This window comes from Pinus tabuliformis, chromosome Q, assembly GCF_031772625.1.
Source record: "Pinus tabuliformis cultivar Carrire ecotype Pingquan chromosome Q, CPIR1, whole genome shotgun sequence".
NCBI lineage: Eukaryota > Viridiplantae > Streptophyta > Pinopsida > Pinales > Pinaceae > Pinus > Pinus tabuliformis.
Genome location: NC_142296.1, coordinates 1,070,705,492 through 1,070,777,580, shown reverse-complemented (window position 1 = coordinate 1,070,777,580; position 72,089 = coordinate 1,070,705,492). Strand labels below are relative to the sequence as shown.

At 37.9% G+C, this 72,089-nt stretch overlaps 1 protein-coding gene across 1 annotated transcript; it reads right to left on the bottom strand.

Moving 5' to 3' along the window:
- Positions 1–29,465: 29,465 nt before the first annotated feature.
- Positions 29,466–70,683, bottom strand: LOC149223240 (uncharacterized). The gene is made up of 3 exons (XM_089387841.1): positions 66,922–70,683; positions 29,761–29,812; positions 29,466–29,665 (listed from the first exon to the last, which is right to left on the bottom strand). The coding sequence occupies exons 1-3, from the start codon at positions 70,681–70,683 to the stop codon at positions 29,466–29,468; spliced, it is 4,014 nt and encodes a 1,337-aa protein (XP_089243967.1).
- Between the last annotated feature and the right edge of the window lie 1,406 nt (positions 70,684–72,089).

Genomic DNA, 72,089 nt, shown 5'->3' with positions numbered 1-72,089 from the left:
GACTTAGAGAGGTCTTGGATCCATTTTGGATATGTTTGGATCAGCACCTCAGGGCTAACACAGCTTATGGCCAAAGCGAAGCAAGAGGAGACGTGGCCGTCGGAGCTAAAACAGGGGACATTTCTGCTAAAAATAGCAGCCCTCTACCTCAGGGGCTAACACTGGCTCCTTCTGGGGATGAAAGCCTCCCTGTGAGGTTTCAAGAACTGCAGACTACTGCCTTTCCAGTAACAACCCAAACAAACTTATCTCCTAGTGTTCCATTGGGCATGGAGTTTATTTGTATAAAAAACAAAAACTGAAAAAACCCTATTACAATAGTAAGGCCTTAGAGCCTCATATGAAGTAAACTTCAAAAACCGCCCATTGACTGGGCCATCAAAAACACCTTCCCCCTCCAAATTATGTAGAATGAAAGTTTTGTTCATCTGAACAAGAGAAATGACAAACGGTCTCGTCCATAAGGCATCAAATTTACCATGGTTGCCCTTCTTTTCCTTCAACGCATCTCATTTGAGAACCTAGTCACAAACCTGAAAATTGTCCCTTTTTGCCTTTCTATCAAAGGTTTCTTTGATCTTCTTCTGATGAATTCTTGACTTTTCAACCAATTATTCTCTGATCTGTTGTAATTCAACCAAGTTACTCATTCTCCTCGCTATGTCATTCTCCTCATCCTGTTCTTCTTGCAAGAATTTGGCCATAGGGAGAATAAGCTAGATAGGAGAAATAGCATCAGCCCCATAAACCAGCTTAAATGGAGAATTTCCTATGGACTTCTTGTTGGTAACTCTATCAGCCCATAGTGCAAACTTCAACTTGGAATCCCAGTTCTTTTTGTTGTCCTCCAACAGTTTTTTGATTATCCTTACAAGACTCTTGTTAGATGATTCTGTCATGCCATTGTTGATGATAATATGAGATAGAATGCACCAATTGAATTCCCATGGATTCACACATGTCCACCAATTCTTCTGCCCTGAAAGTTGTTGCATTATCAGTGACTAGTTTTGTTGGGCAACCAAATCTAGTGAAAATATTCTCATTCAAGAACTTTATGATAACCTAATGATTAGCATTTTTAGTAGGTACGACCTCAATCCATTTGGTTAAATAATCAGTGGCTACCAAGATCCATTTGTGATGGCCACTGAAATGCGGATTGATCTCACCTATGAAGTCCAAGCCCCATTGCTGTAAGGGACCATTGATGTGTACTGGCTTCAAGGGTAGAGATTTTAGTTGTTGCCTTCCTGCAAACCTCTGACATTTGTCACAAGACTTCACAAAAGAAAACACATCAGAGAACAGATTAGGCCAATAATACCCATCTCTCAGGATCTTATGGGCTATGGTTTTCCAATAATGATGCCCTCTGCAGATGCTAGAATGGAACTGGTGCGTGACTTCCACAAATTGTCCTTTGTCTAGACATCTCAAGAGGATCCCTGATGGGTCTTTCCAATAGAGCAGGTTTTCATTAATGTAGAATTTGGTTGATCTAAGCTTAATGGCCCGGGCTTGACTCGAGCTAAGCCCTGGAGGGACTTATAGCTTCTGCAAAAAATGAACTACACTGGAATACCATTCACAGGTGGCCAGATTTTCAGCCAAAGACTGATTCAGCTCTCGCCCTACTGCTGCTTCCTCTGTTCGCTCACCACCTGAATTTGAACCCACGCAATTGATGTCTAACAAACTAAAATTTTCCTTAGCCATAAGCTTAACCAAGCCCTGGCCTTTGACAAGCTTGGTGGGCTTCACCTCTATGTTGAACTCTATGAATTTTGCAATCCATTTAACTCTATTTCCGTCAATATCTGGCTAAGTTAGGACGTCTTTTACTGAGGCTGAAGGTACATATGCAACCACTTTGGAGTGCAGAATATAAATTCTTAATGCCTTTAAAGATTTTATGAGAGCATAAGCTTGTTTTTCAATAGGGTCATACCTTAGTTCAACGTCCCTCAGAGTTTTGCTAAAAAAGGCCACAGGGTGCTCTACACCTTCATCGTTTTTCTATAATAGAACTGCTACAAGTGTATCATAAGAGGCAAAAGAGAAGATATAAAACTCCCTGGTATAATCTGGGCTGATTAGAGTGGGAGCTTCCATGATAGCTTGTTTGATGGCTTCAAAAGAGCTTCTTGCACCATCTGTCCATTTTATTTCTGATCCTTTCTTCAGCATGGAAGTGATGTGTTTCACTAGCTCTGCGAAGTTTGGAATAAACCTCCTGACAAAGTTAATCTTACCCAGGAAAGATTGAATGTCCCTTTTTGACCTTGGGATGGACAATGTCTGAATTGCTTGAACTCTTGTTGGATCGATATTCACACCTTTAGCAGAAACAATATGTCCCAGCAGTTTGCCTTCTTCCAGAGAAAACTATGACTTCTTTGGGTTTATAGAAATTCCAAAACGTCTACACTTTAGAAACACCTTCAAATGCTGCAAATGGTCCTTGTGACTACTGGAAAAGACTGTTATGCCGTCGAGGTAAATAAGGACAAACTTGTCCTTCTCTCCCACAAAGGCTATGTCCATGGCCCTTTGAAAAGTAGCCCCAGCATTCATCAGTCCAAAAGGCATCTTGGAGTACATGAAAGTTCCCCAAGGAGTAGTGAAGGCGGTCTTTTCTTGATCTTCTGGATGTACAACAATCTGATTGTAACCTGAAAATCCATCTAGGAAAGACATGACTCTAGCCCCTGAAACTTTTTACAGCAAGTATTGCATCTTAGGCAGGGGGTAGTTGTCTTTTTTAGAGTATTTGTTCATATTCTTGAAGTCAACACAAAACCTGATTTCTCCATTCTTCTTGCTTACTACCACAAGGTTAGCTATCCACTTTGAATACCTTAGGGGAACTATGATCTTGGCATCCAACAGCTTCTTGATTTCCTTTTCAATCAAAGGCAACAAGAGAGGGTTGATAGGTCTTAATTTCTGCTTAAAAGGGATGGTGTTTTTCTTCAGTGGAATCTTATATTGAATGATGTTGGTGTCATAAGTCTTAAGCTCACTATACTCCCAAGCAAAAATATCAAAAAATTGTTTCATCAGGGTGCAATACTCAGAACTTTGGGCAGAAGACAAGTGAGTGGACAGATTTATGTACTTTGGATGGGCTGGACTCCCTACATTATGTTTATGAGCAGCAAACTCATTTTCTATTTTGGCAGGCTTATAAGGTGCATCATTATGATCAAACATCTTCTCTAAGGGTACCAATCCTTTGGGTATATGGTTACTGGGCAGCTGAATAATGTTGTCCTGACCAATCTCATCCTTTAGCTTGGACTGGTTGCATTCTTCAATGGTTTCGTTTTCTTGGTCGATGTGCATTTCAGAAAATTCATCAATGACTTGTAAAAACTTATTAATTTCATCATCATCTTCAAAAACTTTCCAGCATTTGACATTGTCAGGCAGAGATGGTCTATATTTCACCTGAACTTCATAATTCAATTTAGGAGGAAAAGGAGGAATAAACGAGCTAGAAGACACAGCGAGGGAATCAACAAGCTGGTTCTTCATCTAGGGATGTAAGAAATGCTGAAAATATTAAAAGAGTCCTTGAGCTTCCATACCTCATCTCTGTATGCTTTCAGCCTTGGATGCTTTGCTTGGAAAGTTTTGTTGACCAGCTGAATGATAAGGTATGCGTCTCCAAACACCTTCAGACCTTTGATGCCCATTTCTTTAGCAGAGTTTAAGCCCGGTATCAAATCTTCGTATTCTGTTATGTTATTTGTGACCTGAAAAGTTAGCTTGAAAGATAAATGAATGCATTCTTGTGTGGGGTACACAAGGACTACACCTACCCCTGCAGCTTCCTTAGAGCAAGCTCCATCAAAGAACATCTCCCAAATTTGTGGGCCTTCTTCCTCTATGATCTGGCAAACCGGTTTCTTAAGCTGCATGGAGGCCAATTGGGATTCTTCAATCTGAAGAATATAGGCTCCAAAATTAGTGTCAACAGCATAGATGGGATGATTAGTGGGATTCCTTTCATCACTGACTATATAAGCCAATTGAGCTTCCCTGTATAATCTCCTACTCTCACCTCCAAAAACTGGGATAGTAGCATAGGACAAATCATTTTGCAATGTTCCGCCTAATCTCTTGATCCAATCTCTGGAGAGAAACATGCCAAACTTGGGGGGTACATCTGCTACCACAACATCTATCACCATGCTCTTCATGGGCAGCTGAAAAAAGGTGATGGCTAGGTCTTTGATTAATCCCAAACATTTCACTTTTCTAGTGTCAAAAGAAAACAGGTCATGATAAGACTTGGTAATGTCAAGACCCAACTCATCCATGACAACCTTGGGCATTAGATTATGGATGGCTCCTGTGTCCAGAAGGCAGTTGTAAAGGATTTTGTCATGAGTAGTCAAAGATACATAGAATGATGGGGAGCTGTCATCACAATTTTCAATCATTGGGCTGAGAACAACAACTGGTTTGTCATCTTGTAGATTTACATAGTCAGTGGAGGCTTGGATGGTTTTAGGCTCAAGGGCCTCGAGGATAGATCTCTTGAAGGATTCATTCTTCACTAGTTCAATCAGAGGTATAGGTATGCTTAGCTTCTGAATTTCTGATTCAAAACTGAAAGGAGAAGGAGACTTGTCAAGGCCTCTTACCTCATGAGCTAGAGCTTTGAGGATGATAGGATCAACAGTTGGTCATTTCTGCTTATTAGCTTGTTGTATTGCAGGGATAGCAGCTCTCTGAACGGGAGTTTCCTTGGCATTATTCGTCTTCGACCTCGGATTATAACTTTGCAGAACAGCTCCACCATCCCACTCTTGGCTGATCTGGTCATTGAATAATGACTTTTCATAGGCAACTGAGGTCAAAAAGGAGGGACTGCCTTTGTCTTCCAGATAATGGATCTCATCATCTTCTTTAAACTGCTCTTCTTCCATGATAGAAAGGGGTCTTCACCCTTTGGTCTTCATTGGCATCTTTGCTTCTTTGCAGAATCTGCAATTGCTCATTAGCTCTTCTATATGGATTTGGATTTCTAGGAGCAAAGGTATTAGGAACTCTTCCTTTCCCAAGGTGTTGCTTAACCTTTAATTTGGAGATTTCAGAGGCTAATGACTCCATCATCTTGGTCATTTTATCTATCTTGGGATCTGAAGATGATGAAGATTCGCCCCTCCGTCTCCTTCTATCAGCGTTCCCCTTGGGCTTCTCTGCAGCCATGATGTTTGATTCTACTTCCAAGGCTGCATCCTGCATATTAGCCAAGGTAGCACATCATCTCTCCCTCAACAATAGACAGAAGTCGGAATCAAGGCACTAGCATAGGTGAGTTTAGCAGAGGTAGTGGTGGGTTTTACTTCAGCTGGTATCTTGTTGTACATACGGTTAAACCTCTTATTAAAATCAGACAACAACTCACCATTTTCCCTCTTTAAGTTCCCAAACTTGGTGTGGTAGTAGAGTGGGTCCTTCTTATCCCCCCAATGCTTTAGGAATGCATCATCTAAAGCCTCAATATCTGTTATAGAATTTGGGGTCAGTTCTCTGAATCATTTTCTATCTTCTCCATCTAGACTTTGGACAAAGACTCTCATCCATACATCATCTTCACTAATGTCCATGTTATCAGCATAGTTATAGAATGATTCAAGATGTTCCTCAGCTGAAACACCTTCAGTCCCAGTGAACTTAGGCCTATACTTCTGATATTCTCCAATAGGCATGGCATTCAAAGGAGTGGGTAGTACTAGAGGTCCATACCTAGCAGCTATGATTCTTTCCATTTTGGTAGGTGCTTTGGACCTGCCATAGTTGTGGTGGCTATGAGGGGACTAGAAGTCTGAATGACAGAGGGTTGAAGAGTGACTGATAGGACTAAAGGAGTATGATTGATAGGAGGAGAGGCTTCCTTCGGGCTTAGAATGGAAGGAGAAACTAAAGAATAAGGAGTTCTATGAATCTCTAAGATTTTTTCTTCACTGCTAGTATTAGATGCTATACTCTCAACATGTACTTGTTCTATTACAGGATTTTCTTGAAGAGATATAGAATATTGTTTAGAGCTACCTGAACCTGATGCTCCTTTCTACAATGTCTTTCTTTCTTTGATGATTTTTTCAGGGTCAGATACTGGGTCAGCTTATGGCTTCTGAGGATTTCTCTGAGTATGCCTCACAAACTCAGCCAGAACTATGAAGTGGAGTCGCCAAGAGGTTTGTCCTCTAGTAGAGTCGCCAGATAGATGATTACAAGCGAAAAAAGTGCCCATACTTTGTCTATCATCAAAGCTAGATCTGTGTCGTCTCCCAGGGAAGCTGAGCTTCAGTCTCCTCTCCCCGGCAATGGCACCAATTATGTTAACACTCCAGGAAGCTCTCCTAGGTTGTAGCTCGGAGATGCCTCGTAACATATAATCTTCAATATTGTTCTCGGAACTATTGGAATGGATGATGGTTTGGATCAAGTCAGATGATTGTTTCAACTCTGTTTTCACTCAATACATGCATGAACACCCTCAGCTTTACAGGGTTTTAGACAAATAATGCTCAATAGTTTATAGATTCAATGGATAGATGGAGAATACTTACTGTACCAGCAGATGCATGCATAAACACATATGAATGGCTAGCTACAGAAAGTAAATGAAGCTTTCAAATCTAATTTATCAATGCAGATATAAGATAACAGTTATCTGGAATTAGACATAGAAGGAAACATGAATAACCTATTCAAGTGCAAGCTTAGAAAAGAGGAGAAAATGGGAATTGAACATGTAGTATACCTAGGGGAGATAATATGGGGTACAAAGGGAGGTACCCAAGGGAATAATGTAATAATGGGATGGGCCATAGTAATACATAAGGTGGTTAACCCGTATCATGTAAGGCACCATAAGTAGTTAGCAATAATGTAATAAGCCCATGGTATTAGATAGATGGTATTGAGGGAACCATGGTAATGACCCATGGTATTATATGTATGAAGCCTATATAGAGGCTAGAGACTTCCGATTGAGAGATGTCAAGGATTATTGTATGAACATGCATATGGCTTGTGGAGTGTTCTCCTTCCTTAAGGAGTGAATGTATGGCGTTACCCTACCTTAAGGGTTTGATCAATAAAGAAGCATTTCTATCTATTTCAATCTTGTTATTTCTTGAGTTTATTTCTATTATCATATATTTTCAGGTCAAATCTATAACAAGTGGTATCAGAGCACTTTTTGGGCAAAATGAAGAATTTTTATTTTATTTTTTGCAGACACTTTTTTTCGGCGGCGAGTTTGCATATCAGATATGTATGTTCTAGTGCAAAATCTATAGAATCTAATTGCAGATCTGAGTTTTTGGCGAAAAAATACCCGATTTGAAAAAAAAAAATTGGCCGAATCAGAGTCTGGATGAAGGAGATATTGTTGATTTAAAAATCAGTTGGGTTGTAGACATTTTTCGGGGCGGCAAGTTTGTGGAGCAAATTTGTAAGTTCTGATGCAAAATCTGTAGAATCAAATTGCATATTTGGATTGTTTGTGAAAAAATACCCAAGTTAAAAAAAAAAAAAAAAAAATCAGTCGAATTGGAGTCCGGATGAGGCAGATATCGTTGATTTAAAATCAGTTCTTTTTTAAGAAATTTTTTGTGACGACGGGACAGTTGCAGTGCGAACCTGAAATTCCAGTGCCTAGATCAGGATTTCTATCACATGGGAAGAAGAAGAAAGGTTGTTCCATTTCAAAAAACAGGTCATAATAGGGATTTTGAGCAATATTGACTAAATTGTAGCCATTCAAATTTTCACCAAGTAAGTGAATTTTTTTTTCAAAACCCTCTTCATGGCTCCTAGCAAGGTTCTTATTTTTACAGGGAAATGGCCCTACTATTGAAGAATTCATAGAAAGAGAAAAGTCACTATGGCCAAAAAATTGGAAAACTTTCCTATATCTTAGTATGAAAAAAGAGGCTGCCATATGGTGGAACTCACTTGACTACAAGCGTCCAAATTTTCGGATGAAGAATTTGAAGAACTCCTTGTGGACAAATGGTCTCATGCTAGAAAACAGGGGAATGAGATATGTAAGGGGTTATTTCCCACTAGTATCTCCTTATTGCAGGTTAAAGATTGATTCAGAAAGAGAAGATCATTGTGTCTATAAATCCTAGTTGCAAGCATAATTTTATCAATGTTAATTTGGCAAAAAAATTGCAAGTTCCAGCAAAACAAATGGAGCACACACAAGTTAATAATAAGGAGGTGCAAGTTTATAAAAATTTGAAGATTTCTATGGACAAGTATGTATTGCATTCTGATTTTTATGCTTCAGATATGGCTAATGTGGATGTTGTTTTGGGATACCCTTGGATGGAATCGGTGGGTACTATCAATATTAATGTGCAGAAGAAATTCCTGAAGCTCTGGTATAAAAAGAAGAAAATTACATTACAGGATATTTCCATCAATAAATAGGTAGAGTCCAAGGAGGCTGAAGCAGAAGATGTTCCAGGGACTGACACATTAGATGATGAGCCCTTGATGGTCGACAACCAAACACAAACATCAAACTAGGTACAAGAAAAACAAGGAGAATCCAAGGAGGCTGAAACAGAAAATATTACAGGTACTGATACATCAGATGAGGACTCAGTGGTTGAAGTAATATTGGAAGATAAGAAACAACAGCAAGCACCACAACATGTACCAGCTACCAATCAGGCTCCATTAGGTGGTGAATTAAAGAAAAAGACACCGTTAGTTAAGAATTCAACATATCACACCCACATCACCCCACAAGACACCAACTAACAAGATGGCAACGAATTAGCCACAAGGAAAACAATCCATGCATGACAGCTAGCGAGGGGCGACGATCCACCTACTACACATCAATGTAGAAGATCCATCAGAGTCAACTTCCATCTCAAGCAAGCGAGGCACCAGCAAGATCGAGGGTTCACATTTCTCTGGGATAGCTAGAAGCATGTGCATGGTACCAGTGGACTACTCTTTTGAGTAGAACTTATTATTTGTGTTCTTCCCATGTTTCGGGGATGAAACATGTTAGGGGGGTGGAATGTAGTATACCTAGGGGGGATAATATGGGATACAAAGGGAGGTACCCAAGGGAATAATGTAATAATGGGATGGGCCATAGTAATAAATAAGGTGGTTAACCCATATCATGTAAGGAACTACAAGTAGTTAGCAATAATGTAATAAGCCCATGGTATTATATAGATGGTATTGAGGGAACCATGGTAATGACCCATGGTACTGTATGTATGAGGCCTATATAGAGGCTAGAGACTCCCCATTGAGAGATTTCAAGGATTATTGTATGAACAAGCATATGGCTTGTGGAGTGTTCTCCTTCCTTAAGGAGTGAATGTATGGTCTTGCCCTACCTTAAGGGTTTGATCAATAAAGAAGTATTCTATCTATTTCGATCCTGTTATTTCTTGGGTTTATTTCTATTATCATATATTTTCAGGTCAGATCTATAACAGAACATGTAACAACAAAAGAAGCTTATATTGCTGGAATGAAGATGAGATGCTGAGAGGAGCAGAGTCTCCACAGTCTCCAAAAGTTGAACCCTTGATACTTCTAACTTTTAGCTATTTATAGGATTTTTACAATGCTCCCCGAGCTCTCTGAGGCTCGAGGTGTCTTAATATATCCCCTCTGTCTTTTTAACGACTTGATGCCATGACTAGACACACATGGGCTCAGAGGTCTCTTTTTCTAACAACATAGTAACCAATTTCTGGTAAATTCGTTGCGCTGTCAGCTGGCTCGCTCATGCCAGCGATGCTCCACGATCACTTCTGTTGGTTCGACTGCATTGTGTTGTGGCTTTTCCCCTTCCAGACATCTGTCTCCCGGCCTCTTTCCAGATGAGTGCATCTAGCCTTTGAAATTCCTGAAACGACCGCTTTCTGTTTTACACAGAAAAACGCGTTCAAAATGTGAAAATCCGCCGCGAACATTGTTCCTCCAGACTTCAAAAGTCCTTAAATCTGGTCTATTCTCCTATCGGCTCTGTCCTCAATCACTATCACAAGTTGCTTCGGCCTTGCTCCTTCGTATTTTAAAAATCGTGAAAATTGGCTCCCTTCGGACTTCAAATATTATATATTTCCCTTCACGAACCCTTTCGGGTCCAGGTCTTATCGCATCGGCCCTGTATATATATGTATATCCCACTCCTCTGTGAAGCTCCGATGCGATTAATCACAATCACATATCGCGATAACCCCGGGCCGTTTGGTGATCGCTCTGTTGTGTTGGCCGATTGCGATTCTGCCGATCAAATTTGGACCGTTGATCGGCCAGATCTGATGGCTGTTGTGCATTCATATTTTAAACCTCCGTTGCTTTGATTTTCCCTGTTTTCTCTATGTTTTTGTTTCCCAATAGTGTTTTTCCGCCTTTTGGAGGGTTTTCTCTTGTGATTATTTTGATCTTTTAAACGATTTTTTAAAGACTTAGAGAGTTCTTGGATCCATTTTGGATCTATTTGGATCAGCACCTCAGGGCTAACACGGCTTATGGCCAAAGCGGAGCAAGAGGAGATGTGGCCGTCAGAGCTAAAACAGGGGACATTTCTGCTAAAAATAGTAGCCCTCTACCTCAGGGGCTAACATGTACTATTACCGGAATGCTGAATTTTTATTTTTATTTTTCTCCAAGTTTTGTAATTGATTTCGATCTTTATTCTAAATAGTATTTCTTGTTGATATCTAACACTATTGTTGGTTCAATTTTGATATGTTATTGAAGCTTTACAGGAGCTATCTCCAAGAAGCAGAACGAGATCGAATCTATAATGAATTCATTAAAATATATATGAGATAAATGATAACTATTTATCATTTAATCGCAAATGTATTTTGCTTTTTATTCCATTAATTAATATGAACTATTTCTTTTAGTTAATGGAAATCACATGGTGAATTCGCTCATAAACCAGTCCTTCCCCCTGTTTTATTTCATTTTCTCTCGGATTAGGAGAGGGTAATCCTGTTCTAGTTCGAGATAGGATTTTCGTTTTAAATTAGTTTTGCATTTGTAAATTAATTTTGCATAAATTCCTCTTTCGTTAGAGGAAAACATATTGGTTCTCAGTGGCAGGATTGAGCCCTTATATCAATCAACCTTATTGATTGATTTTAATCTTTATTCAAAGCACTAAAAAATCAATCATAAGGATTAATGTAATATATTGTATATTAATTTATTTTTAATCAATAACACTTAACATTAGAAATTATTTTTCTTTTCTTTTTAGAGTTAACTTTAGCATACTAATTATTAATTAGTTTTTTAACGTTCACTTTCAATAAATAATAATAACCTAAGGGAATTAGAATAATTTTAATTTTAATTAGGTAGTGTATTTAACTAGATCTTATGTTAACTAAATGTTTCCTTAGAATAATAATAACATTATTTAGTTTAATTAACATTCATTTTATAGTTTATCATAGATATATTATAATCTTATAATAAACTAGATTAAATATTTAGTATTATTGTTAGAACTATAATAGTAATATTTAGGAATATAGTATAGTATAAGGTATATTTCTTCATATAGTATAATTAGTTAATTAGTATAACATCATAGGATATATTAGTTTAGATTTGGCCTATGAGATAAATATGGAATACTTTAGTACCTAACATGACTTTAATGATAGTGTAGTATTAACATAGCGTTACTTTAGGATTAATAAATAGTATTAAACTAACAAGTTTCATAGTGATAACATTATCATAGTATCATATAGGATTAACAATTAATATTAACTTAATACCATAGAGTTAGTTAGGTTAGAATAAGTTAGGTTAATTTTAAGTCATAACTTAGTTGTGGCTTAGTTGAGCCCCAGATCAGCTTAAGGATCACTTTCCTGCCTAAGGAGCAAGAGGGATGATCTGATGTCTCTTCTCCATTGATGGATGAAAGTCATATTTTGAGTCATCGGAGATTGAGAGAAGGTAACTGGACCTAGTTAAACCAGTCGGAGCCACTAATCCAAACGGATAAGGGACGGTATTCAAGTCCCTGACTGGGTGGTTTTTCCCCCATGTTGTTGCAGCGATTTTTGAGGCATCAACATTTTGGCGCTAGAAGGAGGGCCTCCAAAAATTATATTTGTTGAGTCTTGAAATCGTAAATCTAATTTTTCTAGATGACTCATACTAAACATTTTGTTTGGAGTTGTATCCCTCAACCCTTGAATTATAACATTCCGATCGAAATCACAAAACACTTGACGAAGGTAAAATTCGACGGTGAAGGTAATACCTTTGCATTTGAACATATTCTTCAATTTTCTTTAGATTTTTCTGATTCAGATATTGATCTTGATGAACTAGTCTTATGCAAGATTTTTACCGTGACTCTTACAGGAGTTGCCAAACATTGGTGTGAATCGCTTCTAGTTGCCTTGATCCACAGTTGGGATGAGTGTGCATCAATATTCCTTCATACATTTGCAAATTGTAATCATGATCAGGTATGCGAAGAAATTGAAAATTTGAGAAAGTTAGAAAACGAAGACTTAGTTGATTTCATTCTCAGATTCAAATTGGTATGTTTAAAATTCAATTATGAAGATCAACCTACAAATGAGGAATTTATAGAATGGTTAGAAGAAGCCCTTTCTCTTCCTTCTCCCTGTGAGGAAAAGGTATTGGTAATTGAAGATTCGTCCATTTTAAATAGCATGTCGGAATTAAATCAAATTAACAATGCACAATCTATAAATGATAAATCTCAGCAATGCATAGATCTACATCTTATTGTTGATCTTAATCTTCCTCTTGATAATATTGTTGAAAATTCAAATGAATCCACTATTACTATTAATCGAGCAAATCAACATGTGGAAATTATTAATGAAAATGATGTGCATTATGCAAATGATATTTTTGATTTATCTCATGCTATTGACCAAACTCAATTACAAATTCATTCTCAGAAAAATGAAAATGTCTTACAAAAGCATGAATCTCGAAGTTGTTTGGATGAGTATGAAACATGTTCAGATAGAGAATATTTCAAGTTCATCTCCTCAAACAATTATTGCTACCTTTACCCAGATTTATTTTGCAAAGACATTTCTTTTACTAAATCCTTATTGATTCCTTTTGACACATACGATTTTAAAGAAGACAAAGGAATTACTTTAGATCTCATTAGTAATGAATTGTCACACAAATTTAATCAGGGAAATGAATTATATATATTTTTATATACATTAGCTTCTCACACATTTTATTTTCACCAAAGGGAGGCAGTACACAACACATTTATTATAAACATGGTTCTTTAATTTTGAAGTTTGGTTTGACTTTTTCATATGCATCAAAATTTGGTAATGTCAAAGCGACATTCCCACATGCTGGTAAATTCCATCTCAAGTAAAACCAAACTCTTAAAACAAAATCCTGAGGCATTGTTGTGGAATGTATTAAAAGCATGCATTAAAACAAAATACCACAATTTTGGCAAACAATATCATGCCATTCATGTATCCATCGCATTTTTCTTCACGCAAATGCACATTAAATCACATGGAGCGCAATCTGAACTAACCCATGACAGGTCATATAGGTATCGCCCAGTCCATCTTATGCAGCCCACATGGCAATTCTGCATTCATTCCAAATAGCATCAAATGCCAATTTACCGCCAAACTAGATCTCAGGGATGCATTTTAAATACCGATTGCATTCATTTATTGCCACATGATTTTGAGTGATGCTAAAGTTTTCTAAGCTGTTGAATGATGATTAGTTTTGTTATATTGCAGGTCTGAGGATAAGAGCGATTTTTCCAATCAAAAAGGCATAGCAGCAAATTATCGCACCACATACATTGAAACTACCTCATACAAGAACGAAGATTCTGGCGACTTCTAGTTTCAAAACTGACGTGAAACGCGCAGTGGAAGGTGCAGGGTGCGTCATTTGGAATAGGATTTGGCACACAATTCTAGATTTTGAAACAAACTCATGCCAAATGTTCCACCTGCAACCATGCAAGACCCACGTAAACACGAGGATCAATGGCACACTCCAGTTTCATTCTCGAACGGGAGTCTCATGATGAATGCCTAATTGACAGAACGTCGATGGCAAGGATTTTCATGACATAATCTCTGACCTGTCCCAATAATCAAATCCCATGAAATAAGCAACAACTATTGTCAGTTGGAAATGAAATCGATCAGTTTTCCATACACAATATGCATCATATCAAAACAATCCATTTACAAGTCTGAACAATGTGGAATTGGAGAGAAAAGAATGCAGGAACGGATGTTGACCCAACGAGAGTAGCACAAATGGCTGCCAATGGAAATGTGACAATGCGATGAAATTAAGACGCCTTCGGCATTCTTACAGGAACAATTTCAATCTTGGGATACAAGAAGATAATTTAACTACAACCGAACTCAAATATATTGCTAGGAGGTGAATTCTTGGCATGACAGATCAAGCTTTGGAAGCGGCCTTCATACTTTTCAAAGAGAGTTGTAAATTTAATGATGAAAACGAGCGGCTCGACATGTCAAATACACCCTTTTCAATCCACTTTTATTTTTGTTTTTGTTTTTAAACTTAATTTTAAATTAGAATTTATCTTCCTTATTATTATATTAGTTCTAGAATTTAATTCAATATAGTTATTTAAATTTAGTTTATATATCAGGTTTTGATTCTATTTTGATTTAATTAAATCATTTTTATTATAAAAAAAAAAAAAGTTGGTTTGAATTATAGGTGGAATGGAGGATTTGAAGCCTAAGCTCAAAAAGAAGGAAACAAACTTATATTGCTATATAAGAAGCATGGATACAACAGTAGAGGGGATCGCCACATAGGGGATTCTCTACTATGATTCAATTTGTGCTTATGCACTTTTGTTTTGCACAGAGAAAGTGATTGTAGAGATTGAAAGAGGGTTTTTGGCCCTGTTTTATTTCTTAGCACTATTGCATGCAGTAAGATCATAGGTCTCAAATTCTCAAGGACTGTGTATTTTGTAAAAAGCTTTGGCATTGTTTAAATGAATTTCCATTCATGTGTACTATTACCAGAATGCTGAATTTTTATTTTTATTTTTGTCCAAGTTTTGTAATTGATTTCGATCTTTATTCTAAATAGTATTTCTTGTTGATATCTAACACTATTGTTGGTTCAATTTTGATATGTTATTGAAGCTTTACAGGAGCTATCTCCAAGAGGCAGAACGAGATCGAATCTATAATGAATTCATTGAAGTATATATGAGATAAATGATAACTATTTATCATTTAATTGCAAATGTATTTTGCTTTTTATTCCATTAATTAATATGAACTATTTCTTTTAGTTAATGGAAATCACATGGTGAATTCGCTCATAAACCAGTCCTTCCCCCTATTTTATTTCATTTGCTCTCGGATTAGGAGAGGGCTATCCCGTTCTAGTTCGAGATAGGATTTTCGTTTTAAATTAGTTTTGCATTTGTAAATTAATTCTGCATAAAGTCCTCTTTCGTTAGAGGCAAACATCTTGGTTCTCAATGGCAAGATTGAGCCCTTATATTAATCAACCTTCTTGATTGATTTTAATCTTTATTCAAAACACTAAAAAATCAATCATAAGGATTAATGTAATATATTGTATATTAATTTATTTTTAATCAATAACACTTAACATTTGAAATTATTTTTCTTTTCTTTTTAGAGTTAAATTTAACATACTAATTATTAATTAGTTTTTTAACGTTCACTTTCAATAAATAATAATAACCTAAGGGAATTATAATAATTTTAATTTTAATTAGGTAGTGTATTTAACTAGATCTTATTTTAATTAAATGTTTCCTTAGAATAATAATAACATTATTTAGTTTAATTAACATTCATTTTACAGTTTATCATAGATATATTATAATCTTATAATAAACTAGATTAAATATTTAGTATTATTGTTAGAACTATAATAGTAATATTTAGGAATATAGTATAGTATAAGGTATATTTCTTCATATAGTATAATTAGTTAATTAGTATAATATCATAGGATATATTAGTTTAGATTTGGCATATGAGATAAATATAGAATACTTTAGTACCTAACATGACTTCAATGATAGTGTAGTATTAACATAGCGTTACTTTAGGATTAATAAATAGTATTAAACTAACAAGTTTCATAGTGATAACATTATCATAGTATCATACAGGATTAGCAATCAATATTAACTTAATACCATAGAGTTAGTTAGGTTAGAATAAGTTAGGTTAATTTTAAGTCATAACTTAGTCGTGGCTTAGTTGAGCCCCAGATCAGCTTAAGGATCACTTTCCTGCCTAATGAGCAAGAGGGATGATCTGATGTCTCTTCTCCATTGATGGATGAAAGTCATATTTTGAGTCATTGGAGATTGAGAAAAAGTAACTAGACCTAGTTAAACCAGTTGGAACCACTAATCCAAATGGATAAGGGACGGTATTCAAGTCCCCGACCAGGTGGTTTTTCCCCCATGTTGTTGCAGTGATTTTTGAGACATCAATAGGTCCCTAGCATAGAAATGACTGGAAAAGTCCATAGTCACATGGAGGCGGGCTTATCAGTGCGACTGGAGGGCTACATGTTGGCATTATGGCTAAAGTATTGTCCTTGATGAAAACCCATACAGGTGATAGATCACAGTACTTCAGGACAGTAGCAGAGATTGATGATCAGCTCTCAAATATTGAAGAAAATAAGGGGTATGCAGGTACACAGTACAAAAGACGCGGACACACAGGCATGTCATACATAAAGTGCGTACATACATGCAGGTATCCCGTGTAAGAGGTGCGTACCCACAGTTCACTTACTTCAAGGCAGAGAAGCGCGCTCACATGGGGTTTCTTATGTTTGGCCCGTGGTATTTAGCCCACCGTTCTTGATTCTATGGTTTTGGCCCGTGGTATTGTTTTATATTATTATTATTGAGCCCCTATTGATCCATGATTTTAGGAAGAGCTTGCCTATATAAAGAAAAGGAGATCATTTGGCTAGACACTTGTGTGAAAGAAGAAGATCTTAAGAGAAACTAGATCTGAAATTATAGTGATGGGTTTGTGAGAGATAGCTAGATCTAAATCAAGGAGAAACATGAGAACTACAAGTCGGATCTACTAATGGGTTGATATCTCCTCGGCGCATGTTCAGATCTGTAGATCTGACAGTCTGGGTTATTCTTGAAGTCTTGAAATTATCTATACCTGCAGGTACGCAAGTACAGTGAAAGAAAAGTGCGGAGATACGCAGGTGCAGAAGCGCTGCAGGTGCGCAGATACGCAGGCCCAGAAGCGCTGCAGATGCGGAGGTGCGCAGGCAGTTCATTGGACACAGAGCGCAGGTACGCAGGAAGTCTTTAAGGCACAGTGCATGGGTACGCAGGAACGCAGTTGGAAACAGTGCGTACTTCTACGCAGGGGTTATATGGGTGAAGCTGCGTACTTCTCATGAAATCTATTTAGCTGCCCTTGTTTATTATGGTTGTGTTCTGGGTTTTGAAGTGATGTCTGGTTTCTGGTATTAAGTTCTGATAACAGCAGTGATTGATTAAATGTTTATACATTGATGGATGAATGGATCAGGTTCTTATTGACTCATTTTATGTGATCTGATGGACTAGATCTGATTGATGACTCACTTGTATATGTATTGATCTAGTGCTTGGGTAATTCAGAAGGTTGTTTGATTATGAGCTTCAATGTTGTTGGGCCCAGTATGAAAATTGGATGAAATGTGGCCTTTCAGATTATGTGTTGTGCTTCAGTGTATCCAGTTTGAAAATTGATGAAACGTGGTACCTGGAGGAGAGAAGATTGTAGGCCGGCGCCTACGTACTAGTATCTTAGCTAGTACAAGAGCTAAGGGGGTAGTAGCTCCCGTACTGGTATAAGACTGCACCAGTACAAAATATTGTAAAAGGATTTTCTTATTAAGAAGAAGATTGAGATGACTTGCAGCAGGTGGTTTTCTCCCGCATTGGGTTTCCACCTTATATCATGGTGTTCATGTGTGTGCCTTATGTGTGATGATCTACTCTATGTTACTGCATGTGTTAACTGATAATATGGTTGATAATGTTCTAATGCACTCATTGAAGATCAATTAACTTAATCATAAGAAGTTGTGGAAGTAGCATATATGAATCTAATTATGGAAATGAAAAAGTTTTATTAATGTGATAATACTGATTCACCCCCCCCTCTCAGTATTATTTCCAAAAATTGGTATCAGAGAAGGTTCTTTGGTAGAAGCTTGATCGCTTGAAGGAGATCCGTGGAACAATGGGAAAGAAGCTTAAGAAGAAAGCACCTAAGAAGAAGAAGTCATCTCAGAAGAACTATGACAATGGGAGAATCGATTGGGGATTAGGTAAAAGAAGCTCTTCAGATTCAAAATCATTATCAGGTATGAATATATTGTCCTCTGATGTTCCAGCTATCTTTCCTTTTGGAAGAGATGAAAGTGATAGCGAAACTACTGAATTTGCTCTTATGGGTGAACAAGAAAGATATCAAATAGAGGCAGAATTTAAAAGGCTGACAGACAAAATTAGAGATCAACAAGATCTATTGAATAAAAGGGAATGTGACTTCAAAGAAGAAGCTACCAAACTAAAGGCCCAATTAGAAGAAAAGGTAAGAAAACTACTCAAGGACAAGGAAGACCAATGTCAAAAATTGCAGCATGAAGTGACATCATTAAGAAAAGAAGTCAACGAAAGAAGCACAACCATCAAGAAACTCAAAGATAGATCCAGCTACTATGAAAATCTTGAAGCTACAATCCTCTCATTAAAAGGAGATCTTGAAGAATCAAAGAAGTAGAATGAAGATCTACATCAAGCAATTGAAAAACAAGACAACGAAGTCATCAGCTTAAAATCCCAGCTGGAATGTGCCTTCAGAATTCGTCAAATGCAGCAGGATCTGAATGAAGAACAAGAAAAGAAGATTCTCAAACTAAGGGAACAAATGGAAGAAGGAAGGAAAGCTGAAGAATATTTGAAAAAGCAATCTCTTGAAAAGGAAGAACAGCTTCAGGTTGAGGTAAATATCTTGAAAGGTAAATTAGCAGAAAAAGATAAGCTTTTACGATTTCAAGATAGTTCTAAAGTCTTGGATGATATTCTTAGTAGTCAAAGGTCTCCTGCTATAAAGACTAGTCTTGGTTTCCATGAATCTGTTGAAGGTGAATCTAGTTCACAAGGTGAGGCAAGGAACTCTAAAGAAAAATCTAAAGTGATCAACGAAGAAATGAAAGATCAATCTCATCATCAACCAAGGAAAGAGATTCCTCAAAGAAAATCCTTTACTCCTCCTATGAATAATGTTGAATGTTATGTATGTCATAACCTTGGACATGTTGCAGCCAGATGTAGAAGAAGAAGGGTTCAATATCATCAAACAAACAGATCTTCTCAGTCAAGGTACTTTAATGGATATTGCTTTGCTTGCAATATGTATGGTCACAAAGCTGCTGATTGCTACAAAAGGAATATGAAACATGTAAGATGTTATGCATGTAACAAGCTTGGACATATAGCAAAGGAATGCAGGAACAAAGCACGGACATCACACCAAAAGGAGAAAACATCATCACACTTGAAGATATGGAGGAAAAAGGAAGTACAGTCAGAAAAAGGCGGCACATCACAACGTACAGACATACTAGAATCAGAGGGAGTTGAAAGTACAAAACTTCAGTGCCCTGAATCTCATATGCAAACTCCATAAAGGGAAGTCGCATATATACACGAGTTGGATACTGCACAATCGCGTATATGATTGTTTGAAGAAAGGCAGTAGGGAAAGTGAAGTTGGAAGTGAATCTGTGAAGTATGATCTCTCAACACAAGATCAGATCTGGGCATCTGACTATCTGTGGCACACTGGTGGACTGCCAATTCGGCCCTAATCAGAGGTACGCAGGTGATTAACGGTGCAAGTGCGTGTGTACGCAGAGCAGAAGAAGGAGAAGTGCGTGGGTACGCAGAGCAGAAGAAGGCGCAGTGCGTGGGTACGCAGAGCAGAAGAAGGCGCAGTGCGTGGGTACGCAGCGCGACAGAGGTTCAGGTGCGTAGGTACAGTATAAGTACGCGGCGTAACAAAAGAGCACATGCGGACGGACGCGGCGAGACAGAAGAAGAGGTGCGTAGCAAGATCGAAGGTACGCGGTGCGATAGAAGGATAACCTACGGAGGTACATAGAAGTACGCGGCGCGATAGAAGCAAAGGCTGCGTGAGGTACGCGGCGCAACTGATGGCACAGGTGCGTGGGTACGCACTGTAGTAGAAGGTTGTCTGCGTGGGTACGCAGAAACATAGAAGGTGAGGTGCGGGGATACGTAGAGGAGCGAAAGACGAAGCGCGGAGCCACGCAGGTCGTATAATGAGAAACTGCGTATCTGTCTTAAGGCATTTATTGGCTGACTTTTCTTGTTGATAAGATCTGACAGATGGCACCAGTTTAGGGGGAGCATATGTTTTTAATGCATTGTTGGCATTATGGGTAATAGTCCTTGGTGATGATGCTTATATAGCTAAATGATATATCTTGCTATGATATGGTCATGAGTTGTTCAGACGATTCTTGGGGTTTACATAGTTGATTTTCAAATCAGATGCTACATATGTGGTGCTTACATGGTGATCTTCATAAGGATAAGGAGAAGTACATAGCTTGAATTCACATCTTCTTTACTTGATGATGAGTCACTCATATGATGTTGTCGTCATATGCATAAAGATCATATATTACAGTTATGATGCAGGATTCCTATTGTTCTTGGCACATATATGGATGAGGATTGTTGGTTGGATACATGGATGATTATTCAAAGTTGCATTGTTGGAGACATGATGATGATGAGCTCTTACCTATATGATGTTAGGTTGTTTCATATATATGATGATTAATGCAGATTGTTGATACTTAGTTCATGATGGCTATGGTGTGAAATTCTGTTGATGCGGACATACCTTGATGATTCATGCACTGATGCAAGTTGTTGATCTAGTTGTTGTTGACAGATACTATGGAGCAGATCATACAGTGTTGTTGCTGATGTTTATCTTAGGTGATTGGTCTCTGTTATGAATGTCATATCACGACTCATGATGTAATAGTATGTCTCTATCTATTGTAGTCATCTCTTCAGGTCATGTAACGGCCTATGTTGGTTTCCCCACTATGCCTGGGATGAATGATGTTATTCTTTTATGTTATCATATGTAAACTTTTGGTATATCACCATTATGATGGGAGATAGATGTATGTATGAGTCTTTGGTGATAGGAAGGTCTTTAATGATATATAGAGTCATGTTCTTCTTGTAGAACATCTTTTTTGCAGACCTTGCTTACAGTCAGGGGGAGCTTGAGCATGAACAGCACTATATAGCAGAGCAGACATTTCAACTTGTTCTCAGAACGAGCATTATCATATTGGTGCACCATGGCATATACAAAGGGGGAGCTCATTCAGAAATTTCAGCAGATATGGTTTATCGTCAGGGGGAGCATGTTCTTAGGGGGAGCATAACCCTTTGCCCTTGATGTCAAAGGGGGAGAGTGATTTGGTGTTGTTGCCATCAAGTCCAAAGGGGGAGATTGTTGGCATTATGATGCATGTGTTGTACTTGATGGCAACCCTCTCATAGAAGATCATCTCACTTGTATACATTCAGATGAATCCACAGAAGAGATATCAGATATGACAGAATACATGGATGTAGGACAGTTCAAAGGGATCAGATGACAGTTCACAAGTAAGCTTTGCCATCAAGTCCAAAGGGGGAGATTTTTGGCATTATGGCTAAAGTATTGTCCTTGATGGCAACCCATACAGGTGATAGATCACAGTACTTCAGGACAGTAGCAGAGATTGATGATCAGCTCTCAAATATTGAAGAAAATAAGGGGTACGCAGGTACACAGTACAAAAGGCGCGGACACGCAAGCATGTCATACATAAAGTGCGTACATACACGCAGGTATCCCGTGTAAGAGGTGCGTACCCCCAGTTCACTTACTTCAAGGCAGAGAAGCGCGCTCACGTGGGGTTTCTTATGTTTGGCCCGTGGTATTTAGCCCGCCGTTCTTGATTCTATGGTTTTGGCCCGTGGTATTGTTTTATATTATTATTATTGAGCCCCTATTGATCCATGATTTTAGGAAGAGCTTGCCTATATAAAGCAAAGGAGATCATTTGGCTAGACACTTGTGAAAGAAGAAGATCTTAAGAGAAACTAGATCTGAAATTCTAGTGATGGGTTTGTGAGAGATAGCTAGATCTAAATCAAGGAGAAACATGAGAACTACAAGTCGGATCTACTAATGGGTTGATATCTCCTCGGCGCATGTTCAGATCTGTAGATCTGACAGTCTGGGTTATTCTTGAAGTCTTGAAATTATCTATACCTGCAGGTACGCAAGTACAGTGAAAGAAAAGTGCGGAGATACGCAGGCGCAGAAGCGCTGCAGGTGCGCAGATACGCAAGCCCAGAAGCGCTGCAGTGCGGAGGTGCGCAGGCAGTTCAATGGACACAGAGCGCAGGTACGCAGGAAGTCTTTAAGGCACAGTGCGTGGGTACGCAGGAACGCAGTTGGAAACAGTGCGTACTTATATGCAGGGGTTATATGGGTGAAGATGCGTACTTCTCATGAAATCTATTTAGCTGCCCTTGTTTATTATGGTTGTGTTCTGGGTTTTGAAGTGATGTCTGGTTTCTGGTATTAAGTTCTGATAACAGCAGTGATTGATTAAATGTTTATACATTGATGGATGAATGGATCAGGTTCTTATTGACTCATTTTATGTGATCTGATGACTAGATCTGATTGATGAATCACTTGTATATGTATTGATCTAGTGCTTGGGTAATTCAGAAGTTTGTTTGATTATGAGCTTCAATGTTGTTGGGCCCAGTATGAAAATTGGATGAAATGTGGCCTTTCAGATTATGTGTTGTGCTTCAGTGTATCCAGTCTGAAAATTGATGAAACGTGGTACCTGGAGGAGAGAAGATTGTAGGCCGGCGCCTACGTACTAGTATCTTAGCTAGTGCAAGAGCTAAGGGGGTAGTAGCTCCCTTCCAGTAGCAGTTGAAAACTTTGGAGCATTGTAGTAAGTAGCATCCTGCATACTAGTAAATGGATCGGCTAGTACAAGAGCAAAGGGGGTTGTAGCTCCCGTACTGGTATAAGACTGCACCAGTACAAAATATTGTAAAAGGATTTTCTTATTAAGAAGAAGATTGAGATGACTTGCAGCAGGTGGTTTTCTCCCGCATTGGGTTTCCACCTTATATCATGGTCTTCATGTGTGTGCCTTATGTGTGATGATCTACTCTATGTTACTGCATGTGTTAACTGATAATATGGTTGATAATGTTCTAATGCACTCATTGAAGATCAATTAACTTAATCATAAGTAGTTGTGGAAGTAGCATATATGAATCTGATTATGGAAATGAAAAAGTTTTATTAATGTGATAATACTGATTCACCCCCCCTCTCAGTATTATTTCCAACACTACAGTTACTTGCATTCCTCGGCAAAGGGAGCAGATGAGGCTATAGGTCAATGAAAAAGAGAGTTATCTCAGGGATTGGACACCTGGACAGGTTGGGTTGCTCCTGGAGGTCCTGTAGCACATGAAGGAAGTCAATAAGGTCTTAAGTTGTCAACTCCATTTCCTTAAGGTCATATAGGAGGTTGAGTGTTATCATAGTGACCCTCAACTCATGTTTACCCTGGGAAAGTCAGTGAAAGTGGGTAAATGTGGGAGGAGACGGTTACAACAATTAAATGAAGTGCCCCATATTTTGAGATTAGTTACATCTGTGCTCATTAATAGTAAAAAAACACCCATATCAAAGCACTTACATTTCATTTATGTTCAATAAAAATACAAAAAACTACAAATCCAAAGTATTAATAATAATTTCTTACAACGAGTTAAATGTAACATAAATTCAATTGACACAAAAAATCCAAACCTCTATATAGTTCAACCAGTGTAACTAAATCCTACCCCAAATCCAACCTACAACAAATTATATCGATATCTGAGTCTACATATTGAAACTAAATCTAAACCCACAACCAACCTACAACAAACTATAAAGATATTTGAGATCTACATATTGGACGACTCATCCATCACACCAATAAGAAACTCCTTCAATTTTCTTGCAGTGAAAACACCATTCATATTTATTAACAGGATGGAAATTAGGCGGTAATTTGTCTATGACTGGAACATTCTGTCCTTAAGAATTTTCTAATTCACAGTTATCAACTGAATGGCAATTAGGTTGTACTTTGTCCATGACTTGGACAACCTCCCATTCAAAATTTGGTTCTTCCATGTTAAGTTTTCTTAGGGATATATTTTTCTTCACTTTAGATAATTACATTTCATCATTAACATATTGAATTCACCCCACAACATCATAGCATTATTCATTTTTACAACATTATTCAGCGAAATCTTCAATTATGTAAAAACAAAAATATCATCATCAATGTAGCGGGACATCAAGGAATAATAGAAGAAAAGGATTCACATATAAAGACATCAGGATTGGTCAGAGACCAGGGAAAAACCCCAAAAGGGGGAAAACCCTTTCAAATTCTTCGTTTTATTAGATTGTCATAAAATGTTCAACAAAGAGAGAGTATAATGATCCATATCTTCAACCATTAAACTATCGAGCAAAATCAAATAAACAACATCCAAAAGATGAACCCAACAAATGCCAATAATCAAAACCTTGATTCAGAAACCTATGGTCAACTATTATTGTCTGCGGTCAATTGTTGAATTTTGCGGTCAACTGAAAAATTAAACCCTAGTTTTCAATCACACGTAGAGAGTGTACATGACTGTGGATGAAACCCTCCAACCGCACTCATGATCCTGCATGCCTGCGGTTGAAATCGAAAAATACATGTGTCATCCCTGCGGCTGGAAACCAAAACCCTGGATCTCACGTGCGAGCTTCGAGCCCTGCAATTTTGGACCTGTATGAACCAATCTCCGCGAACCACCTCATACATGTGCAAGCCAAACCAAAGAAAGAATAATGATCATGATGATGTCCAAATGAGGGTCACTTGACTTGTATTTATAGCCATTCGAGGGTGACCAATTTCTCTTTTGGGTAGACTTGTCCATTTGTGCACATGTGGGCTTCAATTCAAAAATACACTTCCCTTTGTCCAAATTGAATGCTTCAAAGTCAAAATTGGTCCTCTCAAAAAGAGGAATCTAATGCCATGTTTGGAATTTTTCACTACCAAATTAACATCCCATTAAATCATTGAATTCAAAAAAAGATTAAGAATCTTAAAAAACTCTAAAGAAAAGCTACACAAATTCCAAACCCTTATAAGTACCCCTCTTATTAAGGGTGGAAACAACTACATTCCTCATCAGTAGGAACATAATGATGGCGCGTTTAACTGTTTTCATGACAAAATGAAGCTTGACTTCTTGTACAATGCGTTTAAACCCTCACAGTTGTTGTTCCATGCGTCTGCCACGTCTCTGTAACTAGAAATCAAATTACAATCCGACTAATGTGAGATCATTACAAGAAAGGATAGCAAGCCTCTAAGAGAATGGATCGAAATGTATCTCCACAACCGACTCTACAGGAAATCTTGCTAGAACTAATTTTTTGTGTCCTTTCCATCTTTCTTATTCACAATCACACAGTTTAACAAAACAATCCATTGCCCATCTGAAAAGATGATCTATCGCCCAAACATAATGCACATTATTCATTTTTACAACATTATTCAGCAAAATCTGCAATCATATAAAAACAACAATATCATCATCAATGTAGTGAGACATAAAGGAACAATAGAAGAAAATGATTCAAACATAAAGACATCAGAATTGGTCAGAGACCATGGAAAAACCCCACAAGGGGGAAAACCCTTTCAAATTATTCTTCTTATTAGGTTGTCATAAAATGTTCAACAAAGAGAGAGTACAATGATCCATATCTTCAACCATTAAACTATCGATAAAAATCAACTAAACAACATCCAAGAGATGAACCCAACAAATGCCAATAATCAAAACCTTGATTCAAAAGCCTACGATCAACTGTTATTGTCTGTGGTCAATTGTTGAATTTTGCGGTCAACTGAAAAATCAAACCCTAGTTTCCAATCACACGTAGAGAGTGTACATGCGTGTGGATAAAACCCTCCAACCGCACTCATGATCCTGCGTGCCTGCGGTTGAAATCGAAAAATACCTGTGTCATCCCTGCGGCTGGAAACCAAAACCTTGGATCTCACATGCGAGCTTAGAACCCTGCAATTTTGGACATGTACGAACTAATCTCCGCGAACCACCTCATACATGTGCAAGCCAAACTAAAGAAAGAAGAATGATCATGATGATGTCCAAATGAGGGTCACTTGACTTGTATTTATAGCCATTCGAGGATGTCCAATTTCTCTTTTGGGTCAACTCGTCCATTTGTGCACATGTGGGCTTCAATTCAAAAATACACTTCCCTTTGTCCAAATTGAGCGCTTCAACAGTCAAAATTGGTCCTCTCAAAAAGAAGAATCTAATGCCATGTTTGGAATTTGTCACTACCAAATTGACATCATATTCAATCATTGAATCCAAAAAAGGATTAAGAATCTTAAAAAACTCTAAAGAAAAGCTACTCAAATTCCCAACCCTTATAATTACCCGTCTTATTAAGGGTGGAAACAACTGCATTCCTCATCAACACGAACATAATGATGGCGTTTTTAACTGTTTTCATGACGAAATGAAGCTTGAATTCTTGTACAATGCATTTAAACCCTCGCAGTTGTTGTTCCATGCGTCTGCCACTTGCCTGTAACTAGAAAACAAATTACAATCCGACTAATGTGAGCTCATTACTAGAAAGGATAGCAAGCCTCTAAGAGAATGGATCGAAATGTATCTCCACAACCGACTCTGCAGGTAATCTTGCTCAAAATAATTTTTGGTGTCCTTTCCAGTTTTCTTGTTCACAATCACATGATTTAACAAAACAATCCATCGCCCATCTGAAACGACAATCCATCGCCCAAACATAATGCACATTATGGATTAACTAAACAAAAAGTATTATTAAATCAAATATAACATAGAAGATGAAACAGTTGATTGAAATCACCATAGTAGAATGGTTTATGAGACGAAGAATATTCCATTGAGATCAATTCCTCTCCATTTATTTTTTTAAAAATTAAAAATATGCAAGCCCACATCCACCTTGAGTTGAAATATATATGCTTATCGAGCGTAATTTTTTAACATTATTATAATATATAAGCTAAATGTAAATATTTTTTTAAATTTAACTATCATAACTTTTATTTTAATAATATCAATAATAATTTTTTTGTTAATATGAAATCTTTAAAATTTATACCTACACTATTATATAAAAATCATAAAAATGTTTACCATATTACTTATTATTAATTATATGTATAACTCATAAAATCATTTTACCATAACGATGTATTCTCACTTATAAAGATTGAGTAACATTTGTTAATTATACCAATATAGATCCATCTTAACCACTGATCTATGAAGAGCTGAGATGGATTAATTCTCATTATATGCAACCTCCTTTAAGAATGCAAAACTTGAAAAAAGATTTACACGTCAAGAGATTTAATCCCTTTTAGTAATTGATAAATCCATGAATAAGATAATTTTATGTCTATCTTATAATGATCATGTGCAATTTTTCATTGTTTAAATTGTATTTTTGAATAATTTATTATGATTAATATTTTATATTAAAAATTGAATGAGTTACGCATTTTCCTCTTAAATTATTTTACATGTAGTAACATTTTCCTTTTGAGCATTGAAATATTTTACTAAAGTAAACATTAACACACACATAACATATATAAAATTTACCTAAGGTAAACATTAACACATACACACACACATATATATTCAAACAATGTATTTAATTTCTATATTGAAATATTTATAAGAAAAATAGATTTTTTTTTTTAATTTTCATTACTTTATCTCTCTAAATATATATAAAATTATATTTTTAACACTATAGATATCGAAATATTTTATTTATTAGTGGAAGAGTGAACGTGAAATATATTTGAATTAAGTGACCACAATGAGAATGCAATTATTAATGTTTTATACTACTTTTAATTAAAACTAACCAAATATGTATAAACATTTATGTTTTTATTATAGGCGACAATGGTTTTTCATTTAAAGTATATTTCAAGTCTCTCCCGGATAAATCACATAGAAGTTTTAAGGTCCAACATCCTTTAATTGCTAAGCTACTCATTTCCCTCATCTTTTGAAATTGTTCACATCTTAGGCATCTTTGTCTTTGTCAATTAAATCTTGGAATTCCATGCTTAACCTGTCATTTGTTAAAAAAGTTAATTCTAACAAAATAACTTTATATTGAGGTGCCTAATCTCATATATATATATATATATATTCATTCCAAAATAATTTCATCATGAAAAAATTATGCTTACCCAATCATACACAAACAACCATGCTCTACTTGACTCATCCTTAAAATTGGATAAACGAAGAATATGCCCTCAAAATGAGAAGTTCAATAGTTTTTCCCTAAATGTAGGATCTTCCTCCAACAATGCTTTCTCCCATGCTTGCGTTCGATGTGGATTCCTCGAGTTTGTGAATGATCTAGAGTTGAACCCTACTGAGGCATGAAGTGTTGAACAGCACACTCCAGATCCACGACACCACTCTGCACTGGAGGCTAGCTTCTCCTACGGACACTCCAGAAAGGCATTACCGCTCGAGAGAAAGGGCTGATGAATTTCAATACCCTGTTGTCGACGCCAGGCTCGATTTCCTCTAAGATGACTAGCTTGCTACTCATCTCATGCTTATTGTCCCTTGTTTGTCAGAACACAACACCTATGGCTCTCCTCAATGAAGCTCGAGCGCACCTTCTCAGGTCGATCCATCAAAAAATACGAGAACAATCTGTATATGCGGATCCAAGGCCTACTAGCATTCGGCTCACTACACTGGCCTCTGGTCTCATGGCAAGATCCTCCTGTATACACCAAAGTGCCACTATCACAACTTTCTTCACTTCATGCTCCTCCAAGTGTGGATCAACGATTTCCATTAAGCTCTCCTCTTGAAGCCTTCGAATGGTCGCAGTGGGAAGATAACAATCTTCCGCTAAAGCCGACAGATCTACGCACTGGCACCTGGACATGATCTCCAGTAACACGATGCCCAAGTTGTAAACATCGCTCTTGCCGCTCACACCCACTTCCATGAGCCATTCAGGCGCCATGTAGCCCTGAGTGCCTCTCATCCCAGTCAGAACTCGGCTATGCTAATAAGTCTGCTCGATGAGTTTCGACAGCCTGAAATCTGATAGTTTGGCCTTGAACTTATCATCGAGGATAATGTTCTCTGATTTTACATAGAAATGCACAATGCATTCGCGACATTCTTTGTGCAAGAATGCCAGTCCACGAGCAGTGTCTACAGTGATGCTCAACCGAGTACCCCAACTGAGAAGCCTAGTAGCGTCTGTAGGGAAGAGCCAACCGTCCAAAGAGGAGTTGTTTTATCCACAGATCCGCAAACTCACAAATCCGCTACTCCTCCACGATGGGCAGACTAACCACTGATCACCCTGTGATCATCCACAGATCCACGAAGAACCACAAGATTGGCCTGCAATAAAAAAACGAGAAGATTGGCTTACAAAGAAAAAACAGATCTACAATTCACAGTCACATCACGGCTTTTCACTATTCACGACGCTTGACGACTTGATCCTACAGATTTACCACACTTTTTCCAGCTCCATCTACATAGCAACAACAAAGGGATGGGCAAACAAGCAAGGGAAAAAAAAACAAAACACTCATCAAACTCTTTATTTCCCTCAGCCCAAGAGGGGCCAAGGCCCAGGCCCAGGCCCATACGAGCTCCGATACCAAGTTAAATTTTCATAAGGAAATCTATATTATCTTTAATCAAATAACGTTACAAATAAAAATATGAAGTGTTGTCTCAAGAAAGGGAAACTATCTTAGACACACAATCACTTGGTTGACAGAATATCTCAACCACACACCGATCTAAGAACTCCTAACTAATATGAATAAACTCCTTTACATAGCAAAAATCACAGCTAAAACAAGTAAGAATTACATTTTCCAACAATACCTATATATTTCCTTTCAATTACTCTTAAAAAACCACACCTCATTAAGAAAAATATAAATACTCTTTAAAAAAAAAACTAACCTCACCTAATATAAATACTCTTTTAAGAAAAGGAAAAAAAAAAACTAACCTCACCCAATATAAATACTCTTTAAAGAAAAAGAAAACTAACCTCACCTAGAGAGGACCAACCCGAAATAAGGACCCTCATCTTCTTTACCAAATAAAGACAAATATTAACCCATGCCACAATGATATCGAGAAAAATCGAACAAAATCCTAATACACACGGATTGGAACTTGTCAATAAGAGCTTTGGTGCAGAATTATGACTTTTCTCTTGGAATGGTTTCAAGCCATTTAAATGAGGATGTTTTGAGAGTGTTTTCACATTGAGATTTTCAGGAGCATTGGAGTTTAGTTGGAAGTATGGATTGTATTTTTATTTATTTGGGTTTAATTTTAAGGGGATATGTTTTTTTGAGTTAATCACATTCAAATAAAGTTGAGATTTTAGATATACATAATTTATAGAATATTAAATATAATTTTAATATTATAATAAAAACAAGATTAATTTAGGTGATTATTCTAATAATTTACCATTTATTTTGAAACTTTAGATATACCTGAAAAATAAGGAACTAATAAGGAAATAAGGAAATTTTTGAAATGGTAAATCAATAAAAAAAAATATTACATATTTCACTATGTAAAATATTTATCTACCTTAATTTTTAATAACAGTTAGATGTTGTAGTTAACTAATACCAAATTAATAAAGTAAACCTCCTTAAAAAAAGCTTCTGAGAAAGGCAGCAATGCGATTTCTCCACGTTATGTGACTTTTCTAACCTAAGTGCAGGTCGAAAGTGGGGGCAACAAAGAATCTTCTATCGTTGGTTGAATAATCTAATTTTATGGATATATTTCAGAGTTATAATCTAATTTAATCCAATTAAGACTGAACAAAATTGAAAAGACAACGAGTCAGGGTCTATTTTTCAGAGTTATAATCTAATTTGAATCCAATCAAGACCCAAAAGACAATCACACCCAGATTGTAGGGTGATACTATGTCCATGTTCAAAGTTTTGAACAAAAATCAAATCCAATTTAAGAAAACAAATCTATCTGCTCCAACTCTGAATATGGTTACGGGGAGTGAGTATCTAGAGGTTTTTTTTTTTTTGCAGCTGAAGAAATCGCACTGTGGGGACCACACTTGTATACATAACCATTGAATCTGATTGTTGTAGTTACACTTTGAAATTGGCCCAACCCACTTAACAAAGTTCAAGTTGATAACCTAGAGTTGTGACAGGTTCATTTGACCAATGGTCTCGTGACTTCACGGCTCACGTTCCTGGCATAAATTGATTTAACTTTTCTATTTTTAGTTTTTTTTTATTATATAATAAATTTATTTTTCAACCATGTATATTTTTATTATTCAAAATCTGTTTTTAATATATAAATAAACTCAATTTTTTTAAAATATAAAATATTTTAAATCAAACAAAATTATGACAAAATTTTAAAAAATATTAGAAAAATAATTTAAAAATGAGTTGTTTTTAGTGTAATTTTTTGGAAGCTTTTCCTATGGGTTTTTCAGGTATAATTTCTCTAAAATCCAACAGGAATTTATTGAAATCATAATTTTGATGGGTAATCTTTACACAATCCAAGTGCCCTAAGGGTTTTTCAAAGCGCTGAATCCATACATACAGTGAAAAAAACCAGTTTAAATAATGCAAATCAAAATTTCACCTCAAATTGTTCCACCGGATTTCAGCACGAAAAGTCCAAAAATTTGCACTAAAAACAACTCCATTAAAAAATCACATAATTATACCAAGCCTTTTTTAATAATCTACCTTATCAACATTGTTTTACTGCAAACGACAACCACGAGTAACTAATCTGCAACGGACAGAGTTTATAGAGGAATGTCACTTTATAAATTGCTAGTGCATGGTGATGCCGAGATCACCATCCGCACAATCTGGACTTAGTACACTCTCGAGTTCCAAACAACCCACCTAACAAAATTCCAACTTATCAACTAAGCAAGTTGCGACAGATATTCGTGATCGTAGCAGGTTTTGGTTTTTTCATAGGCAAATTTTTTAATTTAATTTTTAAAATTTAAATATTTTAAAACTTTAAATGTATTTATATATTTAGAAATATATCATTTTTAAGTGAATTGTATTGTTTATAAAATTGGATATTACATCAAATGGAAAAATTGTTTTGTCAATCTTTCATCACAACCAAAAAAGCGTTCTTTATATAATAACTTGAAACAATAAAAAACTACAAAATTCAAGATATAACTAGAGCTTTGCTTTGAGATACACTTCCTAGAAATACTAGTATCATAAGAAACATAGAACATAGACATGAGATAGCTACGTTGATGGATCTGAATTTGAGACATCAATTTGTATAGGCTCCTTTGAGCCTTCATGAGTTGTTGTTGGCACAAGGACAAGGTGTTGTTGTATTTTGTCTAATCTGCGGTCCAAGTCTCTCAGATGGTGGTGAAGGCACTTTGATGAATCAAAGACGTCTTCCCAATGATTTTGTCGATCCAACAACGTGCACCCCAATAATATTTAAACACTTAATGCAACATCAATTGGCAATGAAGTGACCATGGATGACAAATCATTAGATCGTCAATATGCTCCAAAATTCCAATGTAGGCAATATTTTGGTGGGTGTTGATCGTAGCATCAATACCTGGCAACACACTGGTAGAACTCCAACTTCTCTATTCAAGTTCCACATTTTAGTGCAAGGCCTTAGTGTTTCAGGAAGTATTCCTTTGTCGTGTCGATCACCTTGGCTTCCCCACTTATTACGGTTAAATATATAGTCTCTTCTCTTCCTTTCTCAACTTCAAATGCATTAACATAAGACTAGTCACACATCAACTATTTCAGTAAGGGAGAAGGACAATAAGTATACCGAGCTTTTAAACACATTCCCCAATGTTGTTCCACTGCCAGCGAGCCTAATCAGTGCCCCGACGAAGTCACCTCAAGGACCTTGTTGTACCTCTGAAGATAATTCTAGGTCAGGGATTATGTCAGAGCATCTATAATGTTTTGTTGGTTTTTAGAGCCTTTGGATGACCAAAGCTCTAAACTATTTAAACAGGTGCAATTTCTTAATTACTTACGATTTATTAGAAGGATTGATTCTTCACCTCTAACAGTTATTTAGCTTTCATGAGATATGCAAGGTTGAAACTTTAGAAACTATATGATTTGTTAAACATCAAAAAGATTATTTAACCAATCATATACAGTGGATGCGTGTAAAAGTAGGAAATGATATTTCATAACTATTATTACCCTTATTTCAAATTTCGTCGAATGAATTTGGTAGTTGCGCAAGTTTCTGAATTTTTCAAATTTCATTGAACGAATTTCGCAGTTGCGCAAGTTTGTCATTTTGTTTGTTTAATGATAAGAGTTTACATGTTTGACTTTAAATGTTTACATGGTCCAACGTCGCATTGTGACAAATATTGTCTCAATATGAAAATCAACCATGGTCCAATGTCGCATTGTGACAAAGATTTCGTCGATTTGAAAATCAGTCATGATCAACAATGTTCAACCTTGGTCCAATGTCACATTGTGACAAGCATTGCCTCAATATGAAAATCAACCATAGTAACCATGTTTATTTTAGTGTTTATAATAAAAAATTGTCTTAACCATGGTCAAGCATGGTCCAATATCACATTATGAAAAGGATTGTCTCAATATAACTTAGATTGTCCAACGTCGCATTGTGACAAAGATTGTATCAATATGTAAATCAATCATGTCTCAACCATGCTCCAACATTGCATTATGATAAAGATTGTCTCAATATGATAATCATCATCAACCATGGTCAACCACGGTTGAACGTCACATTGTCACAAAGATTGTGTTGCTACGAAAATAAACCATGGTTAACCAAGGTCAACTGATATGCTCTTAACCTGCAAAATGATACCCAAATACAGAATATGCGAAGAAAAGATACCCAGAACACAGAATAGCAATGATTTTATTATTCAGAGAGTAATGTTCACTTGCCTCTTCGAGGGGGCAACCTCCAATAGAGCAGAGCTCGACTACAAAATAAGACACGATGCTCCTCGCAGGGAATCTCTATCATCTATATATGACTCATACATGCAATACCACGGGTCAATACCGTGGGTTTTATTAATACCATCTATCTAATACTACGGCCCATTTGTAACTAACTGTGGTTCTGTCATTAATTGCGGATTAACCACTTACAATTATTAATATGGGCTTTATTGACTCTTGACTATGACGTGATCCCATTACATAAATAAGGAGGTTAGGGTGGGACCCTAACATGCCCTCCCCCTTAAGACTAGCCTTGTCCTCAAGGCTGAAGCTGCGGAAACTGCTGAAGAATAGTGGCTGGTTCCCAAGTTGCATCTTCCGGAGAGGTCTCTTTCCATTTGACGAGGACTTCCTTAATCATGCGGCCGCGCAGTTGCTTGTCTCGTGTGTCTAGGACCTGTTCGGGTTGAAGCCAGATGGACCCTTCTTCGTCCAATTCAGGTAGACTGGTCTGAATTCTGCAATTGTTCCCAATCACTTTCTTGAGGCATGAGACATGGAAAACTGGATGGATTTTTGCAGTAGGTGGCAAGGCCAACTTGTAGGCCACTTCTCCAATGCGCTGAAGTACTTGATATGGTCCGTAGAATTTGGGAGAGAGTTTCTGACACCCCTTGTCTTTGAGTGATGTTTGCTTATATGGTTGGAGCCGTAAAAAGACCTGATCCCCTTCTTGAAATTGGTGCTCTGAGCGATGCTGGTCTACCTGTTGCTTCATGCGGTTCTGAGCTTGATGAAGATTCTCTCGAAGATGGGCGAGCATGGTTGCACGGTGTTGTAGGAGTTGATCCACTGCTTGTACTTTTGAGCATCCCTTGAGATACGAAGTAGGTGAAGGCGGGAGTTGACCATATACTGCTTCATAGGGAGTCATTTTGGTGGTGGCATGATAGTTTGTGTTATACCACCATTCAGCCAGAGGTAGCCACTGTACCCAAAGGTGTTGCTTTTCTGAAGTGAAACACCTAAGGTAGGTTTCTAGACATTTGTTGACGGCTTCAGTTTGACCATTTGTTTGCGGATGATAGGAAGTAATTAGTTTTAGTTGAGTGCCTTGTATTCTGAAGAGTTCCTGCCAAAAATTACTGGTGAAGATCGGGTCGCGGTCGGACACAATAGAAGTGGGCATGCCATGCAATTTGAAGATCTGATCCATGAAAGATTGAGCAACCAAAGTTGGTGTAAATGGGTGGGGTAGGGCACAGAAATGAGCATACTTCGACAGTCGGTCCACAACCACCATGATGACTGACTTGTTCCCTGACTTTGGAAGACCTGTAATGAAATCCATAGAAACCTCCGTCTAAATTGATGCCGGAATGGGCAATGGTTGTAATGTGCCTGGTGTGTTGACGGTTTCCCCCTTGTGGTGTTGACAGACATCGCATTCTGCTACGAAAGTAAGGATTTCCTTTTTCATGCCTGTACAAAAAAATGATCTTCTGGTGCGAGCATACGTCTTCTGAAAGCCCGAATGTCCTGCAATGGGAGATGAGTGCAATTCTGCCAAAATGCAACTTTTGAGGGTGGATGTTGGTGATATTACGACTCTATCCTTGTAGCGAAGAATATCATCCTGCCACGAGTATCCCTTGGTGGAATTTGGATCTACCTGCAATTGAGAAATGAGTTGGGAGAGCCCGGGGTGTGAAAACCATTCCCTGCGAGCCTCTTCAATCCATTCTGGAATGGGGAGGGAAATTGCTAGCAGAGTACTTTCCTCCTCAAATTGGCGAGATAATGCATCTGCTACACTATTGTCTTTCCCTTTCTTGTAAATGATCTCATAATCATATCCCAGCATTTTGGCTAGCCATTTATTTTGTTGTGGGGAGGATAGGCGTTGCTCCAAAAAATATTTAAGACTGTGATGATCTGTGCGGATTTGGAAACGTCGCCCCAATAAGTAAGGTTGCCAGGTCTCGACTGCATGTAAGATGGCCATCATTTCCTTCTCGTAGGTAGATTGGCCTAGATTCCTCCCACTGAGTTGTTGGCTTGTGAAGGCCAACGGTCTCCCTTCCTGCATTAAGACCGCCCCAATACCTGTACCCGAAGCATCACATTCAATGACAAAAGATTTGGTGAAGTCAGGTAGTGCTAAGACTGGAGTGGAACACATGGCATTTTTTAGAGCTTTAAAGGCCTGTTGTGCTTCCTCATTCTAGAAGAATGAATTTTTCTTTAGGAGTTGGGTGAGGGGCTTCGCTATGCGACCATAGTTGCAGACAAATTTACGATCATAGCCTGTGAGACCCAAAAATCCTCTCAAACTCTTCAAGGTCTTAGGTTGAGGCCATTCCTGCATTGCCTGGATCTTTTTGGAGTCCACCTTGACACCTTCACGCCCCAAAATGTGGCCCAAATACTCTACTTCTTCCATGCCAAACGAACACTTGGACATATTGACAAATAATTTATGCTTGCGGAGCAGTTGCAAGAGTAGATCTACATGCTGAAGATGTGCAGCCCAAGTGCAACTATAGATGAGGATGTCATCGAAGAAGACAAGGACAAATTTCCTGATATATGGTTTGAGAATGTGGTTCATAAGGCTCTGAAAAGTAGAGGGGGCATTACAAAGACCAAATGGCATGACCAGGAATTCATAATGGCCTTCATGAGTTCGGAAAGCAGTCTTGGGGATGTCGACTTCCTTCATGCGAATTTGGTGGTAGCCTGAGCGAAGATCCAGCTTAGTGAAGAATTGAGCCCCATTGAGTTCATCCAGAAAATCATCAACCACCGGGATGGGAAATTTATCTTTGACTGTCAACTTATTGAGGGCCCTGAAGTCGGGACACATCCGCCACTCCCCATCTTTCTTGAGCACCATGACCACTGGGGATGAATAAGGACTAATGCTGGGACGAATGACACCTGCTTCCAAAAGTTCCTTGATGATTTTTTCTATTTCATTCTTTTGGGTGAACGGATATCTGTATGGGCGCACATTTGGGGGTTGGGCCCCTGGAACCAAGGTGATGATATGATCATGTTCCCCTCGCGAGGGTGGAAGCTCATGAGGCTTGTCAAAGACCGGTAGATGGTTATTTAAAATCTGTTGCATCTCAGGATGAATTGGCAGAGGCTTGGTTTCGACTACCTGGATGGCATTAAATTGAGCTACAACTCCATGATTGCCCTTTTTTAACAATTTTTCCATCCTATGCGAGCTAATGATAGAGGGGGCTCCTGCCTGGAGTCCACGGAGGGTATGTGTGTAGTTGTTCTGCTTAAAACTCATATATAACTCCTGGAAATCCATTGTGATTGGCCCAAGAGTGCGGAGCCATTCAGCGCCGAGGACAATGTCGCAACCCCCCATGTGTATGGCAAACATGTGAGCTTTCAACTGATAATCCCCCATTTGAAGTTTGACATTTTCACAGCAGCCTTCACATTTCAATGTGCCTCCATCCGCAATTTGAACTTGGAAGTTAGAAACTGCTCATACAAAACAATGCACTGCTTCTGCGACTTTTTGATGGATGAAATTATGTGTACTTCCACTATCAATCAAGACTACTACTGGGCGATGTTTAATAAAACCTCTGATTTTGAGAGTTTGAGGGGAACAAATCCCTGCCAAAGCATGCAACGAAATAATTGGTTCATCAGAGACATTGTCCTTTTGGTTGTCTTCTTCTAGCGGCTCATGTTCCTCCAGTGGTGGATCTTCCTCTATTGAGCTGTAGTCAGTGGCATCAATTTGAAAAAATTTGGGCTCCTTGCATTTATGACCTGGGGAGTATTTTTCATCACAGTAGTAACATAGGCCTTGCTTTCTTCTTTCGGCCATTTCCGCAGGTGACACCTTTTGGACCTTAAGTGTTTGAGTCATGTTGTGAGCCTGTGGGGGGCGACCTTTAGCGGAGAAATTTGGGCGATTGTATTGGGCTGCTAATGCACATTCCACATTACGAGCGACCTTGCAAGCCTCCGTCCATGTGGGAGGGTGGTGCAGTAGGACTTGGGCTTTGATAGCTTCTTTAAGACCGCTGATAAAACATTCCGTGTAGAACACATCTGAGAGACCCCAAGTGCGGAAGGCTAAGGCTTCAAAAGCTGTAATATATTCATCCACTGTACCAGTCTGTCGGAGCTTAGTAAGACGACCCAAAAAATATGATTCCTGGTCAAAGCGATCTTGAAGAGCTTTGGTGAATTTGGTCCAAGTCTTAAAAGGTCCAGTGCAACGTTGATGCCATTCCCACCATTGCCACCTTTCATTGTCCAAGTACATGCTCCCCAACATAAGCTGAGTCTCATCATCGAAGATGCGATTCAGTTTGAAATACTGCTCCATTTGTGCTATCCATGCCGACGGGTGAGAGCCGTCAAATTTATGCATATACAACTTGGGAGGTCGCTGACTGGGTGGTGGGTGGGTGTGCTAGACGTGAGGAGAGTGGCTAGACTCACCCTCATTGTGTTCAGTGCCATTATACTCCTCCTCGTGGGCTTGCTCCTTGCCCTTCGGGACTATTTTCTCGACCATGTTACATAGTCCAGTAAGCTGAAGGTGGAGGTTGTGCATTGATTCTTCAAATTTGTCCATCCTTTCATTGGCCATCGCTTGAGCTCTAGTTTCTACCATACACCAACCGGGTTTTTTGAAAATTGGGACCGCCTAAAAAAAATTTCACTAAGAAGTGAATGGTACCACTGTGCTCAGCTCGTCGTCCTGATTCTGATGGGCTAGATCACCAATAAGCACCCCGAAAGATCCCAGACCCTTTTTTTTTTTTTTTTACTCCCTTATCAATACTGCAGTGGCCAAATCCTCAAAATGTCAATGCGGCCAAAAGTCCTGCGAAAATTATACCCCGGTATAGGAACCCTTCACAACGACTCTGATCTGGGGGATCTGAGAGATCTGAATGGCGGATCTGATGGCGGAACAGACTGCCTCTGTGGATCTAATGGATCTAATAGATCATAATGACTGATCTGCGAACTCGAGACTACGGGACTGATGTGTGCTGCTGCTGCACCCCTTTGCACAGGCGGATCTGGAAGAGATGTTGTATGATCCCCCGATAGAAAAGGGAACTAAGGTCTTGAGGAGTGTCAGGGGCTACAGATCGCAATATACATAAGGGTCTGGCAGTAGTACTCGGCCCAATGTTTCAGGGCTCTAACTAAGGAGGATCGACCGTACCCTTAGCCGTACAACTCGACTACCCTATCGTACGAGCGAGTAATCTCCTCGAGTGCTGTTCTCGGTGTACTGTAGCCGCAAGACGGCCGACGGTTTATCTATGGCGAGGTTTCAAGGGAGCCTAGGGGGCTTCCTATATACCCAGAGGGTACGTGGAAGACAATCCGTGCGTGGTTCTGTCTAATGCGCTACTACTCGAAGGGGTACCCACAGGGGTTACAAGGGAGTCCAACAGACGTGACAACCTCTTGTATTTCCTGCGTGCATGCCTCCCCAAATCCGCAGGTTTATGCGCTCAACGACATATCCCGTGGTTTAAAGACGCCGGAACACGTCTCTAGCCAAAAAACAAAAATTGCTAAGAAATGGAGACCCGCCGGCCCTGGAAAGTGCTCTGATACGACTTGTTATGCTCTTAACCTGCAAAATGATACCCAAATACAGAATATGTGAAGAAAAGATACCCAGAACACAGAATAGCAATGATTTTATTATTCAGAGAGTAATGTTCACTTGCCTCTTCGAGGGGGCAACCTCCAATAGAGCAGAGCTCGACTACAAAATAAGACACGATGCTCCTCGCAGGGAGTCTCTATCCTTATATATGACTCATACATGCAATACCACGGGCCAATACCGTGGGTTTTATTATCTATCTAATACTACGGCCCATTCGCAACTAACTGTGGTTCCGTCATTAATTGCGGATTAACCACTTACAATTATTAATATGGGCTTTATTGACTCTTAACTATGACGTGATCCCATTACATAAATAAGGGGGTTAAGGTGGGACCCTAACATCAACAATGGTCCAACGTCGCATTGTGACAAAGATTGTATCAATATGTAAATCAATCATTTTCTCAACCATGCTCCAACATTGCATTATGATAAAGATTGTCTCAATATGATAATCATCATCAACCATGGTCAACCACGGTTGAACATCACATTGTCACAAAGATTGTGTTGCTACGAAAATCAACCATGGTTAACCAAGGTCAACAATGGTCCAATGTCGCATTGTGACAAGGATTGATCAACCATTGTCAACCATATTTATCTTAGTGTTTATAATATCTATCTCGAGGTTTATATGTAGTGCCCTGCTCTAGTTGACTGACAGTGATATGACATTAACATTTATTTAGCCCTAAGGCCCAAAATTTATTCTTTGAAGACCTCAGGTTGAGGATTTGGACACATGACTCTATTATTAGTGGTTGTGATGTTTATTTATGTTCTCCATGGATATTATGATGATTGTAGCATTAATGGTTATGCATGTTCTATATTGATATTATGATGATTGTTGCATAAATGGTTATGTTTTTTCTCTATTTGAATTTATGATGATGATAGCCATGAGGATGTGTCCCCTATGTTACCTACTTGCATTATTTCTTATTCACAATGAAAAATGATGTGAATGACGAGGTGATGATAATAATGTTATTATGACAATGACTAACACAAAGAAACCTCGAAACTGATGATTATTGAGTATGGCAGGAAACCACTAGAGGCACTCGCATATGACGAGTTGACGACACCTGGTTTGATAAAAAAAATATTATTCTATCTTTGAAATTCTAAGTCAATTTTGAAAACCTACTATGTATGTTTATCTATATTCTGATGATATGTAGTGGTTGCAGGCACATATTCGTTACTTGTCCGAATGACTCACATATGGGTGATGGGATTGTACAATTGGATGGAACTGCATCGGAGGGGTGGGACAGTGTCCCTAATCTCACCCACTAGCACTCCCGACGTGACTTGGATTGGAAAGGTTGAAACACCTTTGCCTTGAAGATCATGATGTCATGAAGGCAGGTCCCAAAGTTGGGTCGCCCATGAGGATTTTACCGAGGGGGGAGCATCAAGGTGGATTCCTTGATCCCCGACACTACTAGTCTCACTATAGCAAGCAACATAAGAGATGATAATGGTCTCTGTCATTGCACCTATAATTTCCCCTCGTAGCCACTGAATGCTTGAAGGGCAAGTGGTGTGTCACCCTTGGAACTTCAAGGGAATTTCTTGAAGGGCACGACCAACTTGTCACCCTTGGCTTCAAAAATAAATTGTCAGGCATGACACCCTTAGAACTTCAAGGGAAGTTCTTGAAGGGCACGACCAAATTTGGCACCCTTGGAATCATTATAAATAAATAAATTAATAAATATAATCAAGATATGAAAACCAGGTAAATTCATATCAAGGATTAATGATTTTAGAAACCAAGGTAATTAAATCAAGAATAAAATTTGTTTTAAGAGGATCATAGAAAGAAATAAAATATTTTACCTTAAAAACTCTACCCTTCCCATGTTGGAATATATTAGGTGATAATGTAGTTTAATTAGGTAAAAAGGGGAAATATGGAAATAAATGTAAGGATAAATATTAATCCTTAAATAGTTAAACCTAATTAACAGAAGATGATGGTGAATTAAAATAAGATTAATAAATTAAATTTTAGAGAAATATAGAGAACCTCCATGTGGCAACAACCAACATAAGAATATCCATCTAAGAGATAACTTGAGTTGAATTAGGGAGTAGATAGGGGATCAAATCTTGACTTATCAATTGACTTTAGTAATGAACAAAAATTAAGGAGTAAAAAGGGGGATCAAGAGACAACTAGGAGAAGAAATAGGAATCTTGTTGAGGTGAGAAAAAATATTATGTAAGTAAATAATTTTGGAGATCCTAGATGAGAGAGTGACACATGGGTGGGTGAATAATTATACTATTGAATTATCAAAAATAATTAATTATGCATGGCATGCCAAGTGTCACCTATGAGGACTCCTATAAAAGAAGGGGCAAGCCATGGGAGAAAGGACTTTTTACCCTATGGTTGGATGGATGAGACTATGTCAGAGTAGTGACTACAAACTATAGTGAGTTTGGTGAGGTAGAGGACTTTAGAGAGGGGACTCTTGAGCCAAAGAGCGCTCTCCTTTACCAGCTATTACATTCCTCCATTGTACAACCCCATTGCAGCTCGGGGGTCCGCGGGGAAGAAGAGTACCCAAGGAGTAGACTGGGAGGTCAACCGGTGGGTCACTACATTCGGATGAAGCACGTCGTCATTCACACTCGGAGGCGACCGATAACAAAGGAAGACAAGTAGCAGCAAGTCAAGTTTGAATCTCGTCTTTTGGTGAATGGTACCTATGTGTTATAATATTATTTTGTATGACTTCTTTATGGCTTTAGTTGAATATATATAAATTAGATGATATGTTCAATGAAATGAAATTTAGAGATGTGTCAGAAAATGCTTAATAAATTTGAATTCCCAATGCTATTATCTTCTGGTTGTATTTTTATTTTGATTAAATATATATATATATATAGGATTGGTCCCTACACTTGGTATCAGAGTGTATGTTGAACCCTTAAGACCTATGGGCCTAGGCATGCGTGACTAGTTTTGTTAATATCTACTACACTTGTGAAACGCTCGTTGAACCCTTGCGACCTATGGGCCTATGCATGTGTGACTAGTTTTGTTAATATCTAGGACACCTCTGAAACACTCTTTCACTCTGCTATACGAAGCCCAACACATGATAACTGCTTTCTTCGAAGTAGAAGTTAAAATCACTCACCAATGCCAGCAATTCACATGAAATTATTGCCACTGAATGCCAAGAATCCCACCTATGGCTGGTAAGAAACGACCATAATGCACTTGTTCAGGTTGTAATAGATATAAACCTGATCCCTTAAAATGCAGTTTCCTTACTAAATTCCAAACCCTCGATACAACCAAGGTAAAATATATTTTTCTAATAGGCTCCACGTTAGCGGTTGGAGGTTGTGTTCCATTCTGTAGCAACCATCCACGGAGATACACGATGAATGACCAGCCAAAGAACCAGCGCATCTCAATAGACCCGGGATTTTTCACCTGCAGATAGCTTGGAAGAAACCCTAACTCTCTCGGATCATCACACATGCAGATCATCAAATAGGCAGCTCCAAAGGTCGTCGAGACAGTTGGGCACTACAGAAGCATTATCAAAGGGCTAAAATCAGGTGAGGCGGCCAAAATACTCAACGAGATCGCTATCCAAGAGCACGGCATAATGTTCTATGGAAACGAGAAGAGGAGACCAGGGGCTACGACCGTCTTGGCTTGCAGGGCCATATTAAACATGTAGGAATTAATTGCCATTTTTTTCTTTCTCAGAAAACAAATCAAACTAAAATCCTCATTGTTCATTGCGAGAGTCAAGCTAAACTGAAACCCTCGTTGTTCATTGCGAGAGTCAAGCTGGAGAATACCGTTAAGGGAGCCATCTAACTCAACTGAAATCTTGCAGAATCATATGTAACTGTGCTTCTACTAACTTTTCCCTTTCAAACTTATGATGTACAAGAATCGCAGTCCTAAAGGCCCCTTCGCCAATCTGCTCCATCGCTTCATAGTGATCCATTTTGGACTCCACAAGTAGTCAATTCAAGAGTTAGTCGAATAATATTCCAGATAGGTTTTTCCTTTAAAATCTTCATGATGCAGTGATATTTTTCAACTTCAGACAGATTCTTTTGGGGATTCAATAGCACAGTTGTTACAGAAAAAGCGCCTGACTTGAGTCTTCATTAACGAGACAATGCAATGCCCGCTCTACCTCGCCGGAAGGAACCCAAAATAGTTAATAGCCTGTAACGACAAACAGATAATATTGTCGGGTCATACACATGGCTCAGAAATTAGCTAGAGTCCTGTCAAAAGAAGTCAAAACGCAATCCCCTGAATGTGTATTTAAGCCCAGAAGAATGTCAAAGTCCTTTAAAACACACACAATTAAGTCTAGATGAAAAACTATGGTTTTGATACCTAACTAGATTGCATATTCGAAACGACAAGCACAAATAAATGGTGGGCATGGCAAGGTAATAACGGAGCCAAATCTAACTTTACGAAGAACAATCTCGTTGAAGACTCGGCCAAAACTGAGTTTTGTCAAATTAATCAGACTAAGTCAATCCATTGCTGAAAAGTAAAAAATGTAAATTTATAAGTAGGACTAAATGCGAAGAAAAAAAAAACCGAAGGTTGAGGGATTCAAGCAGGTCCCCGCTAATGAAAATACAAAATACGCCCCAGTTGAATAGCTTCAAAAAGAATATGATTTCCTTTCACTGTTTTCATACAATGGAAAGCTTCTCGTAATGATTTTACATTAGCAAAACTGCAATCTGAAGGTTGAAAATCCTAAAAGAAAGGGTACTCTTGAAAAAGAAAAATGCAAAACCAAAGATCTTTCGTAAGGAATTTGTTTTGATCAACCTCGTTCCATGTGACTTCATTAAGCGACCTCCCAACACCGCCATCGACTTTCAAAAAATGCCAAAGGACTATTCAGAGTACTTCCTTCACTAAAGAAATTTGAGCAGAATAGTTTTATTTGGAAATTTGGAAGGAATATTTAGAACTAACTAAATACCACAGATATTGAGAAATAGGGCTACTCTAGAAGAAGATTTGAAGCAAAGATCTTTCATTTTCAAAAGTCGAAATGCTTCAAGACAAGACCATGGCAAGTAACGCTTTAAAGTATTCTGACCAACCAACCTTCATTTTCATCCAGAATAAATGCTTAGAGTATTGCGTCTTTGCGAAGAAAATTTCTTTTTCGTAATTTCAATCAAGAAACCTTTGTTCCTTGGGGAATGCAGCTTTATTTTGAAGGTTCGAAGAAGAAGAAAAAAAATCCATTCTGAAGACTCCGAATGATATATTGAGGCCAAGCCGAAGACTCCAGTCCCTATAGACTAGATTAAGGCCATTCATGCGACACCAAATACTACATTGAGGACATTTGTGTTTAGGTATTTACCTAGATATACTCATTTTAAAACATTTTAGCAAGTAAATATCCACCATAAAACATCAGATGCTTCACCCATAATTCCCTGCAGAAAAAATACCTTCGTTTTCAGAATTCTATGACAAAATTTGAACAAGTAATATTTCACTTTTGCATTTGCAACTTCAAAACCTTAGTTTGAAAGATTCCAACCGCAAAAGCTCCATGATTTCAAATAGGAAATAACTCAATGTGAAGGTTTCAAACAAAGCTCTTGAATTCCAATACTGCATTCACGAAATTCTAAAAGTAGACAATATCACCATCTGGCCTTCCCTGATGAAAAAAAAAAAACGACCACCACTGTTTCCGGCCATAAATACAATATCAAGATGTTCAAATGATTCATCAAACTTTACCTCTATTGCATAATCTTAAGCCAAAAATCACAATCAAAAATTCAATGAGACGTTGGAAACTCACTGCTACATTCATTATTAAAGACATCCATTTCTCGTGTTGCGGTCAATTCCCACCTCAAAAATAGCATATCCATTAAATTATGCACAGGGTGTAGCGCCCAGCCATTACATCTTGAAATCACATAGTTAGTTTTGCATTAAGACTAGCTATAAATGATAATTCAAGTACACATAATTGTCTCAAAGATTAAAATTTGGAATAGAATGAACCATTTTGGAACTCAACGTTCACATTATGTCTCAAAGGATTAAGAATTTAGCTTTATGTCTAAATCTTTTATGAAAAGATTGAGATTTTGGACCACTGTGTAAATCTTTGATTTAACAAAAAGATTATTCCATATAACACTAACTTATGCCAACACTTTTGAGAACTTAATCGTTGGTGCTTTCTACTCTCTACCTAGTATATGTGACGATGTGAAATGACATGTTTCCTTAATGGTGTACGCTACTTTGTTTATATATTAGTTACATGTTTTGTTACATTAGTTATATGGTACTATAATACTTTATATATGGTTTTATTTTTGGTGCACATCAATATAGCGGATGTAGTCTATGGATTTATTTCATAGAGTGTGAGTTATGTTATATTTTTATATCATAATAAATTATATGTTAAATTGTGATGAAATATGTATGTGCTAATGTTAATGATTATATATAAAAGTTTTAAATTTAATTTAAGTTTTAAATATTAATTTAATTGTGTTTGTTGATAGTTAAGTTCATAAAATCATAAAACTTTAGAAACGTATTTTCTCTTTTTTTACTAAGGACACTCTCAGTTTATGTCATGATAATGTTATTAAACACCTCTACCATTTATATGACATAATGTAATCTAAGCATACTATTTGAGTAGATTGATGGTATTTTTTTATTATTAAATTTTATAGGAATGTTTGAAATTGATGGAAGAATTATATAATCAAGAACATATAAATACATAGATTGTTTATTTTGAAGAACATAAACATAGCAATAAAACATAGAACCACCCAGGTTCGTTATGACTTTTATCTGATTTTTATTTATTTATTTATTTTTATCTTACAAGAAAAAAAAAATCGTGTTAAATTGTGGCAGGATTAATTGGTAAACCATGGTTAGAAGAGGTACAAGAAGGAAGTGGGGCAGCTAAAGGGCGCAACACGGCACCACCACAACACCGAATCCTACCTCCCCACCCAATGATGGGGAAAACATCACAACACCATAACAGATACCAAATGAAGAAGTGTTGAATTTAATGAGATCATTCCCACACATGTCTAAGGCATTAATAAACCGTTTGGAACGGGAGCATGGAGGACCTATCATACAAAACGAAGCACCCCAAAACACTACAAGAAATGATGTACGTCAAGATTTGGAAAAAGTAAAATTTCCAGAGTTTTGGGGGTCCACAGATGGTCAATCTGTAGAGGCATGGTTAGCGAACATGGCTATGTGATTTACCCTAAGAGATTACAGGTCCTCAAATATGAAGGCCAAGATGGGTATATTCCAGCTAAAGGGAAACGCACTACTTTGGTGGAAGACATTATTAACCCAATTGGGGATGGATATATCATAAGTAACTTGGGAACTATTTGAAGAAAAATTTAGAGAACATTACCTGTTAGAGGAGTTCCTTGAGAGGAAACTAAATGAATTCAATGCATTAAAGCAAGGGAGTCGCTCACTACCAGAGTATGAGGCTCGTTTCATGGAATTACTCCGTTATGCCCCTCACTTAAACACAAAAAAGCTCAAGGTGAACAAATTTTTTTATGGATTAAATGTTAACATCCGTGCCAAGATTAGAATATTAATGCCTCGCACCTTGCACGAGGCAGTTCAGCGGGCAATCATTGCAGAGGAGGAGATCATGAGAAGTGGACCTAGTAAGTCAACAAGGCCCACAGGATCAGGAATACCAAGTGGAAACAGTATGGAACGTAGAAATTTGCAAAGGGGTCCTGTGCTCAATCATCAAAAGTGGTCAGCAGGAAATCAAAGAACACCATACACGCATCCAGCTCAGCATCTGCACCAGGTACCTCAACAAACCCGTCAACCACAACAGCACCGGCCTATGTGACAGCACAAAATCACACCTCCTCAGCACCGATCCCAACATTCTGGCTCTTTCCAACAGAGTTCCAGGCCAACTCTCGATTCAGTTGGTAGTAGGAACCAAGCTCCTAAGAGGGGGTGTTGGACTTGTGGAGGTCCTCACTACAAGAGGGATTGCCCTCAAAAGACAGGTAATACCAACTCAACTAAGAATGCAACTACAGTAGGGGATCTAGGGAAGGCTCGTCGCATCCATGCAGCCGTGAACAATCGCCAGGTTGAACAGCAGTCCACTATGTTGAAAACCTCAAGTAATATTGATGGTATGAGTTTTGACATTTTCAAAAATGCAGGGCTACCGATTCATTTATTTCTATAAATACATTATCAATTATTAAACATAAAGAAATTGCACAATATGAATTTAGACATGTAGAAATAGCATGTGGTATGAAAATAAATGTAGGAAGGATAGTAAAGGATTGTGAGGTGGACCTAAGTGTATGTAAGACCAAGGTATCCTTGTACTCTACAATTTTAGGAGTCTATGACGTAGTTATAGGAATGGATTGCTTGGAACGACATGAGGTACTCCTAGACTGCAAAGACAAGATTCTACATTTCACAGATGATGACGACCAAAGAAAATCATTAAGGGGAAAGAACCGAGGGGTGTCCCTGAGGTTCATCTCCTCCATACAACTAATGAAATATAGGCGAAAGGGATGTCAAATGTTCTCGGTGTTAGCTCTAAACGATAAGGGTGATTCTGAAAACCTTGATAAACATCCATTTCTTGTTGAATTTAAGGATGTATTTCCCGAAGAACTACCCAGGCTACCCCCAAAAAGGGAAATTGATTTCACCATCGACCTTAAACCAGGCACTGAGCCTATTGCAAAGGCACCCTATCATATGTCGGCTCCAGAGCTAAAGGAATTGCAGATCCAATTAAAGGAACTGTTGGACTTGGGGTTCATACGACCTAGCATATCTCCGTGGGGAGCCCCTGTGATTTTCGTTAAGAAGAAGGATGGGTCTTGGCGACTGTGCATTGACTACTGCCAGTTGAATAAAGTGACAATAAAAAATCAATACCCTCTGCCAAGGATAGATGACTTGTTTGATCAAATGAGGGGGCGATTGTGTTTTCAAAGATAGATCTGAGGTCGGGATATCATCAGTTGAGAATCAAGGAAGAATATATCCCGAAGACAGCATTTAAGACAAGATTTTGGCATTATGAATTTGTAGTTTTACCCTTCGGACTGACAAATGCCCCAGGTGTCTTCATGAGTTTGATGAACTGAATATTTCGGGATTACTTAGACAAGTTTGTACAAGCCTTTATCGATGACATTTTGATTTACTCAAAGACCCTAGAAGAGCATGACGAACACTTGAGGATAGTTCTACAATGTCTTAGAGAAAACCAATTATACGGGAAGTTGTCAAAGTGTTCCTTTTACCAAACCAAGATTCATTATCTTGGGCACATTATCTCTGGGGATGGTATCGCAGTAGACCCAGTAAAGATCGAGGCCATCATGGAATGGCCAACACCAACCAATGTTCATGAAATACGAAGTTTCATGGGCATGGCAGGGTATTATCGTAGATTTGTCGAAGGGTTTTTGAAGATAGCAAGCCCCATTACCGAGCTCCAAAGAAAGAACAAGAAATTCATTTGGACTGAAAAATGTGAAGAGGCATTCCAAAGGTTAAAGGTGTTATTAACGACAACACCAATTTTGAAGGTGCCAGATATGGAACAAGAATTTTTGGTTTGCACTGATGCCTCCAAGGAAGGGTTGGGTTGTGTGTTGATGCAAGAAGGAAGAGTAATAGCTTATGCATCAAGGAAACTTAGAACCCACGAAGAAAACTACGCAACCCATGATCTAGAAATGGCAGCCATTGTTTATGCACTAAAGATTTGGAGAAGCTACCTTCTAGGAAGGAAGTTTGATCTTAGGACTGACCATTGTGGGCTACAACACATATTCACTCAAGACCACTTAAATGCAAGACAAAGACGATGGTCTGAGCTAATTAGTGAATATTATTTTGATATCACTTACATAAAAGGAACGGTAAATAGGGTGGTTGATGCTTTAAGTAGGAGGCCTCAGATATTTTCAGTGATTCCCTTAAAGACAAATTTGAGGGAGAAACTACTTGATTTACAATTTAAAGACACCTGGTACCAGGAGGTTAGCAAAAGTTTGAGGGAGGATGAGATGAGGGTCCCAAAATATGAAGAATACTCCCTTGATAATGATGGGCTACTACGATTTCGGGGAAGGATATATGTACCACCGAATGAAGATATACGCTAGTTAATCTTGAATGAAGCACATCGCACAGTATACATGGCACACCCTGGTGTTAAGAAGATGAGTGCAGACCTGAAACCACTCTTCTTTTGGAAAGGGATGAAGAAGGACATCGTAAACTTGGTAGCAAGATGCTTAGAGTGTCAACGAGTAAAAGCTGAACACAAACATCCAGCAAGATTATTACAACCCCATGAGATACCAAAATCAAAATGGGAAGTTATATCAATGGACTTCATTGTGAGACTACCAATAACCTCAATAAGACATGATTCCATATTTGTAGTGATGGACACGTTGACCAAGAGCGCCCATTTCATACCAGTTAAGACTACATATAAGGCACCGGAAATATCCAGAGTTTTTATTGATGAGATTATGAGATTGCATGGAGTGCCTAGGAAGATCATATCTGATGGGGGACAGTGTTTACAAGAAATTTTTGGACCATTTTCCAAGAAGCCTTGGGAACCTAGTTGAACTTCATCACTGCTTATCACCCTGAGACAGATGGGCAAACAGAAAGGAGTAATCAAATCCTCGAAGACATGCTTCGGATGTATGTGATGGACCAACAAAAGAGATGGGAGGAGTTTTTACCCCTCGTGGAATTTGCTTACAATAATAGTTATCAAAGTTCCATCAAGATGGCGTCATTTGAGTTCTTATACAGGAGACCTTGCAAAACACCTCTCAGTTGGGACCGACTAGAGGATAGAGTATTAATAGGACCAGAAGTGGTGCAAGAGATGGAAGAACAAATGACTATGATTAGAGGAAGGCTAAAAGAAGCACAAGATCGACAAAAGAGCTATGTTGATGCTCATCGGGTAGACCGAAGTTATGAAGTGGGAGATAGGGTATTCTTGAGAGTGAGGCCCCAAAAAACTCTATAAGATTCAAAAAGGGAGAAAAAATATCTCCACGGTTTGTGGGAACTTTTGAAATCTTAGAAAAGAAAGGGTCAGTAGCATATAGGCTTGCCTTACCTCCATCTTTAGCACATATGCATGATGTGTTTCATGTTTCTGTTTTGCGTCATTATATTTCAGATCCTTCGCATGTTATTGACTTTGGTCATTTGTAGGTTTCGAACAAGGGAACAGTGATGGCCAAACCAATTCACATACTAGACTAGCGAACTTCGCAGCTTAGACGACGATTAGTGGACCAGGTTAAGGTCTAGTGGGACAATTATAGTTCTAGTTCAGCTACTTCGGAGGACACCGAGGAGATGCGTCATCGTTTTCCTTACCTATTCCAAGGACTTCGAGACGAAGTCTATTATTAAGAGGGGGTGTATGTAGTGCCCCGCTCTAGTTGACTGACATTGATATGACATTAACATTTATTTAGCCCTAAGGCCCAAACTTTATTCTTTGAGAACCTCAAGTTGAGGATCCGGACACATGACTCTATTATTAGTGGTTGTGATGTTTATTTATGTTCTCCATGGATATTATGATGATTGTATCATTAATGGTTATGCATGTTCTCTATTGATATTATGATGATTGTTGCATAAATGGTTGTGTTTGTTCTCTATTTGAATTTATGATGATGATAACAGTAAAGGATATGTATGCTCTCTATTGATATCATGATGATGATAGATTTGATGGATAGGTATGTTTTCTATTGATGTTACAATGTTGATAACTTTGATGGATATGTATGTTTCCATTGATGTTATGATGATGATAGCCATGAGGATGTGTCCTTTATGTTACCTACTTGCATTAGTTCTGGTTCACAATGAACAATGATGTGAATGACCGGGTGATGGTAATAATGTTATTATGACAATGACTAACATGGATAAACCTTGTTACTGATGATTATTGAGTATGGCAGGAAACCAGCAAAGGCACTCGCATATGACAAGTTGACGACACCTGGTTTGATAAAAATTTATATTATTTTATCTTTGAAATTATAAGTCAATTTTGAAAACCTGCTATATATGTTTATCTATATTCTGATGATATGTAGTGGTCGCAAGCACATATTAGTTACTTGTCCGAATGACTCACATATGGGTGATGGACTTGTACAATTGGATGGAACTGCATGGGGGGGGTAGGACAGTGTCCCTGATCTCACCCACTAGAACTCTCGATGTGACTTGGGCTGGAAAGGTTGAAACACCTTTGCCTTGAAGATCATGATGTCATGAGGGCAGGTCCCAAAGTTGGGTCGCTCATGAGGATTTTACCATGAGGCGTGCATCAAGGCGGATTCCTTGATCCCTAACACCATTAGTCTCACTATAGCAGGCAACATAAGAGATGATAGTGGTCTCTGTCGTTGCACCTATACTTTCCCCTTGTAGCCACTGAATGCTTGAAGGGAAAGTGGTGTGGCACCCTTGGAACTTCAAGGGAATTTCTTGAAGGGCACGACCAACTTGTCACCCTTGGCATCAAAAATAAACTGTTAGGCGTGACACCCTTGGAACTTCAAGGGAAGTTCTTGAAGAGCACGACCAAACTTGGCACCCTTGGAATCATTAAAAATAAATAAATTAATAAATATAATCAAGATATGAAAACCAGGTAAATTCACATCAAGGATTAATGATTTTAGAAACCAAGGTAATTAAATCAAGAATAAAACTTGGGTTAAGAGGATCATAGGAAGAAATAAAATATTTTACCTTAAAAACTCTACCCTTCCCATGTTGGAAAATATTAGGTGATAATGTAGTGTAATTAGGTAAAAAGGGAAAGATGGACATAAATGTAAGGATAAATATTAATCCTTAAATAGTTAAACCTAGTTAATAGAAGAGGATGGTGAATTACAATAAGATTAATAAATTAAATTTTAGAGAAATATAGAGAACCTCCATGTGGCAAAAACCAACATAAGAATATCCATCTAAGAGATAACTTGAGTTGAATTAGGGAGTAGATATGGGATCAAATCTTGACTTATCAATTGACTTTAGTAATGAACAAAAATTAAGGAGTAAAAAGGGGGATCAAGAGACAACTAGGAGAAGAAATATGAATCTTGTTGAGGTGAGGAAAAATATTATGTTTATATTAAAATTTAAGTAAATAATTTTGGAGGTCCTTGATGAGAGAGTGACACATGGGTGGGTGAATAATCAAACTATTGAATTATCAAAAATAATTAATTATGCATGACAGGCCAAGTGTCACCTATGAGGACTCCTATAAAAGAAGGGGCAAGCCATGGGAGAAAGGACTTTTTACCCTATGGTTGGATGGATAAGACTATGTCAGAGTAGTGACTACAAACTATAGTGAGTTTGGTGATGTAGAGGACTTTAGAGAGGGGACTCTTGAGCCAAAGAGTGCTCTCCTCTACCAACTATTACATTCCTCCATTGTACAAACCCATTGCAGCTCGGGGGTCAGCGGAGAAGAAGAGTGCCCAAGGAGTAGGCTGGGAGGTCAACCAGTGGGTCACTACATTCAGATCAAGCACGTCGTCATTCACATTCAAAGGCGACCGACAACAAAGGAAGACAAGTAGCAGCAAGTCAAGTTTGAATCTCGTCTTCTGGTGAACAGTACCTATGTGTTATAATATTATTTTGTATGACTTCTTTATGGCTTTAGTTAAATATATAAAAATTAGATGATATGTTCAATGAAATGAGTTTCAGAGATGTGTTAGATAGTGCTTAATAAATTTGAATTCCCAATGCTATTCTCTTCTGGTTGTATTTTTATTTTGATATATATATATAGAGGATTGGTCCCTACATTATATACCTTTAGTTTATAATATGAGTCCCTTATTTTTAATATATTCCCTTGGGTTCATAATCCCTTGGGGTTTTAGTATTAATCCCTTAGGTTTATTACTCCCTTGGTTTTATAATATCAATCCATTGGGTTAATTATTCCCTTGGGTCTATAATATCAATCATGGTCAACCATGGTTAATTATAGCCAACCATGGTCGAATGTCACATTGTGACAATGATTGTCTCAATATGAAAATCAACCATGGTCAACTATAGTCCAACGTTGCATTGTGGTAGATTGTCTCAATATGAAAATCAATCATGGTCAACCATGGTCCAGCGTCACATTGTGACAAGGATTGTGTTAATATGAAAATCAACCATGCTCAACCATGGCCAACCATGTTTATTTTAGGGTTTATAATATTTATCTTAGAGTTTATATACCTTGGGTTTATAAATTGTGTCACATTATGACAAAGATTGTCTCAATATGATAATCATCGTTAACCATGATAAATCATGGTCAACCTTGGAGAACCATGGTCAACCATTTTTTATAAAATCAAACATGGTCATCCATGGTCAATCGTGGTCAACTATGGTTGAAGGTCGCATTGTCACAAAGATTGTGTTGATATGAAAATCAACCATGGTTAAGCATGGTCAACCATGGTCTAACATCGCATTGTGACAAGGATTGTCTCAATATGAAAATCAACCATGGTCAACCATTGTCAACAATATTTATTTTAGTGTTTATAATAATTATCTTAGGGTTTAGGGTTTATAATATTTGTCCCTTGGGTTTAATATTATTCCCTTGGGTTCATAATCCCTTTGGGTTTTAGTATTAATCCCTTTGGTTTATTATTCCCTTGGGTTTATAATATCAATCATGGTCAATCATAGCCAACCATGTTCAACCATAGTCCAACATCGCATTGTGACAGATTGTCTCGATATGAAAATCAATCATGATCAAGCATGGTCAACCATGCTCCAGCGTCACATTATGACAAAGATTGTCTCAATATGGAAATTAGCCATGCTCAACCATGGTCAACCATGTTTATTTTAGGGTTTGTAATATTTATCTTAGGGTTTATAATTTACATCAAATTGACAAAGATTATCTCAATATGATAATCATCGTCAACCATGGTCGATCATGGTTAACTTTGATCAACCATGGTCAACCATGTTTTATAAAATCAAACATGGTCATCCATGGTCAACCATGGTCGAATGTAGCATTGTCACAAAGATTGTGTTGATATGAATGATGGTTAACCATGGTCGAACGTCGCATTTTGACAAGGATTGTCTCAATATGAAATCAACCATTGTCAACGATGTTTATTTTAGTGTTTATAATATTTATCTTAGGCTTTATATACCTTAGTTTAATAATATTTGTCCCTTAGGTTTAAGATTATTCCCTTGGGTTCATAATCCCTTGGGGTTTTAATATTAATCCCTTGGGTTTAGAATATGAATGCCTTGGTTTATAATAACAATCATGGGTAATCCTGGTCAATCATAGCCAACTATGGTTAACCATGGTCGAATGTCGCAATGTGACAATTATTGTCTCAATATTAAAATCAACCATGGTCAACCATAGTGCAACGTCACATTGCAACAAATTGTCTTGATATGAAAATCAATCATGGTCAACCATGGTCCAACATCACATTGTGAGAAATATTGTTTCAAAATGGAAATCAACCATGGTCAACCATGTTTATTTTAGAGTTTATAATATTTATCTTAGGGTTTATATGACTTTGGTTTATAATTTACATCACATTGACAAAGATTGTCTCAATATGATAATCATCATCAACCACAGTCAACCATGGTCAATCATGGTCAACCTTGATCAACCATGGTCAACCATGGTCGAACGACTCATTATCACAAAGATTGTGTTGATATGAAAATCAACGATGGTTAAGCATGGTTAACCATGCTTGAACATCACATTTTGACAAGGATTGTCTCAATATGAAAATCAACCATTGTCAACGATTTTTATTTTAGTGTTTATAATATTTATATTAGGCTTTATATACCTTGGGTGGATAATATTTATCCCTTAGGTTTAATATTATTTCCTTTGGGTACATAATCCCTTGGGGTTTTGATATTAATCCCTTAGGTTTATTATTCCCTTGGGTTTATAAGATCAATCCCTTGGGTTTATTATTTCGTTGGGTTTATAATATCAATCATGGTCAATCATGGTCAAACGTTGCATTGTCACAAAGATTATGTTGATATGAAAATCAATGATGGTTAAGCATGGTCAACTATAGTTGAATGTCGCATTGTGACAAGGATTGTCTTCATATGAAAATCAACCATTGTCAAAGATGTTTATTTTAGTGTTTATAATATTTATCTTAGGTTTTATATACCTTGGGTTTACAATATTTGTCCCTTGGTTTTTTAGTATTTATTCCTAGGGTTTATTATTCCCTTGGATTTATAATATCAATCATTGTAAGCCATGGTCAACCATGCTTATTTTATTTTAAGGTTTATAATATTTATCTTATATTTTATATACCTTAGGCTTTTAATATTAATCCATAGGTTTTATTATTCTTTTTGGTTTATAATATAGATCATAGTGAACCATGGTCCAACGTCGCATTGTGACAAATATTGTCTCAATATGAGAATCAACCATGGTCCAATGTCGCATTGTGATAAATATTTTATCGATTTGAAAATCAGTCATGGTCAAGCATGGTCATCCATGGTCCAATGTCACATTGTGATAAGCATTGCCTCAATATGAAAATCAACCATAGTCAACTATGTTTATTTTAGTGTTTATAATCAATAATTGTCTTAACCATGGTCAAGCATGGTCCAATGTCACATGTTATAAAGGATTGTCTCAATATGAAAATCAATCATGGTGAACCATGTTTATTTTAGTGTTTATAATATTTAACTTAGCGTTTAGATACCTTGGGTTTATAATATTAGTCCCTTGGGTTTAATATTATTCAACCATGCTCAATCATGGTTAATCATGTTTTATAGAATCAATCGTGGTCAACCGTGGTCCAACGTCACATTGTGACCAAGATTGTACCTATATGAAAATCAATCATTTTCTCAACCATGTTCCAACATCACATTATGACAAAGATTGTCTCAATATGATAATCATCGTCAACCATGGTTGAACATGACATTGTCACCAAAATTGTGTTGCTATGAAAATTAACCATGGTTAAGCATGGTCAACCAAGGTCCAACATTGCATTGTGACAAGGATTGTCTCAATATGAAAATCAACCATGGTCAACCATTGTCAACCATGTTTATCTTAGTGTTTATAATATTTATCTTAGGGTTTATATACCTTCAGTTTATAACATTAGTTCCTTGGTTTTAATATATTACCTTGGGTTCATAATCCCTTGGGGTTTTAGTATTAATCCCTTAGGGTTTTAGTATTAATCCCTTAGGTTTATTACTCCTTTGGGTTTATAATATCAATCCCTTGGGTCTATAATATCAATGATGGTCAACCATGGTTAATCGTAGCCAACCATGGTCAACCATAGTCCAACGTCGCATTGCGATAGATTGTTTCGATAGGAAAAACAATTATGGTCAACCATGATCCAACATCGCATTGTGACCAAGATTGTCTCAATATGGAAATCAACCATGCTCAATCATGGTAAACCATGTTTATTTTAGGGTTTATAATATTTATCTTAGAGTTTATATACCTTGGGTTTATAATTTACATTGCATTATGACAAAGATTGTCTCAATATGATAATCATCGTCAACCATGGTAAATCATGGTCAACCTTGGTGAACCATGGTCAACCATGTTTTATAAAATCAAACATGGTCATCCATGGTCAATCATGGTCAACTATGGTCAAAGGCTGCATTGTCACAAATATTGTGTTGATATGAAAATCAACCATGGTCAACCATTGTCAACGATGTTTATTTTAGTGTTTATAATATTTATCTTAAGGTTTATATATTTTGGGTTTATAATATTTGTCCCTTGGGTTTAATATTATTCCCTTGGTTTCATAATCACTTTGGGTTTTAGTATTAATCCCTTTGGTTTATTATTCCCTTGGGTTTATAATATTAATACCTTGGGTTTATTATTCCCTCGTATTTATAATATCAATCATGGTCAACCATGGTCAATCATAGCCAACCATAGTCAACCATCGTCGAATGTCGCATTGTGACAATGATTGTCTCAATATGAAAATCAACCATGGTGAACCATAGTGCAATGTCGCATTGCGACAAATTGTCTCGATATGAAAATCAATCATGGTCAACCATGGTCCAGCGTCACATTGTGACAAAGGTTATCTCAAAATGGAAATCAATCATGCTCAACTATGGTCAACCATGTTTATTTTAGGGTTTATAATATTTATCTTAGGGTTTATATACCTTGGGTTTACGGTCAAACAAGGTCAATCATGGTCAACCTTGATCAACCATGGTCAACCATGTTTTATAAAATCAAACATGGTCATCCATGGTCAATCATGGTCAACGATGGTCGAATGTCACATTGTCACAAAGATTGTGTTGATATGAAAATCAACGATGGTTAAGCATGGTCAACCATGGTCGAATGTCGCATTTTGATAAGGATTGTCTCAATATGAAAATAAACCATGGTCAACCATTGTCAACAATGTTTATTTTAGTGTTTATAATATTTATCTTAGGGTTTATATACCTTGGGTTTATAATATTTGTCCCTTAGGTTTAATATTATTCCCTTGGGTTCATAATCCCTTGGGGTTTTAATATTAATCCCTTGGGTTTATAAGATCAATCCCTTGGGTTTATTATTCCTTTGGGTTTGGAATATCAATCATGGTCAATCATAGCCAACCATGCTCAACCATGGTCAACCATTATCGAATGTCGCATTGTCAACGATGTTTATTTTAGTGTTTATAATATTTATCTTAGGTTTTATATACCTTGGGTTTATAATATTTGTCCCTTGGGTTTTTAGTATTTATCCCTAGGGTTTATTATTTCCCTGGGTTTATAATATCAATCATTGTCAACCATGGTCAACCATGTTTATTTTATTTTAGAGTTTATAATATTTATCTTAGGGTATATATACCTTAGGCTTTTAATATTAATCCCTAGGGTTTATTATTTTCTTTTGTTCATAATATAGATCATGGTGAACCATGGTCCAACGTCGCATTGTGACAAATATGATCTCAATATGAGAATCAACCATGGTCCAATATCACATTGTGACAAAGATTTTGTCGACTTGAAAATCAGAAATGGTCAAGTGTGGTCAATAATGGTCCAATGTCACATTGTGATAAGCATTACCTCAATATGAAAATCAACAATAGTCAACCATGGTTATTTTAGTATTTATAATCAATAATTGTCTTAACCATGGTCAAGCATGGTCCAATGTCACATTGTGAAAAGGATTGTCTCAATATGAAAATCAACCATGGTCAACCATGGTCAACCATGTTTATTTTAGTGTTTATAATATTTAACTTAGGGTTTAGATACCTTGGGTTTATAATATTAGTCCCTTGGGTTTAATATTATTCAACCATGCTCAACCATGGTTAATCATGTTTTATAAAATCAATTGTGGTCAACCATGGTCCAACGTCACATTGTGACAAAGATTGTATCTATATGAAAATCAATCATTTTCTCAACCATGCTCCAACATCGCATTATGACAAAGATTGTCTCAATATGATAATCATGGTCAACCATGGTTGAACGTCACATTGTCACAAAAATTGTGTTGCTATGAAAATCAACCATGGTTAAGCATGGTCAACCATGGTCCAACATCACATTGTGACAAGGATTGTCTCAATATGAAAATCATTGTCAACCATGTTTATCTTAGTGTTTATAATATTTATCTTAGGGTTTATATACCTTCAGTTTATAATATCAATCCCTCGGTTTAATATATTCCCTTGGGTTCATATTCCCTTGGGGTTTTAGTATTAATCGCTTAGGTTTATTACTCCCTTAGGTATATAATATCAATGACAGTCAACCATGGTTAATCATAGCCAACCATGGTCAACCATAATCAAATGTCACATTGCAATAAATTGTCTCGATATGAAAATCAATCATGGTCAAGCATGGTCCAACGTCACATTATGACAATGATTGTCTCAATATGGAAATCAACCATGCCCAACCATGGTCAACCATGTTTTATAAAATCAAACATGGTCATCCATGGTCAATCATGGTCAACCTTGGTGAACCATGGTCAACCATGTTTTATAAATTCAAACATGGTCATCCATGGTCAATCATGGTCAACTATAGTCAAAGGTTGCATTGTCACAAAGATTATGTTGTTATGAAAGTCAACCATGGTCAATCATTGTCAACGATGTTTATTTTAGTGTTTATAATATTTATCTTAAGGTTTATATAATTTGGGTTTATAATATTTGTCCTTTGGGTTCATAATCCCTTTTGGATTTTAGTCTTAATGCTTTTGATTTAGTATTCCCTTGGTTTTATTATTCCCTTGGATTTATCATATCAATTATGGTCAAGCATGGTCAATCATAGCCAACCATGGTCAACCATGGTCGAATGTCGCATTGTGACAATGATTGTTTCAATATGAAAATCAACCATGGTCAACCATAGTGCAATGTCACATTGCGACAAATTATCTCAATATGAAAATCAATCATGGTCAACCTTGGTGCAGTGCTGCAGTGTGACAAAGCTTATCTCAAAATGGAAATCAATCATGCTCAACCATGGTCAACCATGTTTATTTTAGGGTTTATAATATTTATCTTAGGGTTTATATACCTTGGTTTTATAATTTACGTCGCATTGACAAAGATTGTCTCAATATGATAATCATCGTCAACCACAGTCAATCATGGTCAACCTTGATCAACCATGGTCAACCATGTTTTATAAAATCAAACATGGCCATCCATGGTCAACGATGGTCGAACGTCGCATTTTCACAAAGATTGTGTTGATATCAAAATCAAAGATGGTTAAACATGGTCAACCATGATCGGATGTCGCATTTTGACGAGGATTGTCTCAAGATGAAAATCAACCATGGTCAACCATTGTCAACAATGTTTATTTTAGTGTTTATAATATTTATCTTAGGTTTTATATACCTTGGATTTATAATATTTGTCCCTTAGGTTTAATATTATTTCCTTGGGTTCATAATCCCTTGGGGTTTTAATATTAATCCCTTGGGTTTATAAGATCAATCCCTTGGATTTATTATTTTGTTGGGTTTATAATATCAATCATGGTCAACCATGGTCAATCATAGCCAGCCATGGTCAACAATGGTCAACCATGATAGAATGTCACATTGTGATTAAGATTGTCTCAATATGAAAATCAATCATGGTGTAGCATGGTCAACCATGGTCCAACGTCAATTTGTAGCATGGTCTCAACCATGGTCAACCATGTTTATTTTAGGGTTTATAATATTTATCTTAGGCTTTATAAATCCTAGGTTTATAATTTTTATCCCTAGGGTTTATTATTCCCTTGGGTTTATAATATCATTCCCTGGGGTATATATTATTCATACGATTTATAATATTAATCTTTAGGTTTAATATAAATCCATTGGGTTTATAATCATTGTAAACTTCGATCCAATGTCACATTGTGATCAAGATTTTCTCAATATAAAAATCAACCATGGTCCAATGTCGCATTGTTACAAATATTGTATGCATATTAAAATCAATCATGGTCAAATATGGTCCAATGTCGCATTGTGAAAAAAATTATCTCAATATGAAAATAAATCATGGTTAACCATGATTGTTTTAGGGTTTATAATATTTATCTTAGGGTTTTTATATCTTGAGTTTATAATATTGATCCCTTGGGTTTAATATTATTTCCTTGGGTTTATAATCCCTTGGGTTTATTAATCTAAGGGTTCATATTCATTAGGTATAATGTTATTTATAAGCTTTTTAATATTAGTCCTTGGGTTATAAATCCTTGAGTTTAATTAATTAATAATAATTACTATAAATTATTAAAAAAACAATATTTATATTAATTATTTTTAATATAAAACATTATTAGTTAATTAGTTAATATAAAATAATAATAATAATTAGTTAATAAATATTTATTAACTAAATAGTTAATATATATTTATTAACTATTTAGTTAATAAATAGTAATAACAATATTAATAATAATAAATATATTGGTAATATATTTATTAATATTTATAATATATTATTAATAATTAATAATAAATATGTTGTTAATATATTTATTAAATATTATTAATATTTATAATATATTATTAGTTAATAAATATTTATTAATGATGATGATAATGATTAATGTCCACTAAGACCAATGTGATCTATCGGACCTAAAGAAAAGAGAGTCTAAATGTCATTCTTCAAAATCTTGTTTCTATGATCAAAAAGTACACAAAGAAGCATTCCAAGATCGGTATAGTTGGGTTGGCTTAATAAGTCAAGAAGATTAGAGGTGTGGTTAATGATAGGGAATTGAGAGCAGATGTGTGCAAGAGTCGAGCAATCTAAAAGGAAGTACTTTTCATCTTCCACCTTCCTAGTATCACAAATATGACAAATTCTATCGTCCTAGGGATTCTTGGGAGTAGACCACCTCCTAGTCTCACTCTGAAGCTCATGAGAGTTATTTCTAATCCTAGCGATGTTCATTTCCTTCTTGGTGCTAGTCAACATAGAGAGATCATTCTGGTTCTTGAGGGTGGGATTGATCACCTCCTTATAGTACCTTAGCTTCCTTTTACCCTCCAGCTCCTTAGCATCCCGCATCTTGTCCTTAAAACTGAAGGTAATAGTATCTTTTATACTGTCCTTGCTTCCCATGATGATCTCCTCCTTAATCCCCCAAAGGTTGAGCCAAGATTGAGCATCCTGATGCCACCCCCGCTTGAGGCGCAAGTGGGGGTTTTTACTAAAGTTAGAAGCGATTTTTGGGAGCCTCTTCGAATCCATATTATGAAGCTTCTTCTTGTACATCAGAGATCTAAACATAGTTGCACTTTCAGTGGGGGACATGCTAGCTTTGATCAAGAGGATAGGATAGGGAGTATTTCCCTTGATCTTGAGGTTATAGGTTATGAATTGCTTTTGGATCATCTCAATCTTTATCCACGACTCCGTAGATATACTACACCCCTAAACTTCACATTCGTATAAGATAACAAGGGTGAGGAAAGTCTCAAAGACGAACCTTTTTTTATTTCAAATGTAGAGATCGACTAATTTACAATTGTTTTCAAGCTCATAATAAGCTTTCCAACCTCCAATAATTATTTTCTTAATGTTATAATTCCAGTTGACCTGATGAGGAAATTCAATACCCAAATATTTATAAGAAGAAACCTGCTCAAGACAATGGTTATCATAGATGAAACTACCATGGGTGATCTTTTTGGATTTAATGATCATGACTTTAGTCTTGTCAATATTAATAGTCATAACCATCTTAGAGCAGTAGACATGAAGAGTCTTAAGCTACTTATCTAGGTCATCATAGCTCCTTGTAAGAAGAACGATATCATCAGCATAAAGGAGAAAGAGTAATGATAATACCAATGAGATCGATGCCTTTGTAGCCAACAGTTTCCAGACACTCCTCTAGTTTATCGATGTAAATACCAAAGAGGGTAGGGGAAATGGGACAACCTTGCTTAACCATGATATTACATTTAATATCTTTAGATCACCCTTCGTTGGTCTTAAGCTTGGTAATGACAGTCTCGTAGAGGCAGATCAAAATAATCCTTAGTTCAGGAGGAACCATGATCTCATCAAGCCTCGCCCAGAGCTTATCTCAAGGAACAATGTCGAAATATTTTCTAAAGTCCACAAAACAACAGAAGAGATCGATTTTACTATTGCGACATTCCTCCGTGATAATCCTAAGGGTGACAAGGTGGTCAATGGTCGAGTGATGTCTCCTAAAACCAACTTTCCCTTTAGCTCTTTTACCCTGGTTCTCAAGCCAAAGGCTAAGCTTTTTTTCCAGAATGAGCCCATAAATCTTGGCTAGGATGTGGCTAATCATAATGGTCTTGTAGTTAGAGGGCATGCATTTGTCCCCATTTTTGAAGATATGCACAATAAGGCTTTATGTCCAAAGCTCAAGGAAGCCATGCTTTACAGCCAAATTGAGAAGCTTGTGGAGATGAGGAATGAGGATAGATTTTCCCATTTTAAATATCTCAGCTTGGTAACCTTCAATATCTTTGGCTTTCCCATTAGCGAGCTTATTAATCCCAAACTCAACGTCTTCCAGAGAAAAAATATCATCCTTAATAGGAGTGTTTAAGATGGTGCCCATGGTGTCCAGAGAGTCATACAACTTCTTAAGATAGTTATCCCAATTTTCTAGGGGGATAAAATGATTATCTTTAGTTTTACGAACAAACACATTCCACCAAAAATTTCTAGGTGCAACTTTAGAAAGGTGGAGAAAATGCTTGTCTCTTATTAATATATGACCTCTTCTTCCTCTTAAAGAGATTGTATATATTTATATTTTGGAGCTTAATGCTCTCATTAGGGGCATCTCTGATTTCTTTCCTGGCAATTTTACAGTCTTTGTCATACCAAGGATTGGAAGTTCTATTATTTTTCTTATACGAAGTCTTATTAGAGAATTTGCTAATGGTGGTGGAAAGGGTAGTAGTAAAATGGTAATATATTTGATCAATGTTGTTATTATAAGTCAAGGAGCCTAGATTCCTTGCCAAATCCCTTAAGAAAAGGTTGACATTACTCCTGTCAAAGTGAATGTGACTTTTTCTTTCACTATTCTCCTACATGTGGGTGGTATGCATAACAAGATTGAGGGATAAAGACAAAGGTCTGTGGTCAGAGTCAGGCTCGTACCCATTAAGAAGCTCAAAGTTTGTAATATGGTTGAGGACATGGATGTCAGAGATCGCATAATCCACAACGTTGCTACCCAACCCATGGAAACAGGTCATCTGACCGAAGAGAGGCCATTTATTAATACCATTACAAATGATTAAGTCCTGGGAACTACAAAGTTTGAGGAGCTCGATGTTGAATAAGTTCTCGATTATGTATTCCGATTTTCTCTTCAATCTAATAGCTAAGTGACCATCCTCATCAAACCACAAGGGGTCGAGGTTAGAGTTGTCACTTAACATAATAACCTGGTTAGAAGCAGTATAAGCATTAAATTCCCCAAGAAAAAGGATATTGTCATCATTCCTTAGGTTGTAGATGTCTTTTTCTAAGGTATTGAAAGGACAATTCTTATCCATGTAGTTTTTCTTATAGGATGTAGAGTTGATAAGGGCGAAATAGAAAATTGCAAGGAAGTTCCTATTGGTTGTAGAGTCGTAGATCTCGAGCCAAATGTATTAATTGAAGGAGTCAGTTTTATGAAGTCAGATGTGAGAGGAAACAATGTTCCTAATATAGCATACTATACTGCCAAAACCTCTCCTTGAGGATTTTTTTATTCCATGTAGACCAAAGAGTGAACCCATCAAGGTGAGGGACCCTAGATTCGTCATGCTCCCAAGTTTCAACTAAAAGAATAAGATCAAGATCACTCGGGATCCAACTTAACATAGGACCCTTACACCATAGAAAACCATGGTAGTTCCAAAAAAGGATCCGGAGTGATGCCATTGCCTATTTATCGTTCATGTTTGGGAGTTTGTCTCTAACAATACCTTTTTATATTCTTAATGATTTCCCAGTTCCCCTCTTTTCTTGCCTCCTTAACCTTTTGTACTTCTTTCCTAAGATCAACTTGGTCTTCTGGAATGAGGTCTTCATTTATAAAGATACTCGCTCCTTTTAGGCTTGGGGATTTCTTAAGTATATCTAATTTAAGGTCATTATAATTGACTTTGACATGGATTATTCTATGTATATGTTCAAGTATCTTTCCTACCCTTATTGCTTCGGTCAGATAAGCTGTTTGAATTTGAGATTTTGTTTTTAATTGTTCTTTAACTAGTTCTAATGTGTCTTCATTGTTTTGTTCTTCTATACTAGCGATTATAAGGTGTAAGGCTCTTTTGAAGCGCTCATGGTCGAGTACAATTAGTTTATTAATTTCTTCTTTTATGGGTTTAATATCTAATTTATTCTCTGTGATATTTAGGGCTGAGTTATTTTTTCCGGGGAAAATAGAGTTCATAATTTCTATTAAGAGGTATAATAGAGATTACATGCTGTAGATGCCGAAGGCATATGCTGATAAAGTGGTATTACCACCATTCAGTAGTTCCATAAGATCTGTCCCATATGTGTCACTGTGGATACGATGGGGCTGTATCCATTTACAAAAAGTTTTCAGATATACATGTTGTTCTGAAATATGCAAAAAGTAAAAGAGGTATGTCCTCTGTTCGAAAAAATACATAATATGTCTGTAAAGAGTCAGTCCAATATATACAGAGCATGGGCTAGAAAAATCAAAATTTCAAAATTTCAGTTGGGGAGGATTCCCCTTGTAACAGTCCATCTATGTACGGTCGATGGTAGAAGACGTGCATCCCTTCTGGACTGTGTTCCTCGATCATCCAATCGCCTAGAGGCCGAGCCGCCGCTTCTTTCGAGAGCCGGTCAGCAGTTGTATTTCTTTCCCTGTAGATATGTGAAACAGTGATCTGGTCAAAAAATGTTTTGAAAAAAACAATTTCTTCCAAGATATGTCTCAAAGAGTATGTGTGACAATAGGAAATATTGTTTGCCCAATCAATTACAATCTTAGAATCACCAAATATTTGTATTTGTCTGCAATTTTTAGAAAGAGCGAAATAGAGAAGATGTCTCAATGTGATGAGTTCGGCATGATTGTTGGTCCCCAGACCAAGACCCAGTTTCAGATGAAAATAATGAGATTCTGTAATGTGGAAAAGGATACCCCCACCGCACCCTTGTGCAGATGCGGCACCATCAAAGTATGCCCACGGCATGTTTCTGTTGATAATTTCGGAGGTGATCTGCCTGGGGGTATTAGCTTTGATGTCAAAAGGGATTTCAGTGAAGGCCGAACAAATGGATGGCGGAAGATGCTGCCAGTTTCCCCTGCCTGCCGCAAAGATGATATCATTGCGCTTGTACCAGATATACATGGACACAACTAAAGGCAGGTTCCTCGCTTTCTCTGAGGTCGCAGCAATCCACCAACGATCCCAGGCAGTAGCAATGTCATCTGCGTGCCAGTCGGTAGTGATGTTAAGAGTGTGTTTGACCTGCTGCCAAATTTCCTTAGTGATTTCGCAAGAGAGAAAAAGATGGTGAGTTGATTCCTCTGCCTTGTTGCAAAGTACACACCAGGAAGGGCCGGCGAAAGCACGCCTTTTTAGATTTTCCCCCGATGGAATTTTATTCGCCAGAATGTTCCACATTAATAGCCTGGCTCTGGGCTGAGCTTGAAGCTGCCAAATTTTCAACCACCAATCTTTGATCAAATCAGGCTTCTTGTCCTCGATGAGTTTTAAGTATCCCGACTTAGGAGAATATAAACCTGATTTTGCAGGTGCCCATATAAGTTCATCATCATGCTCATGTAACTTAATATGAGATTCAGAGAGAGCCTGTAAGTATCGCTGCCATAATTCCGCCCATTCATCTGTTAATTGCCACTGATGGTCCGATCTCCAAGCTTGAGAGAAGATAGTTGATCGGATGGGGTCTCCGACCTGATCTAAGTATTTTATACCCATATAATTAAGATGTTGGATCATGTCTGTCGGAAGGAGGTGAGCGTTTCCAGACCCAGGCCATGGGTCCAGCCCAATTCGAACCTGGGTACCATTTCCAATCTTCCAGAGCAGGTTTTCCTTGATGAGGGGCAGAGCTTTTAGGGTGGCTTTCCAGATGGCCGACACACCTTGAAGTTGCCAAGAAGGTCTACGAATCCAGTCAAGGATGTTTGTGGGCCAAATGTATTTTTTGTGTATGACTTCTGCCCATAAGCTATCCATCTTGAGAAGAGACCATCCCTGCTTTGCTGTTAGGGCGAGTGCAAAATCGGGAAGGGATTTAAGTCCCCATCCTCCCCAGTGCTTGGGCATGGATACCAGGGACCATTTAGTCCAAGCAAAGATCTTACCCTTTTTATTCCCATTCCACAGGAACCTGCTACAAATCTGTTGAATTTTCTGTAAAATGCCTTTCGGAACCCAGGTAAGGGACATCCAATATACCGGTGTGGCCTCGAGAACAGATTTGATCAACTGTAATCTGCCCGCTTTTGAAAGTAGGCGGTGGTGCCAACAAGTTATCCTCTTTTCTATTTTGTTGATGAGCCACCCCCAGTGTCCAGAATTGTATCCATCCGGCCTTAATCTGAATCCCAAGTATTTGATACCATCCAGAAGATTGTTTTCCTGGAAGGGAAAGAACTGAACAGCCAATAGAGATTCTTGTTGAGTGCATCTCGTCACTGATCTGGTAGATTTGTCCCTGTTTATTTCCATACCCGTGGCTTTGCAGAAGAGTTGAAGGATCCGGTTAAGGGCCGTGCTATCTCTAACGCTGCCATTAAGGAATATGAGAATATCATCCACGAACAATAGGTGTGTGATGGAGAGCTGTTCGGTAATTTTGAGGCCGCTTATCTCCCCATTCCTTTTGGCATCCGCAATAAGCCTGCTCAACCCTTCCATTACAATGAGAAAGAGTAGTGGAGAGAGAGGGCATCCTTGCCTGATGCCCCTGTTAATGTAAAATCGATCTGATGCTGCTCCATTGATGAGAATGGCAAACGAGACAGATGTAACACATCCCATGATCCAGTTAATGAAAGGCAGGGGGAAGCCCAGGTGTATAAGTGTCATCTTAAGATAAAGCCAATTCACCTTGTCGAAAGCCTTAGTAAGATCAATTTTTAAAGATACACTTTTCAGATTCTTCAGCTTGATGGAATGTAGGGTTTCCTGGGCAGTACCAATAGCCTCATAAATATGGCGATTTCGAAGGAAAGCAAATTGTTCAGCAGATATGTGGGAGGAAAGAATCGGCTTAATACGATTGGCAATTATCTTGGCAATGATTTTGTATAGGCAATTGCAGAGGGAGATGGGCCGGAAGTCATTGAAAGAAGAGGGTTCATCAGCTTTGGGGATCAAGGCAATATAGGTCTGATTCATAGGTGGGTGGATGTGCCCCGAGAGCCGGCTTTCCTCAACAACAGCTAAAATATCCTCACCCATCTGTTCATAAAACGCCAGATAGAATTCCACCGGCCATCCATCCGGTCCCGGACTCTTCTCTTTCTTGAACCATTTTAGAGTATTCTCAAGCTCCAGAGATGTGACAGGAGCTGTAAGGTCTTCCAGATCCTCCTGGCCAACAAACCGAGGGAGTTTTTCAGCAGTTCTAATAATATCTGGAAGATTGATTTCTGGTGGAGCTGTAAAGAGACCCTTGAAATGGGACACCCCAAGACTAGCCAATTGCTGGTGAGTGGTAGCCCAACCATCTGGCTCTCTAGGAAGTCTCCAAATGGTGTTCGAAGCCTTCCTGCCGTTGGCTAAGTTGTGAAAGTATTTTGTGTTGCAGTCCCCCGCTTTGAGCCAAATGGCTCTACTTTTAAGCCTCCATTGCTCCTCCTTTTCAAGTAGGATTTTTGCTTTTTGTCCATACAGACGGTTGAGCAAGGCTTTGGATTCATCAGTGAGGTAACCAGATCCTTTATCATCAGTTAATGAGGCTATCTGAGTTTCAGTATCCGTCAAAATCTGTTCATCTCTTTTCCTCTTGGCTGTCGCCCAGTCTTCAGTAAGAACTTTGAGTTTATTAAGCCTAACACAGAAATCATAGGCCTTGCGATGAGTCCGCAGAGGGGGCTGAGCAACCCAGAAGTTCGTGACCATATTATTATAATCCGGATCCTTGAGAAAGCCAGCGAAGAATTTGAAAGGGGATCTCGGCTTGGGTTTATTATCACTAATCTGTAAAAAAATTGGAAGATGGTCAGATAGACCCCCTATGCCAACCCATTGTCTGTATAGTGGACAAATCTGAATTAGATCCTGGTGCATCATGAATCTATCTAATCGCCTCCCCAGTGCAGCCTCCCCTGTGCGTTGATTGTGCCAAGTAGGAAGTTTCTTATTCATGGGGATGTCCACCAGGTGATGAGAGTCCAGCAGTAAATTCATTTGATCCGCAATGGAATCCCACTGGGCATTATGACCCCAAGATTCGCCAACTCCCAGAGAGAAGTTGAAATCCCCTCCAATCACTGTATGTTGAGTTATATGGTTACCAGATAGAAAGTCTTGCCAGAAGGGGAGACGATGCTGGTTGGGACCATATATGTTAATAAATCTTATCGGGAAGCCCAGATCCCCAGCCATGATATCCATTCCCAGGAACCCTCTGCCCCCCCAGGTGGAGATTGACTTACACTTCCTTGGGTTGATACCGATGAGTAAGCCACCGGATCGCCCACATGCGTCCAGTCCATGCAGAGTCCACCCCGGAAGAAAACCTTGCAGGCAGTTCACCGCCATCTCAGCTGTGCATAGAGTTTCTTGCAGAAAGATAATATCACATCTTGATACATGAAGAAGTCTTTTCAGAGCCAGTCGTTTTTTGGGGTTGGCAAGTCCCCTGCAATTGAAGGAGAGCCAGATCATGATTCACCACAGTGCATGGGCTCGATAGCTCTAAGCGCCCTTTCAATAGTAGATTGTCTCCCCAAAGCAACGTCCGCCACAGCGTTTAACTTAGCCGATGAGATATGAGAAGGTCTGCCCCGTTTCTGTTTTTGGAGTCGACCCGGGGAAGAGCCCAGACCTAGAATTCGAGGCCGAGCCCTAGATCGCAGGTGATAGTGGTGTGATCCGGATAGCTCCGGTGAAGAAGAGTGGTCCACGACCCCCAGGATCTGGTTGGACATGGGAGGGGTAGTAGAAATGGATGGCGGAGGAGGGGCAATAGTGCAAATAATGGAGGGAATGGGAGCAGATTCAGAGCGAGATGTTTGTATAAAAGAGTGAATATTAGATATCATATCATTAGAGCAAGAATGTGAGAGAGAGGGGACGGAATCATTACCCGGACGAGTAGGTACAGTCGCAGCCGGTTTTGTATTCTTCCCGGCAGTCCGTGAACGGGTCCGCGGCGGTCCAGGTGCAACCAGGTCCTTGCTGCGAGCAGTTTTTGTTGTGCTATCCCCCTTCTTCGTGGAGGGGATCTCCTGCTGAGGCTGCACATCTTCCGATGGTTGGTGCTCTCCTTCATTTTGATTCACCGTGTTCTGTTGGCGAGGTCCCTTGGAGTCCTCCGAAATCCCCTTCGCAAGCAATGGGCAGTCCTTGAAGAGGTGCCCTACTTTGTGGCATCTCCTGCACCGATAAGGCACTCCTTCATAATCAAGGGGTTGTTTGCACGAGACATGATTGTGGTGCAGGGTGATCTTTTCCACCAGCCCAGGTCTGATATCCATATTAACCAGAATTCTTGCCATAGTCCTGATGCCCGTCTTTTCAAATGATCTATCATGCTCCAGATAGGTACCTAGAGTGTCCCCAATCTTTTTGAAGGTGAATTGATTCCAGTATTGCCAAGGTAATCCTGGAAGCCGAACCCATATGGGGCCTTCGCCAAGATGTTCGCGCTCTGGATCAAACAGGGGATCCCACCTTTTAAGTAGCACCGGCGCGAGCTCAATATGCCAATATTGGGTAAGTACCCACTGAGTGTATTCGGGTCTCTGAAAGTGTAGGGCAAACCAGCCCCTTGTAAGCACCATAACCTCCGGGAGTTCTTTGAAAAGCGATCCCCAAATCTCGTTTACCCAAAGTTTGAGCCTCTCCGCAGAATAAGTTCGTCCTCTGACTCTGCCCACTAACACTTTTCGAGCCGCATCCATCACGTCCGGAATAGGATCTTCAGGTCCCAAGTTGATATTGTA

Excerpts from the sequence above, each read along its gene's own strand:
- LOC149223240 (XM_089387841.1), bottom strand. The coding sequence starts at position 70,683 with ATGGCGGTGAACTGCCTGCAAGGTTTTCTTCCGGGGTGGACTCTGCAT. Across the intron at positions 29,813-66,921 it reads TATTTGGTGATTCTAAGATT|GCCAATCTTGTGGTTCTTCG; the intron begins GTAATTGATTGG and ends TTTTTATTGCAG. Across the intron at positions 29,666-29,760 it reads TGATCACAGGGTGATCAGTG|ACGCTACTAGGCTTCTCAGT; the intron begins GTTAGTCTGCCC and ends TCTTCCCTACAG.